Source organism: Staurois parvus, unplaced genomic scaffold, assembly GCF_062004578.1.
Source record: "Staurois parvus isolate SC_StPar_1 unplaced genomic scaffold, SC_StPar_1.0 ptg000032l, whole genome shotgun sequence".
Classification (NCBI taxonomy): Eukaryota; Metazoa; Chordata; class Amphibia; order Anura; family Ranidae; genus Staurois; species Staurois parvus.
In genome coordinates, this window is record NW_028317828.1 from 2100065 (window position 1) to 2168011 (window position 67947).

General features: G+C 45.7%; 2 protein-coding genes, 2 long non-coding RNA genes and 5 other non-coding genes across 9 annotated transcripts; 1 reads left to right on the forward strand and 8 right to left on the reverse strand.

Annotated features, from left to right (window-relative positions):
- Positions 1 to 18156: 18156 nt before the first annotated feature.
- Positions 18157 to 19933, reverse strand: LOC149470730 (uncharacterized). The gene has a single exon (XM_089660866.1). It carries the CDS (start codon positions 19495 to 19497, stop codon positions 18157 to 18159), a length of 1341 nt encoding a protein of 446 aa, XP_089516992.1. The 5' UTR covers positions 19498 to 19933.
- Positions 19934 to 21898: 1965 nt separating this feature from the next.
- On the reverse strand, positions 21899 to 30684 carry LOC149470731 (uncharacterized). The gene is made up of 7 exons (XR_016308041.1): positions 30607 to 30684; positions 24725 to 24799; positions 24468 to 24530; positions 23990 to 24055; positions 23554 to 23631; positions 22193 to 22235; positions 21899 to 21995 (listed from the first exon to the last, which is right to left on the reverse strand). It is a non-coding gene; the product is annotated as an uncharacterized LOC149470731 (long non-coding RNA).
- On the reverse strand, positions 22084 to 22157 carry LOC149470732 (small nucleolar RNA SNORD34). The gene has a single exon (XR_016308153.1). It is a non-coding gene; the product is annotated as a small nucleolar RNA SNORD34 (small nucleolar RNA).
- On the reverse strand, positions 22333 to 22397 carry LOC149470733 (small nucleolar RNA SNORD50). Its single transcript, XR_016308157.1, has one exon. It is a non-coding gene; the product is annotated as a small nucleolar RNA SNORD50 (small nucleolar RNA).
- LOC149470734 (small nucleolar RNA SNORD35) lies at positions 23700 to 23790 on the reverse strand. The gene has a single exon (XR_016308154.1). It is a non-coding gene; the product is annotated as a small nucleolar RNA SNORD35 (small nucleolar RNA).
- Positions 24145 to 24213, reverse strand: LOC149470735 (small nucleolar RNA SNORD50). Its single transcript, XR_016308156.1, has one exon. It is a non-coding gene; the product is annotated as a small nucleolar RNA SNORD50 (small nucleolar RNA).
- LOC149470736 (small nucleolar RNA SNORD35) lies at positions 24597 to 24689 on the reverse strand. The gene has a single exon (XR_016308155.1). It is a non-coding gene; the product is annotated as a small nucleolar RNA SNORD35 (small nucleolar RNA).
- A 9708-nt stretch (positions 30685 to 40392) lies between the features above and the next one.
- Positions 40393 to 44871, reverse strand: LOC149470737 (uncharacterized). Its single transcript, XR_016308145.1, has 3 exons — positions 44526 to 44871; positions 42075 to 42148; positions 40393 to 41489 (listed from the first exon to the last, which is right to left on the reverse strand). It is a non-coding gene; the product is annotated as an uncharacterized LOC149470737 (long non-coding RNA).
- A 10629-nt stretch (positions 44872 to 55500) lies between these two features.
- Positions 55501 to 60278, forward strand: LOC149470738 (uncharacterized). The gene is made up of 6 exons (XM_089660730.1): positions 55501 to 55555; positions 55635 to 55754; positions 55841 to 55906; positions 58659 to 58711; positions 58807 to 58872; positions 59304 to 60278. The coding sequence occupies exons 1-6, from the start codon at positions 55501 to 55503 to the stop codon at positions 60276 to 60278; spliced, it is 1335 nt and encodes a 444-aa protein (XP_089516856.1).
- Positions 60279 to 67947: the final 7669 nt, after the last annotated feature.

The following is a 67947-nucleotide window of genomic DNA, read 5'->3' on the forward strand; positions in this document are numbered from 1 at the left end:
GTCATCTCCTGTATTATAACTGCAGTCTCTGCTCATTTCCTGTACTGTCTGCAATCCATTGGTTCAGAATATTAATTTTCTGTTTTCCTCCTCTAAAACCTAGTTGCGTCTTATGGAGTGAAAAATACGGTAACTACCGAAACCAGTCCACAAGGGAAATCATTATACATAGGTACTCACCAATTACTACTTAAAGAAGTTTTCTCCCCCCTTAATAGGGTGGGAAGGTTCGTAGAAATGCCGTTACCGGTAAGTCTAACGGGTTGGTTTTCTCCTACCACCTTCCAGGATAGCACACCTGAGAAGATAATCAAGTAACCACAGGCCTACCTTAGGGTGGGACCACAGTCTGTAGCACCTTCTGGCCAAAGGCTAAGTCTTGCTGAGACAGCACTTCAATTTGGTAAAGTTTCAAGAAGGTATCTTGACTGGACCAGGTGGTTGCACTGAGGTTCCCAGGAGGCCCCTGCTTTTTCCACCCAGGATGTGGCCATAGCCCTGGTTGAGTGAGCTTTTACCTTTGTTGGTGGACAGATCCCTGAACTCTTATAAGCTAAGGCAATAGTTTGTCTGATCCACCTGGAGACTAAAGCCTTAGAGGCTTGGAGTCCCTTCTTTGGTCCAGCATAAGAAACTAAAAAGATGGTCAGACCATCTAAAATCTTTGGCCCTATGCAAATAAGTGAAGAGACATCTCTGCACATCAAGACAGTAGAATTTCTCTTCTTTTGCATTCCTGGGATTATCACAGAAGGAAGGCAGTTATTTCCTGTGTCCTATTAAATAAAGAAGCTACCTTGGGCAAATACATCGGCTCTGGCATAAGGGTGACCCCTATCTGGCAGGATTAGTAGAAAGGGATCTTTTACTGACAAATTTTGTAGGTCTCCAACTCTTCTAGCCATGGTGATAGCCAACAAAAAAGATAATTTTAACATCAAAGGGAATCTCCTCTATTTATTCAAAAGGGTGCTTTGATAAGGCTTCTAGCACTCTTGTCAGATCCCAAGGCGGAAACTTCTCTTTTGTGGCTGGGACCATTCTCTCCCTGGCCACCAAAAACTGTTTAACTAAAGGTTCTCTAGCTAATTAGCATCAACAAAAACTTAAAGTGGATCAATTTGTACTCAAAGGGTGCTAAATGCCACCCCTCTTTCAACACCATCCAGGAGATACTCCAGGATCATTGGAATAGAGATAGAGGAAACCTGTTTCCGTTTGCACTAAGAACAAAATATTTTCCAGACTTTTGAGTAAGTTTCCTAGTCACAGGCTTGCTGCTTAGGAGGAGGGTGTCTATAACTCTGTCTGAACAACCCTTACTCTTCAGGATCTGGCGCTCACTAGCCAGGCTGTCAAGTGGAAGAATTATGGCTTAGGGCAAAGCATCGGACCCTGAAGAAGAAGATCTGGTTGGATCAGAAGACTCCAAGGTGGTGCCGAGAGAATTTTTAGGGCTGCGAACCATGCCCTCCTTGGCCACCAAGGTGCAATCTGCAGGAGGTGGTCCGACGACTGGCTGAGCTTCTGGACAACCTGCGGGATTAATGCCAGGGGCAGGGGGGGAAGGAATATGCCAGCCTGAACTGCCAGCTCTGTGACAAGGAGTCTAGGCCCTCAAACTCTCCCGAGATATCGAGAAGAACCTTCTTACCTTCCTGCACTTGCCATCGGCGAAAAGGTCTATTTCTGGGTTGCCAGAAATAGCTCCCAATCCCCCTGCCTGATCAGCTGGAGACTGAGGATGTCTGCTTCCTGGTTGCTTGTCCCTCTTATATGAACCCTCCAGCACTGAAAGAACCTTCCCTTCGGACCAACCCAGGATCTCCTTGGCTAGGTCCAGGAGAAGTCTAGATCTGGTTCCACCCTAACGGTGCAGGTAGGCCACCGTGGTGGCATTGTCGGAGCTGACCTGAACCTCTCTGCCCGAGATACTGTTCTCAAAAGCTTTCTGGCCTTTGCCTACCGCTCTGAGCTCCCTGGAGTTGGACGAAGACCAGGAGATTGCCCTGTTCCAGGGACCTTGGCTTCCCCCAGGTGAGCAGCCCACCCCTATGAGCTCACCTCTGTGTCAACTTTTAGGGGGTCCCACTGGGCCCAGGGCCTGCCTTCCTAAAGATTGTTGGGGTTACACACAATTCTAGTGAGGATTTCAACTGTGGAGCGAGGACTAACTTTTTGTCCAGGGATTCTTTCTTCATGTCCCAGCTGGACAGAAGGGAGAACTGCAGGTCTCTCTACACTGTGTTCCAAATTATTATGCAAATTCTATTTAAGTGTCACAAAGATTAAATATTTTGTTTTTCAGTTTAACTCATGGATGGCATTGTGTCTCAGGGCTCTTTTGATCACTGAAAACAATCTCAGACACCTGTGATAATTAGATTGGCTGGTGTGCCCAATTTAAGGAAAAACTACTAAAGGAGGGTGTTCCACATTATTAAGCAGAGCACCATTTTAAAGCATTATGGGGAAGAAAAAGGATCTCTCTGCTGCCAAAAAGAGTGAAATAGTTCAATGCCTTGGACAAGGTATGAAAACATTAGATATTTCACGAAAACTTAATCGTGATCAGCGCACTATTAAGAGATTTGTGGCTGATTCAGAGCACAGATGGGTTCGTGCAGATAAAAGGCACATTGAGGAAGATTTCTGCCAGATCCATGCATCGGATCAAGAGAGCAGCTGCTAAAATACCATTACATAGCAGCAAACAGATATTTGAAGCTGCTGGTGCCTCTGGAGTCCCACGGACATCAAGGTGTAGAGTCCTCCAAAGTCTTGTAACTGTGCATAAAGCTTCTGTTCGGCCACCACTAACCAATGCTCACAAGCGGAAACGGCTCCATTGGGCAGAAAAATACATGAAGACTAATTTTCAAACAGTCCTGTTCACTGATGAGTGCCGTGCAACCCTGGATGGTCCAGATGGATGGTTGGTGGATGGCCACCCTGTTCCAACAAGGCTGCGATGTCAGCAAGGCGGTGGTGGAGTCATGTTTTGGGCTGGAATCATGGAAACAGAGCTAGTTGGCCCCTTTAGGGTCCCCAAAGGTGTAAAGATGACCTCTGCAAAGTATGAGGAGTTTATGACTGCCCACTTTCTGCCCTGGTACAGAAGGAAGAATTATGCTTTCCGTAATAAAATCATCTTCATGCATGACAATGCACCATCTGCATCAATGGCTGCTATGGGGATAAAAGAAGAGAAAGTCATGGTGTGGCCTCCATCCTCCCCTGACCTCAATCCTATTGAGAACCTTTGGAGCATCCTCAAGCAAAAGATCTATGAGGGTGGGAGGCAGTTTACATCCAAACAGCAGCTCTGGGAGGCTATTCTGACATCTGGCAAACAAATTCAAGCAGAAACTGTCCAAAAACTCACAAGTTCAATGGATGCAAGACTTGTGAAGCTGCTATCAAATAAGGGGTCCTATGTTAAAATGTAACATGACCTGTTAAAATGTTTAAAAAGTTAAAATGTTGTTAAAAGTTTGATTGAAATAGCTTTTGATTTCAGTAAATATGCTGCAAACACAACAAATGACAATTTTCAGTTCTTTACAACCTATAAAGTGTTTTGAAACTTACTGTGCGTAATTTGGAACAGTGCATTGTAAGTTTCCTATGTTTAAAAAAAATACTGTTATCATTAGGAGGTTTGTTCAATAAAATGTGAATTGTACTCTTAATAGTTGATAACATGAGAATTATGCTGACTGTTATTTACATCAATTATTTAGGTAAATGAGAAAAATATAATTTGCATAATAATTTGGAACAGGTTTTAGTGGAGTTGTGTCCACACTATAGCAGGAATGGCTGCCGACATCAGTCCCAGCACTCTCAACACCTCCCTTTGGGAGCTTGTGGCGACTATCAACCCCCTCATTGAACAGACCATCTTCTTGCACCTTGTCCCTCGGTAGGAGTTTCTGAACGCTTGCATCCACTACGTAGCCTAAAAATGTTTTGACCTGCTCCAGTGATGATTTCTCTGTGCTCATTATCCAGCCTAGAGTTTCCAGGGGGGAGATTACCCTCCCCATGTCTGCCTTCACCTGGATAGCAGAGACCAAAAGATTAGAAGATTGTCTAAATAGGGAATCAGGTATATCTCCTGAAGGTGCAAGAGTGCCACTGATTGGCTAGGATCTTTGTAAAACTCCTTGGACTGGCCAATAGTCCAAAAGGAAGAGCCCTGAACTGCCAGTGGACTGTTTCTTCCCCTATTACTATCACAAATCTCAAGTAAGCGCGATGTTCCAGGTGAACTGGGACATGTAAATAGGCATCCTTGAGGTCCAGCGCTGTCATAAAGGACTTTTTCAGGAGATTTTTGTGTAAATATTTGAATATTATATTAAGGTTTGCGGACAATGAATACGTAGGAGTAAAATCCCTGGTATTGCTGGCTTTTTGGTACCGGCACTATCACCACCTGTTCCACCAACTCCTGAACTCCTTCCAGGAGTGCTTCTTTCTTTAAAGCATCCCAAGGAAGGTGGGTGATCATTGGTGGGGGCCTTGACGAGAACTCCAGGCAATAGCCTTCTCTTATTAGTTGGTAGATGTAGGCACTGTTTGAGGTTTTTCTTCCACTGGGGAGTAAAATGTGACAGGCAGCCCCCCACCCTGATCCCGGCATTACTTGGTTTCTTTGGTGTTGTCACCTAGGGAGGAAAACAGCAAATTTTCCCCTGCCATAACCCCATTATTTGGTTCCTTGTTGGCTCTCTGATGATTCTGTCCTGAAGGGCCATGAAAAACATTTCTTATATTTCTCCCTCTTGGGTTTAACTGGAAATTTCTTCCCCTTCTCAGACCTTAACAACACATTGTCCAACCCCGGCCCAAACAGCAGGGGGGATTCAAAGGGGAGGCCATATAGTTTACCTTTTGAAGTGTTGTCACCTTCCTATGCTTTAACCCAGATAGCCCTTCTGGCTGAATTAGTAAGTATGACTGTTTTGGCTGGGGCCTTAACAGATTCAACCACAGCATCTGCCACATGGCTACAGCCTTCCCTATGACTGAGAGGAAATATAGTACCTAATCTGACTTGGCCCCCTGCGACAGGTGTTTGGTCAGTTTTTCCATCCAGAAGTCTGTATTCCTGGCAATGCAGGTTGCTGTCAGAGCTGGGGCCAGGGCAGATGTCTTAGCATCCCATGCCTTCCTTAAGAGGGATTCAGAACTTCGGCCCATCAAATACTTTATGCTCCCTGAATCCTCATAGGAGAAGTCAGACCTCTTGGTAACCTGACATTGCAGCATCCAACTTAGGGAGCTTAAAGAACTCATCTTCCTCCTCTTTAAAGGGGAACCTTCTCTTCCAAGTATTAGGTCTGACAATTCTACTTCCCGGATCCTTCCATTCCCGTAGGATTAAATCCTTTAAGAATTGGTGGAAAGTGATCACCCTAGCATGGGCCATAACTAAGCCTCTACACATTTTCCCTGGAATCTCATTAGCGATGTAGACTGCCTGAGGGTCCTTTTCCCTGGAATCTCATTAGTGATGTAGATTGCCTAAGTCCTTCAGCAGAAAGAGGTGCCTACCAGGCTTAACCTTACCTGCCTCACTACCCAGATCTAGATCCCCCTCCTCCCCTGAGCTGTGGTCTGATTTAGGCCAACTATCCAGCTCTCCCTTAAGCTTCTCATCCCTGGCTTGGGCTGGAGGAAGCATCTGTGAAGATGGGAGGAATACACTGGAATTAAAGCTTTCCTGTGAGGAAAGGCCTTCTCTAGAGGTTAGCTCTTCTGGACTTGGGCCCTGCAGCTGTGCCACCAAGGTTCAGAAAGACTGGATTGTGGCTATATTCACCATTTGAATAGATGCTTGGAAATCTCATCAAATCTGAAGCCTCGTTCCCTGCTAGTTTGTTAATACAAATGGTTTAGGATGGGACCTAGGTAACTTCTCCCCACAATAACCACATTTCATAGTGGAGCTAGAGCCCACAGGTAAAGGAGGTGGTCTAGGAGGGGCTTCCCGAGTTCCGCTCAAGGATTCTGAACGAGAGAAGAGGCACAGCGCCTGTTAGTCTCACTTTTCTTCCCCCCCTTCTGACTGCTAGGCTTAACACAAGGGTGTGAAAATTTGTTAAAACTACTTGTTCAAGGACTAATTTGGTCTCCCAATCTAATTAAAAAAAAAAATTATTTTTTTTTGCAAGAGGGGAAATATGAAGGGTTACTGTTCATTAGACAGAGGTGCTTTTAAAAATGAAAAGGAGCTTTATGGTGACTTGGACTTGATTTTTATCTTGCTAGAAATTCTTAGAAACCCCATATTTTTTTTTCCAGAGCAGGGGTTTTCAAACTATGGCCCTGCAGGTGTTGAGGAACTGCAAGTCCCATGAGGGCATGGGAGACTGCCAGCCACAAGCAAGACTCAAGTGAGAGGAATGATGGAACTTGTAGTATTTCAACAGCTGGAGGGCCACAGTGCAGAGACCTTTGCGCTAGAGGATAAGTTAATGGGTGTAATAATTTTTTTGTATGACAATATTTGCGCAGAGCTTTTTCAAACACAAATTTTGAAAAAAACTTTAATTTGAACATACATACAGCGCTAAAAGACAATGTATAATCACAAATTACCGTAATGATAAAATGAACAGATAAAAGCAAAGTTTCAATGGCGTTCAAAGACGCTAAATAGCATATAGAACCGTCTCATGTGTAAATCCTGGAAGGTGTATATAGTGACAATTGTGATAAAGTCAATAAAGCCATTATTCAAAGCACACCACGCGGCCATCTTGGGTTCCTGAATGTAAGTTCATATTCATTTGCTTTGATGTCACTTCTTTGAATAATAAATTACTACACCATTGGAGCCTTTTTCTCTTGGGCCTGTTTGTTCCTGCGAGTCCCCCTTTTTGAAGGCGATTCCTGACCTGATGTATGCATATGGGTATGATCCCCCTGGCGGCTGAGACCTGCATAGCTGGAGATTGGTGGTAACCTGTCCTGGATGTATGACACCTGGTGGTTGCTGCTGCCCTGACGACTTCATCTGTTTGCAGTGTTCCAGATCCTGAGAACCTAGGAGTAGGTCTTATATACTCCAATGCGCAAGTGATTGCGCTGGTTAGTGCAATATATATCCATTTTTCACAGCCACAGGAGTCACAGATGTTTACACCATATGGTTTTATTGACTTTATCACAATTGTCACTATACGCACCTTCCAGGATTTACACGACTGTTCTATTTAGCGTCTTTAAAACTTTGCTTTATACGCTCATTTTATCATTACGGTAATTAATATTCACCCAGCACTAGTTCATTTTCACTTTGCACTTTAATTTGATAAAAAAAAAAAAAAACCCACACTCCCACAATAAGTAACCCAAACGTCTGCTAAAGATGTTAGCAGCAATGTCAGTTTAAAAATGTGCCCACCCGTGTAATGGCAAATTTTACTATCCACGATACGCATTTGCCTTTGCACATGAGCACAGGGGGGATGCTTTAAAGTGCACTGTTGCTTTCATTTTTTCGATCACTTTTATTGCCGTGACAATGTAAACATCCCATGTGACAGCAATAGATACTCTTTATGGAGAAATCTGGGGTCAATAAGACCCAGGTCAAAAGCATTTGATCACACCAAGATTTGTGATCAAATGCTTTCGATTTCTAAAATCGGTTACATCCACGTCATCTCTTCCTGTTTCCTATATCAGAGGTGGACAGAGCAGTTCCAGTCTGCCTCTCAGGAGGTGTAGCTAGAACCTTCAGGGTCCCATTGCAAGAAACCATGAATGGCCCTTTCCATTGGTCCCAAGATCCTTCCCACTGATCACAAGGCCCTTAGTTATGGTCCCACAGCAGGCCCCTTTCCTGTCATCTTGAGGTCCTCCCATGAGTCTACCAGGGCCCAGTCACAAGTGTGACCTTTGAAACCCTGCTAGTTTCACCAGTCTGTACAGCCACCAGGGATCTTCTAGCAATAAAAAAGGTTTGCTAGAAGATTCCCGGTGATTGGATATGATTGATCCTATTGCTGGAAGATGAGATCCCGAATTGGAAGTTGGAAGTGCATGATTAACCCTTTCAGATTGGTTTTGGGAGCCTATGAGTAATCTCCATTGCTAACTGATCCCTAAAAAAGGAAATTAGATTTCCATCAGGGATTTGCTAGCAATGAATCAGTTAATCATACATTTCCAACTGGGATGTCTGCCAGCAATGAAAGGCTTAATCATGTCCAGTCACCATCTTCTAACAAAAGTATTAGCACATGCTTCCTCCTGGTCATCTCTCCACTCAGAAGCAGCTATACAGCACATACCAGTCCTGCAGCCTTCTCACAGCACACTCCTGTGGCAAGGAGAGATCACCTGAGGCCAGCCACACCCTCCAAGCCTCACCACAGGTTCCACCTTGGGGTCAGGGATGAGTAGGACACTGGGGGAGGAGGTACCAATCCATCCCTGGCATGCTCTGCAGGGAGTTCCGCCATTGCCCCCTCTATTATCAGAAGCGCTGGCTAGTCAATGGGGACAGCCCACAGGAGGGCAGCTCTAAACCCTGCCACTTGCCCACATCACAGCTAAATCTAAAAAATGTTTGCCCGGCACCTGAATTGCAGGTCAGGAATTCAACATCCTTGTTAACAGGGAGGGGGATTGGGGCACCTGGCCTAACCAGGCTGACCCAACATGGTCCATTTGGGCCCCTGCTCCCCCTGAAGAAAGAAGAAAAGGCACTCACCAAGTTCTGTCTTGGCCTGCAGTCACTGGTGCTGCCATCCTTTCCTCCTCCATGAGGTGGTTTGGCAGGGTCTCCAGTGCAAGAGCCAGCTGTGACATCCTGGAATGTCAGCTTGACTGCTTTCAGCCTCCCTGCTGTCCTCTCACTGGCATCTTAGCCCTCTTGCAGGCTGTGCAGTGTTCCTGGCCCAACCCACTTCCAGTTACACCGCTGGAAGATGCTGTGGAGCTAGAATGAGGCATTGCATGCACGCCACCTTTGCAATCCACCAAGTGCTGGAACCATGAGGACGAGACAGCAGACGGGTGGCATTTCACACACTACAGTAGTTCACACCCCGTGATAGGAGCGGTGCTACCAAGTGGGGGTGGAGGTGACCTGTGAGGAGCAAGCCTGATGTAAAGAGAAAATACTGGAGGGGAAGGGGGACTTATCTCAAATATTCCCCAATCAGTTTTACAGCTGAGGGTTGTGACAGGCATGGTGTCAGACCCCAGTCCATCACCAACTTGTGACCGAAGGACTAGCCAATCTAAAACCGTACTGCCACTTGCATAACAATGCCACTCTCAGCTGCACCCTGCACAAAGATTTTCCCGCTCACTGGACCCCAATCTAAGTGCCAACAGCCTGAGAGCGATTGTTACTGGGTCAGGTTAATTACACAATTAACCCTTCACACTGCCACCACCACCTTTTACAGAGAAGGAGGAAACTCACAAATCTTAGCAGTAACACTATGATGTTTGAATAAGCATATGTATACACTGTCACTGCAGACAGATGTATCCAGAGGTTTTAAACCACACAGTAGCACTCCTCAGACAGGGATTCTTAGTTTGCATTAAAGAGCTTTAGAAACAGTTCACTTTTCAGAAAATAGGATTACTAAAAAAAGAAAAGAAAAAAAAAAAGGTCAAAATGGTGCAATAAAAATATTTATAGAAAAGTAATATAAATTATATATATATATATATATATATAGAGCGCAACAACAGATAACAGAAAGGTTGAATACTTGCAGAAGTCCTGGTTTAAGCAGAGTCCAAGTGTCCCAAACAAAAGGGTGTCTTTTCTCCCAAAGTCGGTTCCTGATGTTAAAAGGGAGAACTCTTCATGCTCTCTCCAGGCATGACAGATTTTCTAGTGTCCCAGCAGGGGGTGTATACTGAAGCCAAGGTCCAATCATCAACCATCTCATTTGGGGAGGGGTTAGGTGGAGACCCAGGCTGTGACCCAAATCCCTCACAAGTTTATACCATGGTCAATAGCTGTGCATGCAGCAGCCTAGCCACTGGCAGGTTAATATGCAGAATGATATTCTGAATGTCCAGACACCAAATGACATATCCGGCTGTGACTGATAAGATATCACTTTCTACTCTCTGGTAGATGTTATCTAGGGGTATAAGGTATCAGGTGACTCGCATTAAACTGACCTATCTGAATATATGCTTTGTTTTATTGTACCTTGTTCCTGCTGGGATTTATGAAATTGTATGAAAAAGTGGTTTCAAATGGGATGTATGTTTTACTGCCACTCTGGAATGCTTTCATGTCCAGTGACTGGATTTATAACTTTACAACCAGGCCAAGGCAAGGGTCTGACAGATATCATGGAACCAGCTAATTGGGTATACAACCATGAAGTGTATCATGCTGTGCCTGATGCCCTTGTGACCCCAGCATACACAGACCACGAGCCATATTTAAAAAAAAAAAAAAAAAGGAGGGGGAAGACTGATTGAGAATGACATTTTCAAATATGATACAAGATGTTAGATCTTGTACAAAATGGTTGTCTGCCTTTAATCTGTGCACACAATCACAAGGGTCTCCTCCCCTACAGAAAAAACAAAACAAAACACACAAATGACCCTTTGGAAGTAGACAGGCCAAGGTATTTAGCAAGGAGCATGGCAAGATTTAAATGTAGTAATATTTTACTTTTGAAAAATTTTGGTCTTAAAATTCCTTCCCGACACCTGCTGCCTCTAATCCAGTCCCCCTTTTATAAGGCTTGATTGGACCCAGAGGTAGGTGGGTGTAAACTGAAACCCAGTGGTCCAAAGGAATGCATGGAGCTTCCATGCATGTCCACCTGAGTAACTGAGGCAGACCTGATCAGAGGACTGTCAGTGTGAACAGGCTTTTAAGTGTTCCCCGAATTCTACATTACTCATTGGGAAAAACCCTCTGGTGATCTTTTTATATGTGAGTTATTGCAGATTCCAACTTAGGCCCCTTTCAAACAAGTTACATCAGGTGCACCTGTCCCTTTCAGAGAGACCTTATCAGAAGGTCAATTCACCCCTATGAACCAGCAGGTATAAAACTGCCCTGTCTAGGTGGATCAAATTGGAGACTAGTTAGGTGTTAACTGCTTCAGCCCCAGCCACTGCATGAATACGGTTGCAGGGCGGCACGGCTGCGCAAAACCATGTTTTAAATCGTGGTTTTGCAAAACAGGTAGGGGGCGCGTGTGAGGCACGCACCCGCCCTACCTGTCCCGCGGGTGTCAGCAGCAGGTCTCAGCCGCCGGGTCACGGCCGGTCGTTTCCCCGCGATTAGCGGTGATCGCTGACAGAGAGCAGGGCTGCATTGTTTACACACAGCCCTGCTATCTGTCAAGTTGCCTGTCAGCTCCTGACAAGCTGAAGAGGGAGAGAAGAGTTTCTCCCGATCAGCCTATCTCCCAGCGCACACCCCCCCCCCCCCCCGCCCCCTAGTAAAACACTCCCCTCACAGTTAACCCTAAAAAATGTTAACCCCTTCCTCCCCAGTGCCATTAGTAGTGTCAGTGGGTTTTTTTTTCACTGATCACTGTATTGGTGTCACTGGGAATGTCAGTGACCCCAAGTAAGTTCCCCCCCCAGTGTCAAAATGTCCACCGCAGTCCTGCCATAAGTCGCTGATCGCCGCCATTATTAGTATAAAAAAAAAAATTAAAAATCCCAGTATCTTTCCTGCCATTTGTAAACGCTATAACTTTCATGTAAACCAATTAATTTACACGTATTGGGATTTTTTTTTAGCAGAGACATGTCGCAGAATGCATTTTGGATGAAATTTGTGACAAAATTAGATTTTTTAATTTTTTTTACTGGACAGGTTTTATAGCAAAAAGTCCAAAATATTGTTTTTTTTTCTCAAAATTGTCAGCCTTTTTTTTTATAGCACAAACAATTAAAAACGCCCAGGCGATCAAATACCACCGAAAGAAAGCTCAATTTGTGGGAAAAAAAGGATGTAAATTTAATTTGGGTGCAGTGTTGCATGACCGCGCAATTTCAGTTAAAGTAACGCAGCGCCGTAACACAAACCTCTTCTGTAACCACTTCCTGACCACGCTACAGCAGAAATACTGCTACAGGGCGGCATGGGTACACAAAATCATATATATATATATATATACACATACACACACACACACGATTCGCGCTCCCGTGGTTTTCACACCCCTCCCAGATAGCGACAGATTGCCCGTCAGTACACCAGTCATCACATTTAACCCCTTGATTGCCAGGAGCATGCTCATGTACAATAAACCTCCATTGCTAGTATAGTGTTTGAACGGGTCAATATCTTTGATCAGGTCAGCACTATACCAGCGTTCACATTAGTATAGCGAACCCAAAAACGCAGCGTTAGTGGGATCAGCCCTGGCACCTGCCAACACCTGCATTTAGCCCCTATGCTTACCCCCCCTACTCCCCCAGCAAGTGCAGTGTCAGTAGGTCACTGTCACTTGATACATTGCACACAAAACCGCAGTGTTCACAGAATCAGGCCTGATCTCTTAGCACTTGCCGGTAAATTTTGATGACTCTCATATGCAGCAGAGTGCCAGTACTAGTGCCGCTCTACCTTTTGGTGAGCTGGCGAGTACCAGCGGTCTAGTACATCCGGGTCTTTCACATACCTCCTTGATTTTTGGAGCTGTTTTTCACAGAATATCTGTATGCGTTGATTGTGGATTAAAGCAGTTTATATGCACAACAATTTATTGCCGCCAACCCAAATTCAAACCTTGCCAAACCATTTGCATGGAAACTCATTACGGTTCTCGAATTTATTTTTTTTTTTTGGGCCTAACCCTCAACATGGGCATTGCTAAAAGAAATTAATTGCGGTTGTATTGGTCCACAGACCCAATTCATCATATGCCGTGTTCTCTGCTGCCATGGCCAGGCATAGATGAGTATGTGTTTTATGCATTTCAGCAACAATACACTGTCATCCTCAGGGTAACCCTGAATTTGACCAGCTCCACAAAATTCAGCCCCTCGCAAATCCCCTTAACCTAAAATTTGCAGATGTCTATACTCCCCAGCAAAACATCTGCATTGAGAAGTCCCTTATAAATTTTTCTGGCCACCTTGCATTCAAACAATTTCTCCCCTGCAAGCGTGCCAGATATGGGGTCAAGATGTAGAAGAACTGTGAGAGGACAACAGGCTATACTTATAAGTTTCAGATTTACAAGGGAAAAGATAGTCATGTGGAGCCCACCCAGATTCCCAGACTACATGGGGAGCAGTGGCAAGATAGTTTGGGACTTGATATCATTTCTCCATATGGGGTACCACTTATACATGGACAATTTTTATTCAAGCGTTCCACGATTTAGACATTTATTCAATCTTGGAACTGGAACTTGTGGCAAAGTGTGACCTAATGTGTGCCCACCATTAGAAGTGGGTGGATGCAGGGCAGTATATTCTAATGGTGGGCATACCACACACTTTCTGGCAGAAATTTCTTATTTTTTCATTGTCCACTGGCTGCATACAAAAAACACAAACATAGCATATATAACCATCAAGGACCAGCGATGTACTGGTACATCACTGGATTTGAATGGTTATACCAGAATGATTCTTACAGCTGCAGGCATCATCCTAGTATCAATCTTTGCAGCTAGTGATCATCTTTCATGTAAAAGCAATCCTAGTGGCTAATTAGCTGCAATATTGCTTTTACAAGCAGTGGGAGATGTGTTTCCCCCCCCCCCCTCTGCCTTCTCAGGCAGTCCCGTGCCATCAGGGGAACCTGAGAATGCAGCCGGAGGTTCTGCCAGCTGACCATAGAGCTGATTGGAGACCAGAATACCGCCAATCATCTCTATAGTCTAAGAATTCAGAAGCTACAAGCATTTCGTCACTTCAGTTTCGTAGGACTGAAACAGCACCATTTGTAAATTGGGAAAGCATCTGATCACACCGATCTTGGTTTGATTAGATAATGTAAGGGCAGAGGAGATATCTAGAGTCTGATAGACACCAGATTTCTCAAAAAAAGAGAATATAACACTGCCCATTGGGGTTATTTGCATTCCCTGTTATAGCATTAAAAGTGATTACAATGTAAAAATCAAACAAAAATTGCCCCTCCCATGCACACACACCTGTGTGCACAAGCCTTGACCCTGTGCTGTTATGTAACTAGCAGTTGCACCATGCATGTGAGGTATTGCTGTGAACATCAGATCGAGGGCAGTAATTCTAACACTAGACCTCCTCTGTAAATCTAAAATCACTGCCCGAGTACTATGTGCCATAAACAAATAGTACCCACCATTTTATTCACTAGGGTGTCTGCTTTAAAAAAAAAGTTTGGGGGTTTAAATTTCCTAGCAAAAAAATACTGTTTTTTTTCATGTGAATAAAAAGGCTCGTCTTCAGGTGGTTAGAAGAGTGAATGATATGTGGCATAAACTTCTAATGCTGGGCATAAAATGTCCCCACCCCCCAAAATGACTTTTGGAAAGTAGTCACCCCAAACTATTTGCTAAGAGGAATGTTGAACCAATACAATTTTTTTACAACAGGTTTTTGGAAAATGACAAAATAAGTGTAAAAAAAAAAGTCACTTAAATGATTTACTGCTCACACATGCCATGGTTTTATGTGGAATTACTCCCCAAAATAATTTTGCTACTTCTCCTGAGTATGGGGGTACATGTGAGAGACTGTTAGTCTAGCCACATATAGGACCCCAAAATCCAATAAGCACCTTCAGGCTTTTAAAGGGCTTTATTTCCTCATACTCCCTGACTACCTATCAGTTTCAGAGGCCCTGAAATGCCAGGATAGCACCTAAACCCCCCCCCCCCCCCCCCCCAACTTGTGGGGTGGGGGAAAAAAAAAACGCAGTTATTTACCTGTTAACTGTATTTCCAGGAATCTTCTAGGACAGCTCACTTGAGAGATAGGGCTCCTCCCAGGAAACACCCGCTCCACCTTTTTTCCCCTTTTATAGGCGTCCTCTCTCCCATTGCCCCCAGTATAAGAATATGACCGAAGGCCTAGGAGAAAACAAAGAAGAAAACCGGTAATAAAGACATCCCCCATAGGTTCGCAACATACCTGCACATAATTGTGTGATCAAACAGTAATCGGGGGGGAGTTACGCTGTCCTAGAAGATTCCTGGAAATACAGTTAACAGGTAAATAACTGCGTTTTCCCGAGTCATCTTCTAGGACAGCTCACTTGAGAGGAGTAGAATAGAAATACGTACATTAGGGCGGGCACCCTGCTTGTAGGACCTTCCTGCCAAATGCCTGGTCCTTGCTGCCGATCAGATCCAGCCTGTAATGCTTAGTGAAGGTGGCGAAACTGGACCACGTTGCGGCTCTGCAGATCTGTCCGGGGGAGGCCCCCCCTTTTTCCGCCCAGGAGGCCGCAGTGGCCCTCGTGGAGTGGGCTTTTAGGCCGGGCGGTGGTGACAGGCCTGCCGACTTGTAACCTTCCGAAACTGCCTCCCTGATCCATCTGGCGATGGTGCCCTTGGAGGCACCGTCCCCCTTCCTTGGCCCCTGGAATAGGACGAAAAGCCGGGACGAGTGTCTCCATGTCTTCGTGCGTTCGATGTACGTGATCAAACACCGTCGAACGTCTAACCTGCTATAGTCTTCCGTGCTGCCCGGATCGGCCTCCAGGGAAGGTATTACTATTTCCTGAGATCTATGGAAGTGTGACGCGACCTTAGGTAGGAAGGCCGCGTCCGTGCGGAGGATGATCCTATCCAAGAAGATGGTGCAGTACGGCTCGATCACTGAAAGGGCATGCAACTCGCTGACCCTGCGGGCAGAAACCAGTGCCGTGAGGAGGATGGTTTTAAGCGTCAAAAACCTGAGCGAACACTCATCCAGCGGTTCGAAGGGCCCCCGCTGAAAGCTCTTCAGGACTGTGCCCAGGTCCCATGTTGGCAGTTTTGGCAAGGACGGGGCACGGCGCCTGGAGATAGCCTTCAGGAATCTGATTACCAAGGGGTCTGCCGCCAACCTCAGCTCGAGAAAGTTCGACAGAGCCGCTACCTGTACTTTGAGGGTATTGGCGGCCAGATTCTTATCCGCACCGGCTTGAAGGAATTCAAGAACGGCATGCAAAATGGGCGTGCCCGGTGCTGCGTTTCTGACCTTCCAGGCGGAAAACTTCTTCCAGACCTTGTCGTACAAGGCGTTCGTCGACCTCTTCCGGCCCTCCAAGAGGGTGGCGACCACTCTTGCCGACAGCCCCATTTCCGCTAGCCGGTCCCGCTCAGAAGCCACGCCGCTAAGGACAGCCTTTCTGGATGAGGATGCATCACCCTCCCCTGGGTGAGTAAATCGCGTGTGGGTGGCATCATCCAAGGGTCCGCTAAACTGAGCTCCTTCAACCGGGAGAACCAAGATCTCTTGGGCCAGAATGGTGCGATCAGAACAACTGTGGTTTGAGACAACTGGATCTTCTGTATCACCTGCGGCAGTAGTCTGAATGGAGGGAAGGCATAAAGGAGGTCTCCTTCCCACTGCTGGGCTAGCGCATCTATCCCCTCGCTTTTGGGGTCCCTCTGCAGGCAGAAGTACCTTTCCCGCTTTGTGTTCTGGCTGTTGGCAAATAGATCGATAGAGGGGGAGCCCCACCTGGCGCAAATCTGATCGAACGCTGACTGGCTGAGGCACCATTCTGTCTGGCTGACCTCTCTTCGGCTCAGCTGATCCGCCAATTGGTTCAGGTCCCCTTTCAGATGTACTGCCGTGATGAACTCCAGGTTTTCCTCCGCCCAGCTCAGGAGGGATCCGGCCAACTCCATCAGCCTTGGGGACCTTGTGCCTCCCTGCCTGTTCAAATATGCCACTGCAGTGGTATTGTCGGAGAGAACCTGGACACCTCTCCCCCTTATCTTTTCCTGAAAGGTCGTAAGTGCCTTGAAAACTGCCAACAGCTCCCTGTAATTTGACGACCTGCTGGAGTCCACTGCACCCCACGTGCCCTGGGCGAGGCCGTCTTCCATATGGGCACCCCAACCAGTCATGCTTGCATCCGTGGTGATCCGCACTGGGCTGGCCAACCTCCAACTTCTTCCCCGTTCCAAAGTGAGAGTGCTTCCCCACCACTTTAGTGACTCCTTCACTTCCTGCGTGATGCGGATCCTGGAATTCAGACCTGCTCGGCTGCCGTCCCAGTGGGAAAGGGTGTGATTTTGCAGAACCCTGGAGTGAAGTTGCGCCCATTGCACCCCTGGTATTGCCGCTGTCATCCGCCCGATTATTCTCATCGCGGTCCTGACCGTGCAGGTCGACATCCTCCTGAGGGCCTTTGTGTCCTGCCGCAGGTTGAGGGCTTTTTCTGATGTGAGGTATGACCGGGCCTGTGCGGAGTCCAGGACGTACCCCAAGTACGTAATCCTCTTGGAGGGGGTTAGCTGCGACTTCTCCTTGTTGATAAGCCACCCCAAACTTTCCAGAAAAGATATCGTACGTTCGATGTGCGTTCTCAGGCCACCTTCTGTGCCCGCAAATAAAAGCAGGTCGTCCAAATAGGGGATGATGTTTATCCCTTCCAGTCTCAAAACTCTTAAAGGCTCCGCTAGAATCTTGGTGAAGATCCTCGGGGCCGACGACAGGCCGAAGGGGAGTGTGTTGAACTGAAATAGCACCGGACCCATTTCGCCTTCCAGCGCAAACCTCAGGAATCTCCTGGAGTCTTCTCTTATCGGGACATGCAGGTATGCATCTTGCAGATCTATCGAGGCCATGAACACCCCAGGTGAAAGGAGATCCTTCACCGTGTATATGGACTCCATACGGAATTTGCTGGGCCTCACGAACTCGTTCACCTTCCGCAGATTCAATATCATCCTGTAAGCACCTGACGGTTTTTTCCTTAGGAAGAAATGGGAGAAGAATCCACTTCCCCTTTCCTCTTCTCTCAACTGGCAGATAACATTCTGACTGAGCATATCTTGTAGGAGGTCCACCAACGCATCCGCCATGGCCCTGTCCTTTGGCAGGGGTGTTGCAAAGAATCTCTGAGGGGGGGCCCTTGTGAACTCTATTCTGTACCCCCTGTGGATGGCCTCCAGAATGTAGGTGTTCTGGGTTATCCTTAGCCATTGTGCGTGGAAGCGCCCCAGCCTCGCTCCCACCTGGCCTCTCCAGTCACTTCTGCTGGGTTTTGGGTCTATTCTGGCTGGGGTTGAAAAGGAAACCTCCCCTGCCTCTCGGCTCGTTCCTGCCTCTTCTCGCGCCCCAGCCTGGGCGCTGGGTTTGGAACCTAGCTTCCCTTGACGTGTATCGCCTGGATGGGCGAAACCCCTTCCGTCCGACCTGCCTGCTGGGGACCGGGAAGCTCTTTTTCCTGTCTGCCGACCTTTCCAGGACTGAATTCAGCTCCGGGCCGAAAAGGAGTTTTCCTTCAAACGGCAGGCCACAGAGTTTAGACTTGGAGGCCAGATCCCCCTGCCAAGATTTCAGCCAGATAGCCCTCCGCGCCGAGTTTATGAGCGCTGTAGATCTAGCAGAGAGTCTGATGGTCTCTGCTGATGCGTCCGCGATGAAGGCCACCGCTTTCTCCAGCACCGGAAGGGACTTCAGAATCTCCTCCCCCGGGGTGCCTTGTTCCAGATGCGAACGGAGCTGCCCCAACCACACATCCAGGGTTCTGGACACGCAGGTTGTTGCCACTGCAGGCTTAAAATTTACTGCGGATGCTTCCCATGCCCTCTTCAGGAAAGCATCTGCTTTCCGATCCATTGGGTCCTTTAGGGACCCACCGTCTTCAAAGGACAGATCCGTGTCCTTCGAGATCCTCGAGAGAGGGGCGTCTGGCTTTGGGCCAGTCTCCCAAACCGAGGCATCTTCCTCCTTAAAGGGGAAACGTCTCTTGAGGTTCTTGGGAAGGAAAGCTTTCCTCTCTGGCTCTTCCCATTCCCTCCTGATCGTGGACCACAGGGCAGGGTGTACTGGGAATGTACGGCTGCTTTTTGCCTGTAGCCCTGCGTACAGTTGGTCGTGGAGAGAGAGGTCCTGTTGTTCCTCCTCCAGATCCAGGGTCTCATAGATCACCTTTAACAGGTCCTCCGTGTCTTCCACCTGAAAAAGGAACCTGTCTGCCTTTGGGCCCTGAGCCTCAATCTCACCCTCCTCCGAGTCTGAGGTGTCCGACTGTTCGGCCTCTTCCCAGTCCCTTACCGGCGCTACCTTGTCCAGCTTCCTCTTTTTCCCCCCTTGGGTGCCAGAAGTGCCCGGTTGGGGCTCATCCTGGGCCGGCCCCGGCCTCTGTTCCCTGAAGCTTTGAAATGTCTTGGACATTTCCTGTGTCATATTTTGTAGGAAATCTTTAAAAAAAGATCCAGACTCCTTCTTGATGAGCTTGTCTATGCACCCCTGGCAGAGCTGCTTCCTCCAGGAGCTCGCCAGCTTCTTCCTACAAGTGGCACACTTCTTTTTCTGCTCACAAGGAGCTTCTTTCTCCCCTCTATCCTCCTCCTGTGGGCCCATCTGGGGACAAGGAGATACATGCGTTCATGCGTCTGTAAAAACAACGCCTCCCCCCCTGTGCCACTGTGAAAGCTCCAGCCGTGGGCCTGGGGGGGGGAGAGGGGGGCTGTGTGTGCGTGGGGGGCACCCAATCATCCCGGGAGGGGAGGAGGGAGGGGGGGGGCAAAAACAAAAGAGAGTTGCCAAAGGCCCTTACCTTACTGCAGGCCTCCCCCGCTCCTGACAGATCTGCCTCCATGCTGCCGCAGACTCTGCCTCGGTGCGGCGGTTTTTCAGGGGCTGGTGGGCTCCGCCCCCCCCCTGCGATCCCCCCTCGCCGACCTCCCTCTCACGGCCGCCGGTGGAGAAGCGGCCGTGGCACGGGTTCCTTCCACGGTCCGCCGCCCATTTCCAAGATGGCGGCGGCCGTTCCCTGCTCCTGCGCCGGAAGTGACGACACCCGGAAGTGACGCGATCGCAGCGTCCAGACCTCCGCAGCCGAGCCTCCTGGCCATGCTGCCGGGATCCCAGGAGCAGGTAAGACTTACCTGAAACCCCGCAGGGAAAGGCACCAATGCCTCGGTCGGCGGAGCGGGCTCTACCCCCCCTGGAGAGCCCCGCTGGGACCATCTGGGGCCGACGCCCCCACCCTACAACGGGCATTCCCCGAGTGGAAAACTGGCTGAAAGGTCCCCCCCCTCACAAGGCCCCTGCCTCGCTTGGAGGAAGGGGGGGCCTCAGCCAGGGACCCTCTGTACTCCGCCAGAGAGCCCAGATAAAAACAAAAAATGGGCGTAGCTCCTTCCTGGCCGGAGGAAACACTAAAACTGGGGGCAATGGGAGAGAGGACGCCTATAAAAGGGGAAAAAAGGTGGAGCGGGTGTTTCCTGGGAGGAGCCCTATCTCTCAAGTGAGCTGTCCTAGAAGATGACTCGGGAAAAAATCTTCCATGGACTCAATAAGCCTCTCAGCAGATAGCTTAGGGTGTCTAATTTCTGAAAAGGGATCATTTGAGGGTGTTTGTACTATCCTGGTATTTTAGCACCTCAAGAAATGTGATGGGCAGTCAGAAAGTAAAAGCTGTGTAAATTCCATTATCTATACCATAGTTTGTAGATGCTATAACTTTCACAAAAGCAAATATATACTTATTGGGATTTTTAACCAAAAACATGTAGCAGAATACATTTTGGCCTAAATGGCAAAATTTTAGTTTGATGTTTTTCAAAATTATTTCTCTTCAAAACTCTAGTTATAGCGCCAAAAATAATAAGTGCACAGGTGATCAAATACCAAAAAGAATGCTCTATTTGTGTGAAAAAAAAAAAAGTGTAAAATTTCATTTAGGTGCAGCATTGCATGACCGCACAATTATCAGTTGAATTAGTGCAGCACCGAGTAGCAAAAAGAGGCCTGGTCATTAAGGGGGGATAAATCCTCAGGAGCTCAAGTGGTTAAAAGAGCAAAGTTAGATTACACCTGGCTGCCTCTAGACCAGAGCAGGCTATGCCTGGTGGACAGACCTGTCATCTGTCCATCAGCAGACAGATCCCCTGCTGATCTAAACATTCTGGCCCATGTGAAAGTTCACCATGTTCTTTACATTGTAATTCTTGTATACTGGGGCATGCATCAAGCAGATTGGTTTGAATCTGAGTGCCTGCATTCCTAAGCATGAGCTAATTAAAATCAGAAAGCTGGCCCAGAAAGTATTCTGTACAGAATGAGGTTATCATGGCAGTGTTTTAATATTGCAGCAGTTACAGGTTGAAGTTTAACCACATTAAATTAAAGAGGTTAGTGTAAATTTTCTTAAAGTGGGTCTTAAGGAATGTAAGCATCAAAGTTGGAAGCCCTTACAAGGAAATTGCAGCTTTCTCCAGTAACATTGTTTGGAGCAGTTAGGGAAGTAGACACAACAGATAGGAGTTTCATTCATATTCAGACCAGGTTATGTGCTTAATTTGCACAACATGCAGCAAAAATGGTGAAAAAAAACTCAACCACTCACCATTAGAAAAAAAGAAAAAAAAGGCACTTTTGCAGAAAGTATGCATGCTTAGAAAGCATTGTAAGTGATCAGTGATGTAATACCAGTGTTCTGCAGGCAAGCCTTGAAGTTTTCACCCAGTACCTCCATATGGGTCAGTTTGAAAGCTGCAGGGCTTGTCAACTACAAGCTGTCTGCTTTCGTGGTTTACTGTACTGAGAAGAGCACCACATGGCTGCACAATTTGTGTTGCTGTTGCATGGTGGGGGTACAAGAGGCAGCAGATGCTGTAACATTACATTTCCACCCTAAATACAGGTACCATGTTTTAAAGGTTAACTTAATACATTTTCAAATGAAATTCTCACTGTATGGCCAGATAAATCTTCAACAGTAGAAAGATTTTATTGTAAAAAAAAAGTTTTGCCAAGCTTATTTTAATATTCTTTAATACATTAGCATACATCTGAGGATACAAAAATCACAGAATAGTAAATGTTCTGTTGGAAGTGCACAAGTCTTAAGTAATCTGCAAAAAAAAAAAAAAACCAAAAACAAAAAAAAAAACCTCAAGTTAAATAGGTTTGGGTGGACAAACATACACAACAAAGTAATGCATCGTCTCAGAAAATGAAGCTTTTCTCACAGATATCAAACAATGTAGGTAAAATACAAAGCATCATTGACGGATATTAAAGTGAAGACCACTTGAATGAGAAGACTCACCAATAAGGTTTAGCCTTCACTTTGAAATCAGTTCTGGCAGATTCTGCAAAAAATTACAATGTAGGCTGTTGAAAAGCAATACCAATTACTCCAATATTATGTGGTAACCATTTCATTAAACTGTCACATTTCTACAACTGAACTCAGCAGTCAGATCCATAGTTTGTCATCATAATGCAGGTTCGGGATAGACTCATCATTGTTCAGATAGTCATAATTGAATAATTCACAAAAAACTGCATGTTCAAGAAGACCTGCTGCATCATCCTAGTGTCAACTTAATGACAGCCATCTCATTAGAAAAAGTACTTCGAAAATAAGCCAGGAAAGGGCACATGTCAGCCAATTCACCTCTTGCACACTTGAGTTGTTAGAGAGGCACATAATACTCTGAGCAATTGAGCACAGTTGTAATTTTCTTGGTTATGCCAGGCAATTTGTGGCCTGTGGGGGAAGGGGGTTTAAAGTAGAACTTTACTCAAAAGGGGAAGTTTTGCTTTTGTCTTCTACTCTACCATTTTGGAGTGGGTACCTGGTTGACAGGGCCCCATTCCGATTGTCTAGACCAGTGATCTCCAAACTGCAGCCCAAGGGCTGCAAGTGGCCCTTTGCTAGCCTTTATCTGGCCCTTGGGGCACTATTCCTCCCACTGACACCACCAATGGGGCACTTTACTAGCCTTTATCCAGCCCTTCGGGCATGAATACTCCCACTGATTTAGGGCACTATTCCTCCCACTAACATCAATGACTGGGCCCTTTGCTAGCCTCTATCCAGCCCTTGGGGCATTAATCCTCCCACTGATACCAGTGGGGCACTATGCAACTGAACACCACACCTGAGACATTTACTTTCAACTCATGCCAGGCCTGGCCTCAGTCAGGCCCCCCAAAAAAGGTCTGAAGGACAGTAGAGTGGCCTTTTTTTGGAGACCCCTGGACTAGATAATACAAGCAGAAGTTCGGCCCCCTCATCCACACAACTTTCTGGGACAAGTTAGAGGTCCCAAAAGGCTTCAGGACCATCTACAGCAGTGCAGCTTGTGAAAGCACAGTGAGAAGCTGGCTGTGAAGCCACAACAGGTTTTCTACACAAAAGATGTCAGCACCAGGCACCTGAAGAAGACTAGCGAACTAGGCTGGGTGAGGACAGCACTGGAAAGGTAAAGTGTCCTTTAATAGAAGTCAGCAGCTACAGTATTTATAGCTGCTGAATTTTCAGAAGAATTGATTAACAGTCACTTATAAGGTAGGCTAAAAAACCCTGGTCAGAGAAAGCAAAAAAAGGCTATACCCTATAGTTTTAGATGGGTCGCAGCACATACATGCATCCCAATACAAGTATTACAGTAGCAAACATACCCAACAGTGCTTATGATGTACAAAGGATGTCCAAGTGTTTTCTTAAATCAGGTATGCAACAGATTTGAGCCATATCACCTGTGTAGGCAAAACATTTATTTTACATAAAAATTATACAAAAAGCCCTAATGTTTGCCCTGGGATTCTGCAGAGCATCAGCAAAGCCATCTGGCAACATCGTCAAAGCCTTTTTTACAAAGGCTTGGAAGACCATCGTGAGAACAGACATCATTTGCGCTGCATCTAAAACCACCAACAGCCCCCATAGCAAATATCTAAACTACTGATCTATTGCTTTCCCCACTTCTAACCAAGAGAAGCTGAGTTACATGTAAATACTAGAAAGGCACTCTTTAATCTGCAAAGGGCTCTGGGCAATAACTATAGGGAGAAACTTATTACAGGATTTTATGGTGCATGCAAGGATAATACAAACCTTTTTGGTAGTTTGGTTAAGGATTCACCAGCTCAAAATGATATCCTGAGGCTGAAATCGTACATCCTGGAAGAAAAGGGAGTGTTAAGTTATGACCAGGAAAAAGTGTCTCGTAAGGCAATTTAAGTTTGGCTTTAACATGAGATCTTGTGTTGAACTCAGCAGTCAGATCCATAAAATTGTGTCATCATCAATTCAGGTTCGGGATAGACTCATCATAGTTCAGCTAAATGACAGTATCTTTGTAAACAAAAAACCCAAGATCATTGTCAAGTGCCAGCATCTGGCTGCTCACTTGAGGCAGCTTACAGCAAAAAAAAAAAAAAAAAAAAAAAAAAAAAGCTACATCTCAGCAACAGTCAATTTTTTGACAAGAATATCTTGTGCTCGTAGCACAATCTACCAAAATACATACCCATAGTATAGCCAAGTGCATGAAAGCGCAACTGAATTATAACTAAGCACAAGCCATTCCTACCTGAAAGCAGCTAGGTTTTTGCATCACGCCATAGAACTCTGAAAAGTGCCATCTTTTAACAACCTAGAAAATAAATAATTCATTATCTGTGTGATACCAGCTTTCATCATGTTATTTATGGAAGCATGCAGTTTAGCATCAGTTAAGCCTACTGGCAATGTCGTCAGAGCCTCTTCACCACTGAGGCTTGGAAGACCATCGTGAGAACATCCATCATTTGCACTGAAGACATTTAATGTACTAGGACTTACTCTTACCTTTGATTTTCAAGATGCTCCTCGTAAATGTGAAGCCACAATCAGTCAAGTAAAATCCATGACTGCATTGGATTCCTAAAATCATTGAAGAAATAATTTAAGAACCTTCTAAACCAAAATTATTAACCTCCCTAGTGGACTGATTATGTCCATATTTCTGTGCTCAAAGCAGTACATTTTTTTTGCATGGAAATGTATTTTTTATTGTAGGCCTGTAATTTTTAGGAATAACTCACTGAAATCTGTCAGAGCAACAGTCTAAGTAAACATCCCGGGTATGTTAAAATTTGAAACATGAAATCATAAATTATAATTTAATCATAAAAAAATAAAAAATTTAATATAATCAAAAAAAAAAACTGCAATTTGAAATATAGCACCAAGTTCGCACATCACTGAGCAAAGTCGCAGAATCGTTTTCAGTGTCTGATGACAAATTTCCCCACAAATCACTCAATTCTGCAAGTGGTTCTAATTTACTATTTCTGTTCTCTAGCTGGTCTAAAAAAAGATTTTGACCTAAAGGGACGCTTTTTGGATGCCATGGACATTTCTCAGTTTCCAGGCAGAAAGAACAGTAAAAATTTAGGCAGGGCAGAGGACAAAGCACTAGGGACAAAATGTGAAATTGTTTGATACAGTAATGTTTTACTATGTTATTTTAGTGAATGTCACTTTGTCATTTTCAAGTTTCCTGCCAGTTCCATCCCCATACGTCCCGAAGCTCGCAGGGGATGGAACCCAGATGGCAGATACTGGCATCCGCTGGAGGACATTTCAGGGGACACTGCAGGAGGGACATCGTGGGAGCGCAGGACAAGGTAAGTGATTGAGGGATCCCGGAGCACCGCCGCATGGTAAGCCCAAGTGTAGCTTGGGGTTACCACTTGTGGTACTGAAACTTTACCCCGAGCTACATTTGGAAATACCACCAGGGAGGTTAAGTGCACACACATTTGTAAACCAAATTAGCAGCATGACTAGATTTAAAAAAAAGCCTGGAAAAGAAAAAGAAACCTACAAGGACTGCAAGCTGCAATATGCAAGATTAGTTTTTGGTTTTAGTTAAGCTTTAACATGCAGCTCTGGATAAGACAGCACATACATTAGTCTCATTAAAAAGATTCCCCCAGTCAAGGTGGATGGGGAATTACTCCTGAGAAGAAAAAAAAAAAAAAAAAAAAAAAAAGGGTGGTTGTACAGAAGTAAACATAGATTGAAATGTGCCTGGTTCCTGCTCGACTGGCCAAATTTCAAAGTATGGCCAGCCAAAGACTCAACGCCACAAACTATGTAAAATAATTAGTCAGTGCATCCTAGAATCTCTCCTGTTTTGAACTACATACAGCTTCCTCTCACTTTGGGGCTTCAGAATTATAGTTCACCAAGACCTCACGCTATTCTAGTATAATAGCCAACCAGTTTATGGCTTGCCATACACTATAAGATGGCCACACAGTCTCCATACATCTTTACATTTTGAAAAATTAAATGACAAACCCGAGCAATCTATTCACTTTGTATCCAATCTGGCAGGCCCTTACGCTACATTGTTAAGTTCAGTAGGGACTGACCAAATTTCAGTTTATGTAGTCATGTTGGTTGTACACAAGTGCCTCTATCAATTGACTAGTGTACAACCAGCCTGTCTGGTTTTTCTGGATCAGTCAGTGCCACTGGGTATAGCTGGCAACTCTGAACACTAATCAGATGGCAAGAAAGGCTGTCAGAATGCAAAGGCTCAACAGGATTTATTCTTCCCATCCACTTTGTTCAACCTTCTTGTTAAACAAAAAAGTGAAAAAAAAAAAAAAAAAAAAAAAAAAAAAAGTGTATGGGCAACCTACCAAGGTTCTAAAGGATCTAAAAAGATCTGTAGGAATTATGGACACCTTAAGGCTTCCAGCCACCCTCCATAACCAAAGTATAAACAGCAGAGACATCCTGCTCTCAAAATGTTTTTACCTCTTGCAGCATTGCCTGTTCCAGCTCCCATTCAAATATGTTGACAAGAAACCCAGCACTAGTTTTACCAGTCAGGCATAGAACACGTGTGACAAATAAGAAGGTATGGGGGTGGAAGGCTCAGCTGCACACACTTGTGAAGCTGGTGACACAGCCTTTCAACCATAGTCCCTTGGCAAAATGCCTAAAAATTGTATACAAGCCAGCAGATGAAGCCTGCAACTTAGGCCCTTTTCATATGAGCAGACCAATCAGGTCTATCAGTCAGTCCCAATCACAGTTCATTCTCCTCTATGGAGCGATGGGAGTAAACAGACTCATGTCACTTTACACCTACTGACATCCAGTCTGCTAAAAACTGTTCCATCTAGCAGATCATATGGCAGTTGGATGTAAACTGACAGTCTTCATTTACACCCAACTACCTATAGTGGGGAGCAGGCTGTGTATGCTCTGCACAAGCAGAGCAGACATGGACCAGTCATCCACCTGCTAAGTGAGGATCAGCAGACAGATCCCCAGCTGAGCAAACTCCTAGAAAAACCCAGCCTAAGCTTACACTAAGCCACAGGTTCATTGTGCACCATTACAACCTTCCAGCATCCTAACAATCAAGGATGTCATTGTTGACAAAGGCGCCTGCACAGCATCCTTTTTTGCCCTTGCCCTCCCCATCAGCACCAGGGTAACATTAACTGAGCAAGGTAGAAAAATGCTGAAGCCAGCATGCAAATTAATTTACTTTGGAAGACTAAAGCACCTTAGCATTGGGATTTATATGTGGATGTTGCTGCATTATTTAAAACTATTATAGTTTTTACATTTAAGAATGCGGTGCCTGAAGATTGTATAATTTTAAAGGGGAGAATCCTGAAGTTGTCCCAAGTCCTTTAAAAGGAATTCTTGAAGTGTCTTAACCATTCCTCTGCAGGGGAAAAGAGCTACAATTTACACTAACCAAAGAATTACAAGTACTGTACTCTCAACCAAGCAGGTATTGCCCCTTAATTCCACTCAACTCAATCCAATCCTATGATAGCCATGCATAGGGTCCTTGTTTACCTCAGTCTGGACAGAATAGAATACTCCAATTCTTAACTTAAAGAAGAACTCTATCCACAAAAACAAAATGCTCTTTAGCAAGAAACACCCCACAATAATAATAATGTAATCAAAGTTAGTGTGCTGTAAATTTCCTCCAGCATTGTTCTTGTTGCTGGAGACTGCCATTGCTGAAGCCCAGAGTCCTGTAATTAATTCTTCAGCCTGTCAACAGAATGCATGCTACAGATTCTGCAGTGCCTAAAAGAGCAACTGAGCATGTGCAGTGTCAGATGAGCATGTATTACTTGATTTTAAACAGTTTAGGCACTTTTAACATGTTACATAGCTATACCTGCAAGAGAGCAGCTGCAACTTGAGCATTTTTTTCTGCTTCTAGAAACAAAGTGTTATCCTATGTGTCCATGCACATTTTAGTTTTTGAAGCCTCAATTTCTAGGAAAAGAGAATTTTGCATTTCTGGGAGCAATTTGCCCACAGAAAAGCTGAATGCTCCAAACCGCTGCAGAAAGCTGGCACAAAAACCGAGTTCATCCAGCATTTTTCTGGCTTTTATTTAGCCTAGTGTGCATGGAGCCTAAGCTTTTTTTAAGCTTTAAAAAAAAAAAAAAGCCACTGGTAAGTGCGTTTTAACAGTACATGTAGGGAAAAAAAGCGGTTAGCTTTTTTTGCTGGAAAACACAAACTAAACATTTTGCTGCTCCTAAATGCTGAAACTTAAAAACCACTACAAGCCTAAAATAGTGAGCATAAATAGTAAGAAAAAAAAAAAAAAAAGCTGATCCCAGCCTCTAGCTTAAAACCACTAGGGTGCTTGGAGTCTTATTGTACAATCTCCTTGATAAAAGAAAAGTATAAACCCAAACAAGCTTTTCTATATTTGCACAGACAGTCCTAATACTACAGTTGGTAGACCTATAGTAGAAGGCACAGATTGTGTAGTGTATGGTCATTTTAACAGTCAAGAAAAAGTCAGGTGAAGCCACCCACTAATTCACAGGTTGGTAGGCATATTACGCTTTAAGCTGGCCATACATTATACAATTTTCTTGTTCAATTTCCTTTAGATTTACCTTCCACTATGTAGTGCCAGGGCATGCCTGATTGCACACAAATTGAAAGTGTTTAGGTTTGACTTCATATATGGTTTTGGCAAATCTAAAGTAAAAAATTTAAGAAAATGTGCACTGTATGGCCAGCCTAACACTTCACAGAAGTGTTGCCCATTTTATATTTTAATAATGGGTACAATGAAAGGGATAGGACATTAGGATAGAATATGATATTTTATACAGTTATATTGGTCCAGCTTTGATCAATTTAATGTATTGAATGCTACATTGGTTCAAGCTGGACCAATGCAACTGGTCAATCCCAAAGGAGGCTGGAAATGACTGCAGTTGCAGAAATTCAGTGATCTCCACCTCTTTCCTAGTTCTATGCTTTAGCAGTCAGCCTGATGTACTGTGAACACAGGAGGTTGGCTGCACAGTATACACAGAGAATGCCAGAGAATACACAGGAGAAAGGAAAGATTGCTTCATGTGAGTGCTGAATCACATGGCCCCCAAACATCAGTGCAGGCCTAGTCCGTGATCGTAGAAGTGGTACAAAAGGAAAGTTGACCGCACTGTTGGTGTAGCAGCTGTAAAATCCTTTATTGGAATCTACAAATATGACAAAACCATGACAGCTCCAAGACTGGACTGAGAACAGTAAACTTGTTTCACAAACATATGCTTAGTCATTACAGACTAATGACCAAGCACATGTTTGTGTGAAACGCATTTACTTTCTCCAGTCCAGTCTTGGAGCAGTCATGGTTTTATATTGTTTGTAAAGATTGCAATAAAGGATTTTACATCTGCTACACTGTCAACATGGCATTCAACCATCTTCCTTTGGTACCACATATCTGAATGAATTTAACATTCCTGACTGGACAAGGTAAAGTGATCTCCACTTTATCCAATCAGAATAACTTTTACTCAGAAGACATTACATTCTTCAAATGGCACCCATGCCAGTCAGTCTCCCTCCTACATTTAGTAAAGAGAAGCAGTAAGTTCTCTGAACTAGTTAGCAGTGCCTTGTACTATCAGCCAGGTAGGGTATATAATATCTTTAACAGCTTTCCCCACCACCCTATAGAAGAATGACTGCTACAGGGGAGCAAGGATGCACAAAAAAAAAAAAAAAAAAAAAAAAAAAAAAAAAAAAATCACACATGATTTGCATCTCCAGGTAGGGAGCACCAGCAGTCCAGTCACCAGGTTTCAGCCAGAGATGCCCCAACAGCAGCCAACATTCGCTGTGTAAAGCAAACCAGTGGAGAGACCTGTGTAAATAAGTCTCTCCTGCCAGCAAGGACATGTTGCTTTGTATTTCTCCCTAGTAATAACACCACAATGTTAAACAGCAGTTAACCCCATTTGAACACCCCAGATAGTAACCCCTTCATGCCCAGTGTCAGGGATTATTAGCACTGGTCACTGTATTAATGTCATTGGGATATCAGTGGCAGTTAGTCCCCAACCAGTGTCAGAATGCCCACCACAGCCCCACTATAAGTCACTGATCACCACCAATACTGGTACAAAAAAAAACTGCCTGGGAAGGGGGTAAATCCTATGAAGGGCAAGTGGTCAAAAGACGAACTAAATGTGCTCTTACTGCAATCCCCACAAAGCCTACATGCTGGAAATGTGAGCAAACCAAACAGCACGTGTCCGGGAGACTGCCATGTGTAAAACAAACCATCCCGATAATAAGGATTTCACATATACAACGGCCTATTACACAAGATCATTCGGCTAGAGGAAGCCGCAATACTCTATAACCCTGCATCTCCTCACCTAACTCCGCAGCTGCACTCAGGAGAAAGAGAACGTGTCGTGGCCGCAGGTCCCATTTTATAGCAGCGGCGGGAGGAAGTGATGTCATGAACCTGGCAGATGGTCGTGTTGTCTTGGGTATCTGAGGGAGTTGAAATTCTATTGCAGGTCGCCATTACTGGAAGGAGTGACGTCACTGGAAAACGATAACTAGGGGCTAATGGCAGTGTGTAATGCAGGGAGTGGAGCCATGTTTGTGTAGATAGTAACACAGGTCAAGGAAACCTGCTGGGGAAGGAAGTCTTATCGTAAGCACGGAGTTCCTCATTGCTGACCTGACCATTTTATTTGTCTGGCTTGCCAAGCTTACCCACCTCTCTCTCTATTACTTTGAATCTGATTTCTCTATAGATATGTGCCCATGCAGTGGTGTTTTGATTATATGTGGACACCCTCAATTCTATAAGCCTTTTTCAAGTGCTACTACAGCTTCTTTTTGTTATATAAAATAACGAACGTCATACCTGCTCTGTGCAGTAGTTTTGCACACATCTGCCCTGATCCTCTTCTTTTCAGGTCAGCTTCTGGCTCCTCCCCGTCAAGCAGTGCACCAGAGAAGGCTGCTTCCGTTGGGGGCACCGCTACGTGCTTGTTTCGGAGCCATTGCTCTATGCATCCATAAGACTAATAGAGCTGCAACTTGGCCCCACCCCTGCTCTCTCCTCAGTGGTTCACTGGCTATGATTGACAGCAGCAGAAGCCAATGGGCTCCCACTGCTGTCTCAGCCAATGAGGAGGGAGAGTCCACATACAGCCAAGGCTACCATGAACATTGCTGGATCGGAGGAGGCTCAGGTAGGGGTGGCACTGCACACAGAAGGTTTTTTTACCTTCATGCATAGAAGGCATGAACCACTTGACCTCTGGAAAGTTTTACTCCTTTTATGACCAGACCATTTTTTGCTATTCAGTGCTGCTCTACTTTAACTGGCAAGTGCGCAGCCATGCAATACTGTACCCAAATTAAATATATATATTTTTTTTTTGCACAAATAGAACTTTGTGTTGTTGGTATTTGATTACCACTGTTTTTTGTATTATATAATAAAAATTGGAAAACATTTTTTTTTTGCCTGTGCAACCTATGTAGGTTCCAAGTATCGGTTCATGCTACCAGTAGTGACACTGACCTTAGCCAAATGTAAAACGAGTGAAAAACAGTCAGAAAAGATGAATAGGGAAAAAATGTCAGTGGCCTCCACCTGTAAAACCATTCCTGTTTTTGGGGTTGTCTCATTGTTGCCCATCTAGTGCACCTGTTGTTAATTTCATTAAGCAGCTGAAACTGATTAACACCTCCTCTGCTACTTAACTGACCAGATAAATACCCCAGGAGTTGAATTGACATGATGCTATACTCTGATTAAAAAGTGTTCCTTTAATTTTTTTTTTTAATCACCACCTCACGTCACAGTGTGTTATAAAAAAAATTGTAAAAAAAAAAAATGTACTAAAAATTTAAAAAAATATATTTTTTTCGTACTGTCACCAGTCAGTGTCCCTGATCACTGCCAACACCAGTTATATGATGATGTTGTACTGCACTGGTGACAGTATGTAAAAAAAATTGAATTTTTTTTTTTAATTTTGTAACTTTTCAAAAAATTATGACAAAAAATTACACCTTCAAAAAACTCACCATGCCTCTTGCTAAATATATACTATAGTTTGTGAACTCTATAACTTTTCTTAAGGACTAAATAATATACATTGATTTGGGTTATTTATAAATGTAGCAGTTGGCCTAAATTTATTAAGAAAGATTAACTATTTGCAAAATTTTCTAACAAAAATGAAGAAAAACTTTTTTTCTGAATTTTTGGACATTTTTGTTTATTTAGCAGAAAATAAAAGTAGTGGTGATCAAATACCACCAAAAGAAAGCTCTAGCTGTCTGAACAAAATGATAAAAATGTAGTTTGGATATAGTGTTGCATGACCGCGCAATTGTCATTCAAAGTGTGAGAGCACTGAAAGCTGAAAATTGGCCTGGGCAGAAAGGGGGTAAAAGTGCCCAGTATTAAAGTGTTTAAAGCAAAACATAACTCTTACTATATACAATTTCTCTCATCCAGGTGTTTTGGACTAGAGAACAGTCTGGAATTTACTGAGAGGCTTCGGGGAGGGCCCGGAACATGGCGCCGGGAGGACACTAGAGCTGAGAGCTCCTGATGTCTGTGGATTCCTAAGAGTGAGAGTGTTCTGAAGCCCCTTTCCTTACCTATCCTTCAGGCTGGAGTCTGTGTGGTGGTGTGAAGTGTGGCCCTGGGGGTGCAGAAGCGTCTTTCTCCCCTGATCCCTTGGCTGAATGAGGACGGTGGTCAGTTAGCAAAATGCTGGAGACTCTGAGCGCCCACGTGACAATGGAGGGGAGTCTTGGGAGCTGTTGCCTCACTCTAGAGGAGAGGCTGACAGGAACATTGTGGAAGGACAGTGCACCCAGAACTCTGGGGACAGCCACTGATGATTGGACTGGAGGTGGCACTGTTACAGAGACAGCGACAGGGTGTCTGGGAAGATGCTGGGGCCAACAGAGGAAGAGCCGGTTAAAAGATACAGAGCACTAGAACCTCGCAACCATGAAGGGTGACCTCTCCAATCCAAAAATCCCATTTGGATTAAGGTAATCACACCCCTAGTAGGACTCCAGCAGGACCTCAAATTGAGGATAGACAACGGCTGTGAAGCCCTCCATACAAGACTGGGACTGAGACGGTGAGTGGCTGCATGTTGAGGCATATTAAATTATTGACCTACTAAAAAAGGACTGGATGTAAAATGTTTTCTTTACTAATTTTGGAGGTTTTGGGTGGTCACCAGGACTAATTGAGATAAGGAAGAGAAAAAAAGACGAGAGGGTCACCCAGTGGGACTGAAAAAGAAATGAACTAGAAGCTAATTACCTTCATGTATATTATGTACAATATTGGACCCTAAGAAGTGAAAAATATCTATAAGGAGATTTAAGCTTAAATTTAAGAATTATAATCTTGACAATTTTACTTTTGATCTGGAGTCAGAAGGGAAAGTATCAACAAAATGAGGAGTAGATCTGCAAAGGGTGGAGAAATAAAAACATCTCAGTCAAGAACAATAAAGAAATATATGCCCCCACAGGAGAAAAATGGAAGAAAGACTAGAGAAACAAGCGCCAGTAATTATTAAGTTAGAAGCACAAGTGGAGGAAATGTGTAGAGCACAAAGGAAGTTGGCATATAAATTGGAAGATCAAGAGAATAGAGATAGAAGGAAAAACGTGAGGATGCGGGGCTTGCCTGAAGTACAGTCAGGAGAAGATCTATGGGATGAAATGAGGAAAATATTTAATCCAATAATGGGTAGACCAGTGACAGAACAGCTGAAGCTAGAGTACACAAGATTAAATGTCCCCAAGGCAGGACAGTGGAGGCCCCTAGAGATTTGACCGTGAGATTTCACCATTACGAAGATAAGGCAAACATTTGGAAGAAGCTACGTGGAATTCCAGAAGTAAATGTGGAGAAGCAAGTTTTCAAATTCATGCGGACATAGCGCCAGAGACATTGGAAAGAAGAAGAACTTTGAAACCATTACTGGAGTTGATGCATAAAAAGAATGTTCGGTACACCTAGGGCTTTCCAGCATGCCTGACTGGGAGCAAAAGATGGACAATTGGTGAGACTGAGATTTCCAGAAGCTCTAAAGACTTTTTGTGAAAGACTTGATTTACAGTTGATAGATATTCCTGGATGGACTGAATAGAATAAGGAGAGTGAAGAGTTAGGAAAAGATAGGTGGCAATTAATTAAAAGGGATTTGTGAAAAGAGATTCACAGGAAAGCGGCTACATTATGAACAGAATGCGATACTCGGAAAAATTTCCAAAAATTATGCTTTATTACACATTAATGATTGACACACGGGCAATAGCCCTGGTTTACCATCACCCCAGTATGAGACAATACACACAGACCTAAAACCATTAAAATCACACCAAGACCGGTCTAGATTTATGTGCTGCAAAGGCTATGACCACCATAGTCTAAAGCATTTGCAGCACCTGCACATTGGTTACACTCCCTGTAGGAGGTGTATTCAAAAAATTATACCATAGGTATATAATATCACATGCTATGTATATAAGCACATATTGTTATCATATAGGTTACACTCCCTGAAGGAGATTTTTCCAAAAATTGTACCATGGGTATATATAATATCACATGCAAGCCAAAAAGACAGATACAGTTACCATCTGGAGAGAAGCATAACCCTAAGCCTATATAAGGCAATGTGGGTAAAACATTGAATGAAAAGGGGGAAATAACCCCAATAATATGATAATGGATTCATGCAGTACAACCCTATAGAGGCACATGTGGTTGGGGCCCATTCATCTGTAATATACATGAATAGTTGCGGGGATTCTTATAGGTGAAAGAGTCCCTGTTATTGTCTTGATGGAGAAATAGATGCAAATAGCAGAGGCCTGCTTTATATGGTTTCTTCACCACAACATGTGGACTGCAAACCACTTTAATATTTGAAACAAGATGAGGCCCAGTAGGTCTTCCGCCCGTTGCAATATATGTAGTATGCCTTGTTTCTATATAAAACACCATAATGTCCCCATCCTGTAATAAGACAAACGATATAAGAATAGTCACTTTAAGAGCTCTCACTCTATTGTATATATAATTATATTATATTATAATATAAGTCGCAAGGAGCCTTCTTCATTGGTCCTGTAACAGTCCACTCACCACCTGTGCAATGGGTAGTAGAAAAGATATCCTTCATAAGTACTGCCGTGTTGATCCAGGGAACTACCGCTTACATCAGCCGACATTTCGCGGGTTCCGACCTCTCCATGGCGCCTGTACAGCTTTGCATGACTCATGGCATGTGAAAATGGCTGCCTCCTTGTAGGTCGGCGTGCATATCACCAGTGCGCATGACCGGAAGTGACGTATCTGACTTATGACGTCAACGCGTTTCGCCGATGGGCGTATTTCACTCAGCTTCGTCAGGACCAATGAGACTCCTGCATTTCAGCTTCCTATTTATAGTGGGTTTGAACCCACCCATTCATGCAAATTATTAACTTGCAGCTATTCTCAATGGGAAGAAAAGGCTAATTACTTAGCACAACAGCTGGTCATTACTCATATTTAAAAGAACAGGCAACTGGATATATCAAAGAAAGGAAAGACATCAATTCTATTAGTATTCAAGGAGATAAAAAATTACCGCAAACTCACCAGAAGATGGCGATATTAATAAGGAAATCCCCAGATATGGCTATTTAACTAAAAATATCTAAAGATCACAATAATAATTACCACAAAACCACCAGAAGATGGCGATGTTAATTAGAAAATCCCTATGTAGGGTTATTTCACCAAAGATGCCTGGAAATCACAATGAACATTTATTAACATACAGCTATTCTCAATAGAAAGGAAGCTAATTAGCTCAACAACTAATCTTTTATCACATTTAAATTTAAATTCAATTTTAAACCAACAGACAGTTGAACACCTCCACAGAAAGAAAAGTTTATCATGTTATTTTAACATGTTATTTTAACATTAATGGAGATAAAGAATTACCACAGGTTCACCATAAAATGGCGATATTAAATAAAAAATACGTGTAAAGCTATTTATCCAGAAATACCTGGAGATCACACTCTACATTTAACCCCTTTGGGTACAGTGTATCAAGTTTATATATCCAATATTTTTCCTTTCTTAATAATTCTTTGTCAAAATCACCTCTCCTTTGGGGAAAATGTAATGCATAAAAACCTTTCACTTTTGTACCATCCAATTTACCTCCATGATGCTTAGCATAGTGTTGAGCTAAATTACTCTCAGGGTCATTGGATCTGATATCTCTAAAGTGTTCACCTATTCGTACTTTAAGTTGTCTTTTAGTTTTACCAATATACATCTTTTTACAGGGACAAGTCAGTATATATAATACTCTTACTGTGGAACAATTTATAAGGCTTTGAATTTTATAGTGAGTACTATTTTTTGAGTCACAAAAAGAATCTGTACGATCCACAAATTTACAGATCTGACATTTTCCACACTTATACATCCATGTTGTTTGTTTTAACGGTTGATAGTCAGAATGAATAAGGAGGTCACCAAGATTTGGTGCTCTTCTTGCTACCATTTGGGGGTGCTCACCTACAATTTTACTCAATTTGGGGCATTGGGTTAGAATCTTCCAATGCTTTTCTAATATTTGTTTCACAGCCTGCCATTGAGCTCCAAATTGAGTTATCATTCTAACAGGTTGCTCACTTAATTTAACCTTTTTATCCTCTTTAGGGGACAATAAACTCTTACTGTCAGTTTGATATGCCCGTCTCCGAGCTTTTCTAATCTGAGAGTGAGAATATCCCCGTTCTCTAAACCTTTTATAGAGGTCCTGCGCTTCCATCCTAAAATCATTAATATTTGAACAATTTCTCCGACATCTCAGGAACTGTCCTACCGGGATTCCTGAAATTAGTGAACGTGGATGATAACTTCTGGCCTCTAATAAGGTATTAGCTGCAGTTGGTTTTCTAAATGTTTTTGTAAGGAGTCTCTTGTCCTCAAGTCTAATTTCCAGGTCAAGAAAAGAGATACATCTTTCATCAAACACATATGTAAGTCCAATGTTGAAGGAGTTTTGATTTAACTCCTCCATAAAAAGTTTTAATTCCTCCGATGTTCCTCTGCATATAAGGAAGACATCATCAATATACCTCAACCAAATCTGGGCATGTGCAAGAAACCCTGCTGACCTGAAGACAACCTGCTCCTCCCAAAAACCTAAATGCAGACAGGCATAAGCCGGGGCCCATGGTGCCCCCATACTTGTACCTCTAATCTGTTGATAAAAGGTATTTAAATTGAAAAAAGTTATGTCATAGTGCAAAATCCAGTAACTCACTAATAAATTCGTTCTGTCTCCCTAAAATGGGGTATGTTTTATCAAGAAAGTAGAAAGTCGATCTCAAACCACATTCATGTGGAATTGATGTATAAAGTGATTCTACATCTATTCCAACTAGAATGGAGTTTTCGTTTATTATTAAATTCTCAATTTTAGCCAAAACATCTTTGGTATCTCTTACATAAGAGGATAGATTAGGGACCATATCTTTGAGGAACAAATCAATATATTTCCCTGTTTTGTCTAAGGGACCATTAATGGCAGAAACAATGGCCTTGATTCACTAAGATGTGAGTGTACTAGCAGAGACTGACCATTCAGGCAGACTCAGGTCAATCAATCAGTCGTCTGACCAGCGTCTAGCAAGCTCATTAACAAGCGTCTACTGACTACTTTGCTATTAGTAAATGTGGTATCCCGTCTGGCACATTTTTTCTGATAGCAAAAGAGAATCCTTAGAATGTAATAAATAGTACACCTGTATTAGAATTTTCTATTTTTTTTTATTTCTTTTTTTTTGCTGTTTCTCCAAAATGATCAGGAAACTAATGCATTTACTAATGAATGTCATACATTCTGTATTCAAATGTTAAACATTTTCACACTTATATCTCAAATAATTTATATACTTCTAATTTCCCAATATAATTATATATCTTCATTCTCTTCAATCACGTAACTATTCTATGTTAAAGACAAGTGCAGCGCTATAAATGCATGTGATCAATAATGAACGCATGCAAAAACCAAAAAGTGCAAAGAATTGCAACAATGATGTAAAATTGTAAATGGTGCTAAAATAAGTTCATAGAATCATTCCTGAATAATGGAATGTCCTTCGTGTGAGAGTACCAACTCAGAGAGTGCCTATGAATGGCACGTGTGGTCTCTCCGTGACGGACAGTAGTGCATGAACTCGTGAAAGGTAAACCACCCTTGGGACTGGTCTACACTCACCAGAACAAAAGTATTAATGTGCATGGGTTATACACATCACACATCTGGGGGTGCAGCGGTATGCTGGCAGCTATGGGTTAGTCATCCAGCTCAATCCATCCATCAGGGTGGGTGCCCAAATGGTCCTGGGGAGGAATTAGCTCAGCCACAGGAGCCAGAAAGGTGCTCAGTAGTGTAGTACACTGTCACAAGGGTGGATGACCTTTCACGAGTTCATGCACTACTGTTCGTGGTTATATTTATCTTGTGTAATACCATTTTACTAGTCTATATCATTTGACCAGTGCTCGCTCTATCATTTTTAAACAATGTAACTATTCTACATTATAGCTCAAACTGTGTCTCCCACAGTGGTTTAGTGGTTAGAGCTCAGAACTTACAGCACTTGGGTCATGGGTTCTAATCCCAGTCAGGGCTACATCCTAAAAAATGGAGATCAATTTTCTGGGTTGTGTCAGTGCCAGGAATATTGATCAATCAATTATGATTTTGCCTAATGACTAGAAAGTGGATGAATGTTACCTATGTACTGTTCTTCTGCCAATTAGGAAATGTGCAAGTTTCATGCCGTGTATATTTCATTGTAACATTTTTCTCTTTTAAATCTGTCTCCTTATACAACTTGACCCCCTCCCCCACCCCATCATCACCTGTCCCATATGCAAATCTATGGATCACCGCCCCACTCTTTAACTATCTATTTACTGATCAAGTGAATGTGTCTCATTTTCTATCAGCTACAGCTCAGATCTCACATTATTATACAATTGCTGATTGTATTTCACCACTAGTCTGATTGAATTCACAATTCCTGGTCAGTCCCGTTCCCTGATCACTAATAACCTTTAGGGCCAGTTCACACTACATGTGTTTCAGTTGCTTTTTTGGCATCACAAACACACAGAAAGAAGGTTATGTCATTTTCAGTGCATTGCAGGTGCTGTAAACAAAGTTGACCACGCTGCATTGTTTCTGCACAGAACTGTACTGGAACACATTGAAACGTCCTTGAATGTACTAAAACGCACATGTCCCTAATTAAATTGAATAAAAAGAAAGTAGAAAAAACTAACTGGAAGGGATACAAAAATGCAATGCAACGTGTCCAAAACGCATCCAAAATGTACTGGAACACACTAAACATGCATGCCAAAAGGGCATGCAAAAACACATCAGGAACACATCTAGACTGTTTCTATAGTGTAAACTGGCCCTTAGGACTTGTTCACACCATTGGTGGTGCAGAAACACATGCAAGAACACACATTTTCCAGCACAGCAAAGAAATGCAATGCCCTCTGTAGATGTGCGCAGGTACCATGATGAAAACGTTATTGCACCTACACACGTCTATTAAAAACAGCCCCATTCACAGCCACAAAAACGCATGGCACCACACTACTGTGCGGTTAGGTGCGACACACTTGGAAAATAACATGCCTGCAGTATTTTGGCATGTTTCCACATGTTAAGCAGCCCATTGAATTCAATGGGCTTTGGGAAAAAATAAATATAACAAACACAAAATGCCACATTCACACAGGTCCTCTGGCCTGTACAGCATGAATGAGTGGGTTGTTTATGTGGCTAGAGCCACCTGTTACACTATGGGGACACAGCAGCTGTATGAACACAGGTTTTAATCTGACAAGTGTGAAGGCGTGGGGAAGTGGCCCTGAATGCTCACTGTGTGTTCAGGGCTGTACACCTGCAACCATATGCTTGTCAAATTAGGATCTGCAGTATTCACATAGTGTAACATAGGTTGCATGCTAATGGCAACAGCCACAAAAACCAAACACTGATTCACACTCTACAGGCCACAGCACCCATGTGAATGAGCCCTCAATTACACAACGTTTGATTTATTAACTCAGTACAGGTTTATCATTTGGATTGAACAGGAATTTGTTTGTGATTGTGTCCATGAAGAAAATGTTGTGTATTGTTACCATATATATAATTTGGATATTTTCTCTGGTGGTGGGGGCCTGTCAGGTATGCTGTATGGGGCCCCGTGATATCTAACAGTGGCCCTGGGTGTATGCTTGTGTCTGTGCCACCTGTATAGTTAGGAAGAACAATAAGTTCTTCTATGGAGTATCTTGAACCTCTGCTATGTACCTCAATGCATCTAGGGATCGGCCACGTTTTCCTATGAAAAATAACAAAATTCGTTGTAATGTTTCCCCTGAAGCAAGCGTGAACTGACCCCTTCATATTATAAAGCAGACCGAATTGGCATTTTCCACAATTATGCATAGGCCAGATCTGTGTGTCCTTATAGGACCTCCCAGTGGCTATTCTATGGACAAGGTACACTTTTCTGTATGCCTGATCTTTATTGAGCTGCAATAGTCAATACGCTGCAATGGGCAGAAATATTTGGAAACAAACCACATGAGCTCAAGTATCCAAACGTGAATGTTCCTTCATAGCAAGCCTCCATGATGTACTGTATGGGCCTGGCCCACTCCAAATGAATGCATTGTTCTGGTAGGTCCTCCTATGACAGACTTTAGCTACTTGTGGAGGATATTGCACTGACTTTTCCTCAGATTGCGTATTATCTGGCCATCTTAAGTCTCGGGAATACAATCAAGAGGATCTGACACTTTTTTAAGGTAACAAAAAATAGTCTTTAATTGACTCAACATAAAAATAAGCCAACATGGCTAAAACATATCTTGAAAATATGGGGACTCTGATATCCGGCGACAGTCTGTTCATGAACGAGAAGCAATTCTGCACCCCTAAAACCAACACAGAGGAAAGGGATGGTCAAATTGCTGTGCTGCTTCCAAACCACCTCAGGCATGCCAGGATCTTTATGCAGGTCCTCGATGCCAATTCTTGCCTGCGGCCACAAAATATCCACTGGCCACAAGTGAAGGTGAGTGGAGGACGTGATGGTGGATTTCTACCAGCTTCAACCGCAAGCAGTACCACTCCTGAAAAATGAGAGCAAATAATCATTGACACGTCATCATGACAGTCAATTCTCAGTACAGGCTACCTAGAGTGTCTTTCCTTTTTAACCATTTCAAGAGTTCAAGGAAACATTCTTGGAGCATCTACTGTGTTTGGAAAGGCCCAAGGTCCCCCCCTCCCCCAGGCACACTAATGCTTACTTGAAGTGGAGCCCCATCCTGATTCATGATGTGCTTGAAAAGCTTGCCTCTCTGGTATACGTGGCTCATGAAGGAGTGTTCTTGGGATCACACCAAAACAAGGTGCTTGTTCAGGGAGCAATGGACAGGAGAGAGGGGCCAAGGAATGGAGCAGCTAAATGAATGATCTTGGCTGCTCTGTGGCAAGCGGCTGTTCAGAGCAGGTAAAGCAGTCCTTAGACGGGTTGAAAATTGGCTGATCTTCAAAATAAAAAAACACAAAAAGAAAAATCGATTGTTCGATGGGCCGACGTTACCAACGTTCTAAAAATTATCCGATTGTCAACCCGTCTATGGCTGGCATTAGTCTTACATGTGAATTATTGTAGTTTGGAACAATTGTTAAGATCACTTTTCCAAACCCACCTGTGACGTCAGACAGCGAATTGCAACAGGCTTCCCAGGGTCGCCATCTGCCTTCCCCTCCAGCAGTTAATCAGCTGAAAGAAAAATAAACACATTTAGATCCATAGCAGAGATTTATTCCTTCAGAAATCTACAGGTGGCACAGACAATAGGCCCAACTGGCCAGCTGTTCTACTTCCTCTTCACTTTCTTGCCCAAAGCCACAGCATTTCTTCATGTAATGTTTGATTGGCCAGGACAACTTGTCATGTTGACTACACACTGGCTAAAATGGCAACCAATGCTTGGCACCCACCCTCTACCCAGTATCCTGCTACAGGGCATCATGGGTGCTCGTACCTTGGCCGTGTTGCCATTTTTCCTTGGCTGTCAATCCCTGGGTCCTTGCTACTGATGACTCGGCTGTGCCCGATGATTCCCGAGCATCTCTGATGGGGAGGATAACTGCATGTAAACAAGACAGTTCTCCTCCCTGTCAGCTTGTGCACACTGCTTTGGATGGATGTGCATAGCACAGCCATCCTAAGCAGTGTCATTACAGTGAAGCACACAGACAGCACAGAGTAAAACAGCACACAGGTAACCCTTGCCTCGCCCCACATGTTAACCCCTTCCTGCCCAGTGCCATTAGTACAGTGCCAGTGCTTTTTGGTCAGCAGTGATCACTGTTTTGGTGTCACTGGGGATGTCAGGGACAGCAAGTTAATTCCCCCCAGTGGCAAGAATGTCTGCCGCAGTCCCGCTATAAATTACTGCTCCCCACCATTACCAATACAAATAACCCCATTAAAACAGGATCTATTCTGCCATTTGTAGACACTCGAACATTCACAGCAGCAACAAAATTTACATGTATTGTGATTTTAGGCAGCAAAGACATGGAGCAGAATACATTTTGCACTACAGAAATGGACATGTTTAATCTCAAAAAGGGAGAAAGATTGCTTGAGTCACAAAAGTGAATGGCTTGGGTGATCTAGCGCAAGTAATTACAAAACACACAGGTCACAAAATTACTCCAAATGAAAGCTAAAATTCTGGGATACAAAGGATTTACATTTCATTTGGGGCCAGCGTTGCATGACCACACAATTGTCAGTTCAAGTAACGCATTGCTTTAATGCTATAAATGGCCTGGTCAGGAAGAGGTGAAATCCTCAGGAGGGCATGTGGTTAACATCTGTGTCCGTGGGAGGGAGAGTATGCAAACATGCCATTTACGGCTGTTGCAAGGCAACAAGCAAATCAGTTGATAAAGCAGGGTGTTTGTGAGATGACTTACCATTAGTGACCTCTTGTAGTAAAGGATGTTCTTGCATAGGTCACCCCTGTGATTTAGGGAGGGCATAAAGCCAGAGCACAGACACGAGTGGTGTGACTGTGCAAAATGGCTGATTTGCTGCACCCAAAAGTGTGACCCATGTGGCCTGTGATGCTGCCCTGGGACATGAATATTCCTGCCAATAGAGTGGGCCCCCCTGGTGGAGCAAATCACTTACTTCTTGTAGGGTTCAGGGTAGCAAAGGACGTCCTGGGGTTTGAAAGTGATGCCCCCTTCTAATTTACAAATTTAAAATTCATGGCCAGAGAACAATATGGGCTGGTTCACGAGCATTGAATGGGTGTTGGCTTTCGAGTAGTATAAATCTCATTGGCAGATTTGGCCCCTCATACCATTTTTGAGCCAGTGATAGAAAAGATACTTCAAGCTGAGCTCCACCCAAAAGAGGAATTTCAACTTTAATGCATGTCTCCCGCTCCTGGTTAAGGATTGTCACTTTTGTGTATAGAGTCTTTGAATGGGACAGGTACCTGCTCCCGCTTGCGCTGCAATTGTAAATTGCCCTACTACCCCCTCCGTTGTTTTCTTGGAGGTGTCTGGTCCCTGAAGACTACGGGACTATTCCCAAAGTGCAGCGCTACTCAAGCATGTGTAGTGGGCACCTGCTTAGGAAGCCAAAAGCTGTCACAGACAGGGGCACACATTGAAGATGGTGGTGCCAGAGCGAGAAGATGGCTGATAAAACCAGTCATGGTGAGTACCCTGCTGGATGGAGGGAGCGTTGAGTGTCTGTATTTGACAAGTCAGCAGCTACCTTTTTGATATCTGCTGAGTTTGATTGTTGAACAAATCAAATAGAAAACCTTTAACTTGGAGGACGAACTTACATTAGGTCTAATCTTTGCTCTCCAATTTCCATATGCTCTGTCAAAATTTTACTTTCTTGTTCAATAAATAAGACCTGTACTTGGCCATCCTTGTGTGGATCATTCTTGGTAATATTGTAGTCTGTTACTAAGACTAATATTTTCCCACCTCAGATATACTAGCCAATTCAATGGCTTGAAAATATATAACTTAATTTAAGATAATGATTATACAAGACCAAAACAAGGACCCAATTGACTGCAACTGCAACAAATTTATTCTACCTATGGTAGAATACGTACATGTGAAGTAGCGGGTGATCAGGTCAGCTCGCGTGGCCATCCCATCATCTGTATTGGAGCTTCGGGACACGCGCAGCTGACGGACTTCCGGCTCCCTCTCCTCAGAAGTCTCCCAGGAATCATTCCTCGCCTGGCAGATGTTGTGTAGGAGGCAACAGGCGAGGATGATCCTGGCAGACTTCTGAGGAGAGTATAATAACTCCCCCCCAGGCCTGGCCAAACACAAGAAATGGGATTTGAGCAGACCTATGGTCTGCTCGATGATGGCTCTGGTTTTGGCCTGAGCCTTGTGGTAGTTTTTCTGGGCCAGGCTCTGGGGGTACCTGACTGGAGCCATCAGCCACGTCAGCTGCGGATAGCCGGCATCCCCTGCAAAAAAAAGAACAAATGTGGTCAAGTCATTGCATTAGTTTGGTCATACATTATATAGACGTTCAAACCGTACATCATTTCTAAGGTTGGTTCCTACCTAGACACAATTGATAGCCTGTCTCCATTGTACAGTGACCACGTTTTGTACAACGTGAATGTCAAAGTACTTTAGAGCATGAAGTCAGTGTTGGAATACATGGACCTTACTTATGTCTTTCTCACATTATCTTCTGATTGGTGCATATATGTATCCCCTTGTTTTTGGTTTAGGGCCTAGAGTCCACATCTATATGGCGCAAGTTGAATCTTTGGATGGGCTGAGAGGGTGTTCCCAGCACAGTTCTCAGTGGGGCTAAAGAAAGAGCTATATGTATGTGTGCAAAGGTTAGCTTTACGATCATGTTATTGCTATGATTGGCAAGCATAGTGGCCTCCTAACTGCAGGGTCTGGGCCTATATCAGCTATGGTAACATGCATGCAATATTATAGTTCACGTGTAGCCACAAACACACACAATAACTTGCCAAGAAGCCAGCCATCTGGCATTTGGCCACTTTCGAATTTTCGGAATACACCCGACTGCTGGAGGATGAAAGCATCATGGCACGACCCTGGAAAACCTGAGTTCACACTCATAATCCGCTGTCTGGTGTCACAAACCAGTTGTACGTTGAGGGAATGGTACTGCTTGCGGTTGCTATAATCTCTTTCTTCTGTCTTGGGTGCTCGTATTGCAACATGGGTACAATCTATCGCACCCAGTACCCGTGGCATTTGTGCCCGACAGTAGAAATCCACCTTCACGCCATTCCACTCCTCTTCATTTCGTGGCCAGTGAATAAATTGTGGCGCCAGGTCAAGAATGGCATATATGACCTGCATAAAAACCCTGGACACGGTTGGCTGACTCAATCCAACCACAAGTCCAGAGGTGGTTTGGAAGCTGCCCCGACCCAAAATGTAGAGGGTCGCCAGCAATTTGACCATCCCGGGTACAGCATGACTGCGCCTTGTGGTCGGCACAATCTTTTCCTCTATGAGGTCATAGAGGTGCAGAATTGATTCTCGTCCTAAACGGAACCAACGCCGGATATCAGAGTCCCGCATATTCTCCAAATTTGCTCTTTGAAAAAAAAGCCTTGGTTGGTGCAAGGGCACCAAAGCCTGTGGCATAGTTTACTGCTGTGCAGCAGCAGCACAAAAAAGTTGGTTGAAAACCTCTACTGCCACATTGATACACTCATCGCACGCCTCATCCAACTCAGCAAGCCTCTCCTGCCAACTCATACCCGCCATCTCTAACCCACAGACTAGGCAGATTTCGCGCCTATTTATACGCATATGGAAATGACGCGCATGAATACGCGTCACTGGCGCACGACTATAAATGAGAGCATGTGGAAAGTCAGTCTTCTCATGTAGCAGATGTCTGGAGGAAGCTATCAGAAAGTAAGCTTACAAAAATTTTAAAAGTATAATTTCACTGATATTTGTTACTAGAAACAGCTCAAAATATGCTAGACAATTATTATGTGAAAACAAATGTATCCTTCTCTACTTAATTTACACATTTTTGGGATTGCATATGTGCTTTTCATTTAGCTCATTTTCAGCTGGTTGTAGCACCTGTAATGTGCCAGTGCCCAAAGCATTCACTTATCTTATAATGTGTTGTTTGCCTGGCCAAAAATTGCATTTTTGGCAAGACTTTTGCTCTTAATGTCTGACCTTATTCTCCCCACAATTTTCAACATCACACCAGTGCGAGTTGGTAAGTGTGGTCCCCACTAGGGCATGTGCTGTGTATGGAGAGCGGAAACGTGACTTTGGCCCTCCTGTCTTTTGTCTCCCTTTGCAGTTTTCTGAAGTATCACCCCCCACCCCCAGGCAGGGGCTATTCATATTGGTAAGTGTGGTCCCAACTAGGGCATGTGCTGTGTATGGAGAGCGGAAGCGTGACTTTGGCCCTCCTGTCTTTTGTCTCCCTTTGCAGTTTTCTGAAGTATCACCCCCACCCCCAGGCAGGGGCTATTCATATTGGTAAGTGTGGTCCCAACTAGGGCATGTGCTGTGTATGGAGAGCGGAAGCGTGACTTTGGCCCTCCTGTCTTTTGTCTCCCTTTGCAGTTTTCTGAAGTATCTCCCCCAGGCAGGGGCTATTCATATTGGTAAGTGTGGTCCCAACTAGGGCATGTGCTGTGTATGGAGAGCGGAAGCGTGACTTTGGCCCTCCTGTCTTTTGTCTCCCTTTGCAGTTTTCTGAAGTATCACCCCCACCCCCAGGCAGGGGCTATTCATATTGGTAAGTGTGGTCCCAACTAGGGCATGTGCTGTGTATGGAGAGCGGAAGCGTGACTTTGGCCCTCCTGTCTTTTGTCTTCCTTTGCAGTTTTCTGAAGTATCACCCCCACCCCCACCCCCAGGCAGGGGCTATTCATATTGGTAAGTGTGGTCCCAACTAAGGCATGTGCTGTGTATGGAGAGCGGAAGCGTGACTTTGGCCCTCCTGTCTTTTGTCTCCCTTTGCAGTTTTCTGAAGTATCACCCCCTACCCCACCCCCAGGCAGGGGCTATTCATATTGGTAAGTGTCATCCCCACTAGGGCATGTGCTGTGTATGGAGAGCGGAAGCGTGACCTTGGCCCTCCTGTCTTTTGTCTCCCTTTGCAGTTTTCTGACGCATCACCCCCTACCCCACCCCCAGGCAGGGGCTATTCATATTGGTAAGTGTCATCCCCACTAGGGCATGTGCTGTGTATGGAGAGCGGAAGCGTGACCTTGGCCCTCCTGTCTTTTGTCTCCCTTTGCAGTTTTTTGATGCATCACCCCCTACCCCACCCCCAGGCAGGGGCTATTCATATTGGTAAGTGTGGTCCCCACTAGAGCATGTGCTGTGTATGGAGAGCGGAAGCGTGACCTTGGCCCTCCTGTCTTTTGTCTCCCTTTGCAGTTTTCTGACGCATCACCCCCTACCCCACCCCCAGGCAGGGGCTATTCATATTGGTAAGTGTGGTCCCCACTAGGGCATGTGCTGTGTATGGAGAGCGGAAGCGTGACTTTGGCCCTCCTGTCTTTTGTCTCCCTTTGCAGTTTTCTGACGCATCACCCCCTACCCCACCCCCAGGCAGGGGCTATTCATATTGGTAAGTGTCGTCCCCACTAGGGCATGTGCTGTGTATGGAGAGCGGAAGCGTGACTTTGGCCCTCCTGTCTTTTGTCTCCCTTTGCAGTTTTCTGACGCATCATCCCCCACCCCACCCCCAGGCAGGGGCTATTCATATTGGTAAGTGTCGTCCCCACTAGGGCATGTGCTGTGTATGGAGAGCAGAAGCGTGACCTTGGCCCTCCTGTCTTTTGTCTCCCTTTGCAGTTTTCTGACGCATCACCCCCTACCCCACCCCCAGGCGGGGGCTATTCATATTGGTAAGTGTGGTCCCCACTAGGGCATGTGCTGTGTATGGAGAGTGGAAGCGTGACTTTGGCCCTCTTGTCTTTTGTCTCCCTTTGCAGTTTTCTGAAGTATCACCCCCACCCCCACCCCCAGGGAGGGGCTATTCATATTGGTAAGTGTGGTCCCAACTAGGGCATGTGCTGTGTATGGAGAGCGGAAGCGTGACTTTGGCCCTCCTGTCTTTTGTCTTCCTTTGCAGTTTTCTGAAGTATCACCCCCACCCCCAGGCAGGGGCTATTCATATTGGTAAGTGTGGTCCCCACTAGGGCATGTGCTGTGTATGGAGAGCGGAAGCATGACCTTGGCCCTCCTGTCTTTTGTCTCCCTTTGCAGTTTTTTGACGCATCACCCCCTACCCCACCCCCAGGCAGGGGCTATTCATATTGGTAAGTGTGGTCCCCACTAGAGCATGTGCTGTGTATGGAGAGCGGAAGCATGACCTTGGCCCTCCTGTCTTTTGTCTCCCTTTGCAGTTTTCTGATGCATCACCCCCTACCCCACCTCCAGGCAGGGGCTATTCATATTGGTAAGTGTCGTCCCCACTAGGGCATGTGCTGTGTATGGAGAGCGGAAGCGTGACCTTGGCCCTCCTGTCTTTTGTCTCCCTTTGCAGTTTTCTGACGCATCACCCCCTACCCCACCCCCAGGCAGGGGCTATTCATATTGGTAAGTGTGGTCCCCACTAGGGCATGTGCTGTGTATGGAGAGCGGAAGCGTGACTTTGGCCCTCCTGTCTTTTGTCTCCCTTTGCAGTTTTCTGACGCATCATCCCCCACCCCACCCCCAGGCAGGGGCTATTCATATTGGTAAGTGTGGTCCCCACTAGGGCATGTGCTGTGTATGGAGAGCGGAAGCGTGACCTTGGCCCTCCTGTCTTTTGTCTCCCTTTGCAGTTTTCTGACGCATCACCCCCTACCCCACCCCCAGGCAGGGGCTATTCATATTGGTAAGTGTGGTCCCCACTAGGGCATGTGCTGTGTATGGAGAGCGGAAGCGTGACTTTGGCCCTCCTGTCTTTTGTCTCCCTTTGCAGTTTTCTGATGCATCACCCCCTACCCCACCCCCAGGCAGGGGCTATTCATATTTGTAAGTGTCGTCCCCACTAGGGCATGTGCTGTGTATGGAGAGCGGAAGCGTGACTTTGGCCCTCCTGTCTTTTGTCTCCCTTTGCAGTTTTCTGACGCATCATCCCCCACCCCACCCCCAGGCAGGGGCTATTCATATTGGTAAGTGTCGTCCCCACTAGGGCATGTGCTGTGTATGGAGAGCGGAAGCGTGACTTTGGCCCTCCTGTCTTTTGTCTCCCTTTGCAGTTTTCTGACGCATCACCCCCTACCCCACCCCCAGGCAGGGGCTATTCATATTGGTAAGTGTCGTCCCCACTAGGGCATGTGCTGTGTATGGAGAGCAGAAGCGTGACCTTGGCCCTCCTGTCTTTTGTCTCCCTTTGCAGTTTTCTGACGCATCAGCCCCTACCCCACCCTCAGGCAGGGGCTATTCATATTGGTAAGTGTGGTCCCCACTAGGGCATGTGCTGTGTATGGAGAGCGGAAGCATGACTTTGGCCCTCCTGTCTTTTGTCTCCCTTTGCAGTTTTCTGAAGTATCACCCCCACCCCCAGGCAGGGGCTATTCATATTGGTAAGTGTGGTCCCCACTAGGGCATGTGCTGTGTATGGAGAGCGGAAGCGTGACCTTGGCCCTCCTGTCTTTTGTCTCCCTTTGCAGTTTTTTGACGCATCACCCCCTACCCCACCCCCAGGCAGGGGCTATTCATATTGGTAAGTGTGGTCCCCACTAGAGCATGTGCTGTGTATGGAGAGCGGAAGCGTGACCTTGGCCCTCCTGTCTTTTGTCTCCCTTTGCAGTTTTCTGACGCATCACCCCCTACCCCACCCCCAGGCAGGGGCTATTCATATTGGTAAGTGTCGTCCCCACTAGGGCATGTGCTGTGTATGGAGAGCGGAAGCGTGACCTTGGCCCTCCTGTCTTTTGTCTCCCTTTGCAGTTTTCTGACGCATCACCCCCTACCCTACCCCCAGGCAGGGGCTATTCATATTGGTAAGTGTGGTCCCCACTAGGGCATGTGCTGTGTATGGAGAGCGGAAGCGTGACTTTGGCCCTCCTGTCTTTTGTCTCCCTTTGCAGTTTTCTGACGCATCACCCCCTACCCCACCCCCAGGCAGGGGCTATTCATATTGGTAAGTGTGGTCCCCACTAGGGCATGTGCTGTGTATGGAGAGCGGAAGCGTGACTTTGGCCCTCCTGTCTTTTGTCTCCCTTTGCAGTTTTCTGACGCATCATCCCCCACCCCACCCCCAGGCAGGGGCTATTCATATTGGTAAGTGTCGTCCCCACTAGGGCATGTGCTGTGTATGGAGAGCGGAAGCGTGACTTTGGCCCTCCTGTCTTTTGTCTCCCTTTGCAGTTTTCTGACGCATCACCCCCTACCCCACCCCCAGGCAGGGGCTATTCATATTGGTAAGTGTCCTCCCCACTAGGGCATGTGCTGTGTATGGAGAGCAGAAGCGTGACCTTGGCCCTCCTGTCTTTTGTCTCCCTTTGCAGTTTTCTGACGCATCACCCCCTACCCCACCCTCAGGCAGGGGCTATTCATATTGGTAAGTGTGGTCCCCACTAGGGCATGTGCTGTGTATGGAGAGCGGAAGCGTGACTTTGGCCCTCCTGTCTTTTGTCTCCCTTTGCAGTTTTCTGAAGTATCACCCCAACCCCCACCCCCAGGCAGGGGCTATTCATATTGGTAAGTGTGGTCCCAACTAGGGCATGTGCTGTGTATGGAGAGCGGAAGCGTGACTTTGGCCCTCCTGTCTTTTGTCTCCCTTTGCAGTTTTCTGACGTATCACCCCCACCCCCAGGCAGGGCTATTCATATTGGTAAGTGTGGTCCCAACTAGGGCATGTGCTGTGTATGGAGAGCAGAAGCGTGAATTTGGCCCTCCTGTCTTTTGTCTCCCTTTGCAGTTTTCTGAAGTATCACCCCCACCCCCAGGCAGGGGCTATTCATATTGGTAAGTGTGGTCCCCACTAGGGCATGTGCTGTGTATGGAGAGCGGAAGCGTGACTTTGGCCCTCCTGTCTTTTGTCTCCCTTTGTAGTTTTCTGATGCATCACCCCCTACCCCACCCCCAGGCAGGGGCTATTCATATTGGTAAGTGTGGTCCCCACTAGGGCATGTGCTGTGTATGGAGAGCGGAAGCGTGACTTTGGCCCTCCTGTCTTTTGTCTCCCTTTGCAGTTTTCTGACGCATCACCCCCTACCCCACCCCCAGGCAGGGGCTATTCATATTTGTAAGTGTCGTCCCCACTAGGGCATGTGCTGTGTATGGAGAGCGGAAGCGTGACTTTGGCCCTCCTGTCTTTTGTCTCCCTTTGCAGTTTTCTGACGCATCATCCCCCACCCCACCCCCAGGCAGGGGCTATTCATATTGGTAAGTGTGGTCCCCACTAGGGCATGTGCTGTGTATGGAGAGCGGAAGCGTGACCTTGGCCCTCCTGTCTTTTGTCTCCCTTTGCAGTTTTCTGACGCATCACCCCCTACCCCACCCCCAGGCAGGGGCTATTCATATTGGTAAGTGTGGTCCCCACTAGGGCATGTGCTGTGTATGGAGAGCGGAAGCGTGACTTTGGCCCTCCTGTCTTTTGTCTCCCTTTGCAGTTTTCTGACGCATCACCCCCTACCCCACCCCCAGGCAGGGGCTATTCATATTTGTAAGTGTCGTCCCCACTAGGGCATGTGCTGTGTATGGAGAGCGGAAGCGTGACTTTGGCCCTCCTGTCTTTTGTCTCCCTTTGCAGTTTTCTGACGCATCATCCCCCACCCCACCCCCAGGCAGGGGCTATTCATATTGGTAAGTGTCGTCCCCACTAGGGCATGTGCTGTGTATGGAGAGCGGAAGCGTGACTTTGGCCCTCCTGTCTTTTGTCTCCCTTTGCAGTTTTCTGACGCATCACCCCCTACCCCACCCCCAGGCAGGGGCTATTCATATTGGTAAGTGTCGTCCCCACTAGGGCATGTGCTGTGTATGGAGAGCAGAAGCGTGACCTTGGCCCTCCTGTCTTTTGTCTCCCTTTGCAGTGTTCTGACGCATCACCCCCTACCCCACCCTCAGGCAGGGGCTATTCATATTGGTAAGTGTGGTCCCCACTAGGGCATGTGCTGTGTATGGAGAGCGGAAGCATGACTTTGGCCCTCCTGTCTTTTGTCTCCCTTTGCAGTTTTCTGATGTATCACCCCCACCCCCAGGCAGGGGCTATTCATATTGGTAAGTGTGGTCCCCACTAGGGCATGTGCTGTGTATGGAGAGCGGAAGCGTGACCTTGGCCCTCCTGTCTTTTGTCTCCCTTTGCAGTTTTTTGACGCATCACCCCCTACCCCACCCCTAGGCAGGGGCTATTCATATTGGTAAGTGTGGTCCCCACTAGAGCATGTGCTGTGTATGGAGAGCGGAAGCGTGACCTTGGCCCTCCTGTCTTTTGTCTCCCTTTGCAGTTTTCTGACGCATCACCCCCTACCCCACCCCCAGGCAGGGGCTATTCATATTGGTAAGTGTCGTCCCCACTAGGGCATGTGCTGTGTATGGAGAGCAGAAGCGTGACCTTGGCCCTCCTGTCTTTTGTCTCCCTTTGCAGTTTTCTGACGCATCACCCCCTACCCTACCCCCAGGCAGGGGCTATTCATATTGGTAAGTGTGGTCCCCACTAGGGCATGTGCTGTGTATGGAGAGCGGAAGCGTGACTTTGGCCCTCCTGTTTTTTGTCTCCCTTTGCAGTTTTCTGACGCATCACCCCCTACCCCACCCCCAGGCAGGGGCTATTCATATTGGTAAGTGTGGTCCCCACTAGGGCATGTGCTGTGTATGGAGAGCGGAAGCGTGACTTTGGCCCTCCTGTCTTTTGTCTCCCTTTGCAGTTTTCTGACGCATCATCCCCCACCCCACCCCCAGGCAGGGGCTATTCATATTGGTAAGTGTCGTCCCCACTAGGGCATGTGCTGTGTATGGAGAGCGGAAGCGTGACTTTGGCCCTCCTGTCTTTTGTCTCCCTTTGCAGTTTTCTGACGCATCACCCCCTACCCCACCCCCAGGCAGGGGCTATTCATATTGGTAAGTGTCGTCCCCACTAGGGCATGTGCTGTGTATGGAGAGCAGAAGCGTGACCTTGGCCCTCCTGTCTTTTGTCTCCCTTTGCAGTTTTCTGACGCATCACCCCCTACCCCACCCTCAGGCAGGGGCTATTCATATTGGTAAGTGTGGTCCCCACTAGGGCATGTGCTGTGTATGGAGAGCGGAAGCGTGACTTTGGCCCTCCTGTCTTTTGTCTCCCTTTGCAGTTTTCTGAAGTATCACCCCAACCCCCACCCCCAGGCAGGGGCTATTCATATTGGTAAGTGTGGTCCCAACTAGGGCATGTGCTGTGTATGGAGAGCGGAAGCGTGACTTTGGCCCTCCTGTCTTTTGTCTCCCTTTGCAGTTTTCTGACGTATCACCCCCACCCCCACCCCCAGGCAGGGCTATTCATATTGGTAAGTGTGGTCCCAACTAGGGCATGTGCTGTGTATGGAGAGCAGAAGCGTGACTTTGGCCCTCCTGTCTTTTGTCTCCCTTTGCAGTTTTCTGAAGTATCACCCCCACCCCCAGGCAGGGGCTATTCATATTGGTAAGTGTGGTCCCCACTAGGGCATGTGCTGTGTATGGAGAGCGGAAGCGTGACTTTGGCCCTCCTGTCTTTTGTCTCCCTTTGTAGTTTTCTGATGCATCACCCCCTACCCCACCCCCAGGCAGGGGCTATTCATATTAGTAAGTGTCGTCCCCACTAGGGCATGTGCTGTGTATGGAGAGCGGAAGCGTGACCTTGGCCCTCCTGTCTTTTGTCTCCCTTTGCAGTTTTCTGACGCATCACCCCCTACCCCACCCCCAGGCAGGGGCTATTCATAATGGTAAGTGTGGTCCCCACTAGGGCATGTGCTGTGTATGGAGAGCGGAAGCGTGACCTTGGCCCTCCTGTCTTTTGTCTCCCTTTGCAGTTTTTTGACGCATCACCCCCTACCCCACCCCCAGGCAGGGGCTATTCATATTGGTAAGTGTGGTCCCCACTAGGGCATGTGCTGTGTATGGAGAGCGGAAGCGTGACCTTGGCCCTCCTGTCTTTTGTCTCCCTTTGCAGTTTTCTGACGCATCACCCCCTACCCCACCCCCAGGCAGGGGCTATTCATATTGGTAAGTGTCGTCCCCACTAGGGCATGTGCTGTGTATGGAGAGCGGAAGCGTGACCTTGGCCCTCCTGTCTTTTGTCTCCCTTTGCAGTTTTTTGACGCATCACCCCCTACCCCACCCCCAGGCAGGGGCTATTCATATTGGTAAGTGTGGTCCTTCCTCCAGGGCATGTGCTGTCTTTGGAGGCCAGACACCTAACCCTTTCCCTTATGTCACTTTTTGTGTTTCAGATATCTTCTGGTTGGATAGATTCCTGCTGCTGCTGCAGCAAACAGCACCCAGCCAGACCCCCTGCCCACCTGTCCTCCCATGGTGGGAGGAAGAGGCCGTGGACCCAGGGGGGGCCGTGGTGTCAGTCAGGGCACTGAGCCTTCCCCTGGGCCATTTGGCAGGGGGGGCATGGAGGGCCGGGGGTCTGGCTCTGGTGTGAGGGGGCGCCAAGCTGGTGGCAGAAGGAGCCAGGCTTCTCTCCGAGAAGAGGTGGAAGCTGCGGCTGCTGCCTCCCCTTCTAGTCCTGGTGAAGGGACATCAAGGGGAGGCAGACGGGGCTGGGGCCGGGGCCAGGCCCGGCCTCAGGCCCCTACTGATGCCAGGTTTCCACCCTTCTCCTGCAGAGAGAACTGGGCCCTGATAAATGCCTTCATGGAAAGGCGAGAAGGCATTCTGGGGTCCAGCTCCTCCCGCAGCGGTCAGGCGGCCAAGGACCATCTGTGGGAGGAGATTGCGGTGGTTGTGAATGCAGTGGGGATGGTACGCCGGACCCTCCCGAACATCAAGAAGCGTATGCGTGATCTGAGACGTCGTTTGAAGTCAAAGTTGGCTGAGTGGGCTAAGCAGGGGTATGTTACCCACGAAGGTGTGGATCCCGCCTATTATGAGCGCCTGTCTCGGGACGAACGATGACTTCTCCCTGTCATCAGCATGTCCACGATTTTTGGGGTGACGGCTTGTGTAGACACTGATGACTTGCAGAGTGGTAAGTACACTACACATGTCCATATTGTCTATAAAGTTGTGTTATCTTATTGAAAAGCAAAGTGTGTGAAATAGTGTAGCTTTACATTTGTTGTTCATTTTGTCTTGTGTTGTAGCCCGTCCCGAGCCAGGTGCTGCCCCTGCTAGCCCCTCAGACGACTCGGATCACGCATACGCTGATCCAGAGGTGTTCACTCCTGGTAAGTACTCATTGGGAATGCACCCCGTAATGTTGAACAAGCTGCTAAAACATCAAACATCTTACATGTCAATGTCCTATTCACAGCACAACATCAGCAGGAGGAGGAGGAGAGGCTCCACCCACTGCAGTCAGACCAGGAGGAAGGTCTGGGTATGTATTAATGTGCTTGCCTAGAACAATCATAATCACTCAGGATGAGCCAATGAGCATCCTCTGAGGAATGCAGAACAAACCAAATGCTAAACTCTGTGTGAACACAAATATATCTCCACAACACGCTGTATTTCTTTGGGCCTCCTCACTGTACTGCACTCAAAACCGTAGAGAAATCAATGTGAAAAAATGTTACCACACAGAAATGTGTCTCATCCCTGCCACATGTTGTGGGCCCAGTTTCCCCAGACCAATACAAGCAGGTAACACCACAAAACCAAATGTGGGAACAAACAGAGTAATAAAGTTCCAAACATCACTAATTAGCTGACATCTCCTGAGCGTTCCAAATCAGACTCTCCCTCGTAACTTCAGAAATTTGCCCAGGCACAAACACATTCCACACATGTAAACACATACACGTAATCTGACCAATGTCAAAATGCTCAACTCTGACAGTCCCAGAATATCCAATGTGTTTGGTGTGCATATATCATGCCTGCTCAATATACAGGTAATGATGTGCTCCACTACAGGGACCCATCACTTCCCAAATGTGCCACTCAACTTCAGGTTTTTGCCCACACAAAGGGAAGGTCAAACACACTTTGGCCAACACTATGGTTGGCAGAACTGGCAATATCTCTCAAATTCTATTGTAATCAGTAAGTAGCATTTTAAAGCCGCAGGTCTCAAGGCAAATACATGGACAAAGTAAAGACCAAAAGAGCTCATGCTTGTATACATTTCCATTCAATGAGTTTACTGGGCACCTTAAGGATGCTGATTTCCAGAGTAGTGTTTACACACCTGTCACCTGCACTGTAGTTGTCATTGGCCTACAGTCCAGGGAGGTAATCAAATGACGCCCACCTGCATGCCCCTGGGGGCTCACACCTGCCAACTTCTGTGGCCTTTACCATTTGATCATGGCAGATCAATGCTCAATGCAATTGCCAGTTATTGCCTGCACCTTCCTCACGCTGTCAATGTGAAGAATGTACTGCAAACAACTGACAATTTGTAGAGGATTTCTCGCCAATGATCATCAGGGCACTGATGATCATTGCCATGATGATCAATGCCCAGCCTTGCCACCAGTCAGTGCCGCATATCAGTGGCCATCATTGGTGCAGATCAGTGCCACCTCATCATTGCAGTCTCATCAACAGCTCAGTGAAGGTGCAAACTTACCTGTTTGAAGAATTTGCTAAGAGAAAACAAGAGAAACATAGTTTTCCACATTCTTAGGTGGTTATGTATTTTTACGAACACCAAAAAAACACACAGTAGCCATTAAATATCCCCCAAAACAACCACTATTTGTCTGAAAACAATGTCAGATGAGTACAGTGTTGCCTGACCACAATTGTCATTCAAAGTGTAACAGCATTGAAAGGTGAAAGTTGTCCAGCCCAGGAAGGAATTTTAACTGGCCAGTAGGCAAGTGGTTTAAAAATATCTGTGCTGACACGTCTGCCAGTAATATCTAGTGGGCCCCTCTCCTGACTTGTTTCATCATGTCATCTGGGACATAAGCCCAGTAAAACTTTAGAGGTCAACATCTAGAAATGTAGCTATTCACCCAATTGTAAAGCTTAAAGTGATGGCGTCCATTTTACCATAGCTCAAAATGCAGAGGCAAAATCAAAGACATAACAACACTGAGTATTTTTGGAGCCATTTTCCCCAAGCCAAAAAACACAGCCAGATCATAATTAAAAGCACACACAATTGCTAATTTTCCAAGTCACGAATAAGGAATCTCCAGGGGCAAATATTTTTACTGTGTCTTCCCTCCCCCCCCCCCCAAAACAAAGTAAATGAAATAATGTTTTTGGCCTCTCATGTAAACATGAGGCCAATAATTAGACTGCTTGAGCTTGGCACATCACATTACTAGCAGGAAGATCTATTCCTTTGCCAGACCTATCCACCCAGATCCTCTGCTTTGAAGTCGCCTTAAACCCAAAAGGCATCATAAAGACTAATCTATTGTTCATTGACAAATACACTATATTGGCAACACCGCTGGGATGCCTTCCTTTCTGCACACATGAACTTGAATGGCATTTCAATCTTAGTCCGTATGGTTTAATATTGAGTAGTCCCACCATTTGTAGCTCAAAGAGCTTCAAATTGTCTGGAAAGGCTGTTTAATCTTATTGGATATTTTTAGACTGGCACGAGATAATAATTTTCTTTTTCACGTGGAGTTGTCATGAGACCTATGTTTTAAAAGTGATTCAAGGATTTTTGTATGCATTGGTCTTGATCTCTTCAGATCCACGGTTATATCAACAATTCTTTGGGATGCATTTACATGCGTTTGTGCTTTGTAAATATTTTGTGGCACCTTTATATTTGATTAGAGCATTTTGGGTTGGTATTTAAGCCTTTTTGGAATGTTGCCTTAAGAAATGTTATATCTTTGGATTAAATGTTTGAAGGCCAAGGTCTAAAAGCCTGCAGTAGCTTATCAGCATATTGTAGCCATCCTAACACATCTGCCTCCTTGTTTGGCAGGAAAGGTGCCCACTAATTCTCGTGGCCTCTGCTCCTGAGCCTTACCATGCCTCTTTCTACTCCCAAACAGTCTCGTGGCTTGTAGCTGCCAGTGTCTTATTTCTCTGGATAAACTGTTGTGAAAAACATAATGAGCAAACCCTCAAACCTTGAACAAAAATGTCAGATCATACATACAGCCAAACTTCTGTCTGTTGCTAATCATCTTGAAATCTATTTTCAGCTCTTCATGCCCCAGCTGACAGAGTGGGTGAACAATCTGCATCCGATGTTGGGGTATGGAAACTGCTGTAATTGGGTGGGGATATTCAAATGCATGTTGCATGTGTATTTGTGGAATCTCATGCCCTTTTTTTGTTTTTGTGGTGCAGGGACGTTCAGGCACTCCAATAGTTCAGCAAAGTCCGTCACCGACATCTGAGCTGCCTCAACGTCAGGTGAGAGATGCTAAAGATGTTATGCATAATGAGTTACCCATTTAGAGCATAACTGTTCCTGGCTGGGCAGGATTTGGCAACGTGATGTGTAACTTACTTTTTTGGGATCATTGCTTAGTCATGAGCTGGAGAGAGTGATATGCATGTGACAATTTGGAATCTTAGCGGTTCACTTTGTCTAGATCCCAATCCAATCACATTACAGACCCAGAAGGTATCAGTCTGGGTAAAGCAGCCACATCATTTATTTTAGCCAGATGTTCATCCAGTGTAATATGTCAGGGAAAGGCATTTGCCAATACCTGGTCCTAGGGGTGGGACAAGAACATGAGCTAGTGTTTGTTGTCGGATGAGCCCCCTGTCCTACTGTATGCTTGTGCTGTGTGTTAAACACTCTTTGAATACATTTTTTTGTTTGTTTCTCCTTGCAGCCAACATTGGATTCAGCTGGATTGGCACCTCATCCACCTGAACACAGCCCCCTTCTTGTGCTTGGGGAAAGGCTGGTGTCCAATCTGGAGAGATTATTGGAGCAAAGGAGGAATTATAGTCCCCCTCCTGATTTTGAACATCTACTGCAGCTCCAACACTCAACCCTGCTTCGAATTGCTCAGACTGAGGCTCAGACTGCAATCATGCAGCAAAACACCACGCTACTGCAGGAAAACAATCGCCTGCTGCAGGAAAACAATCGGCAGCTGCATGACATCCGAGCCTTCTGTCAAGCAGGGCCTGATCAAAATGCACCATCAACCAGCGGCTCACAACCCTTGTGTAGTCGTTTGGAGTCAATGCCAATGGTGCTACACAGTTCCCCTGCTGGAAGGGGTGGAGAAGCAGCAGGGGAACTACATATTGAGGTGCCCACTCTGGAGGAGCCCTCTCAAATCCCACCCCAGCCCCTAAATCCCCAAGTGCAGGATCAACCCGTTATCCCTCACACTTCATCTTCCTCACACTCCACTTTGCCCCTTGGCCACACCCCCACTTTCATAGCCCCTCACATTGTTCCTACACACACCACACAATACCACTATCTCCCTTACCAAACACATCCTACACACTTCAATGCCCCTACCAACACACCCCTCTTAACCACACATTCAACCCCTTCTTCTGTAGTTCTTCCCTCTCACTCTTTCACAGCCCCACAACCAATTTACACCACTATCCAGCACCACTTTAGGTTATCCCCTTCCTCTGCCTCCACCCAATACCCTTTCCCAGGCCCTGGACACCTCCCCCCCCCTGCCCTCATACCCCCCCCCGCCCTCATACCCCCTCCCTGCCCCCTCATACCCTCCCCCCTCATACCCCTCCCCCCGCAGCAGCAGCAGGAACCATTCGAGGTGCCCGAGGAGCCCGAGGCGCCCGACCATGACCTTCCCTCCCCCCCCCGCCTATAATTAAATATGTTATTTTGTTCAAAGTGGCTGAACGTGTCTTGCATATTGTCAAATGTGTTTGGGCTAATAATGTGGAGTTGGTCATGTAGGAAATCCAACACAGGTGTTTTAGGTTTAGTGTTGCGGCCAGTAATTCTAAATAGTTAATGTTGATTGCATCATCAGACCCCAGCCCTTCTCAACAAACTGGTGACCAAAGGACTAGCCAATCTAAAACAGCGCTGTCAAGTGCGTAACAATGCTGCACCCTGCACAAACCTTTCCCAGCTAATGGACCACACTCTGTGTTCCGTCAGCCTGGGAGCAATTGTTACTGGGTCAGGTTAATGACGCAATTAACCCTTCACATTGCCAACACCTCCTTTTTGCACAGAGAAAGAGGCAACTTGGCAATATCAGCAATACCACTATGATGGTTGCATAAGCATCGGTATACCACTGTCAACGCAGGCAGCGATATACTGAAATTTAAAACACACACAATAGCGCTCCTCAGAGACAGGGGTGCTTATTTTGCATTAAAGAGCTTTAAAAAACAGTTCAACACTTCCAGAAAGTAAGCTTTATAACTAAAAGGTCAGAAGGGTGGAAGAAAAATATTTTCAGAAAAAGATGTAGCAGATGAATGGATAGAACAAAGAGAACAGAAGTTTAGAGGGATAAAGTACTTGGCTTTGGGTTAAGCAGATCATGTTTCACTGCCAAAAGGGGCTTATTTCCCAAAGTTCGTTCCTATGTTAAAAGGGAGATTCTACCATTTTCTCTCAAGTCAGCTTGGCTTAACGTCAAGCATCACAGCCTTTATCTAGGAACTCAGCAGGGTGTCTCCCTGAAGCAGAGAGCCAATTGCCTCATTTGTGTGGGTGTCAGGTGGAGACCCAAGCTATGAAAAAAATCACTCATTGATTATATTACGGTTCATAACTTAGCCTGGATACATAGAACATTCTATCCACGAGTAGATTAATACGCACAATCTTCTGCTAAACGTCTACATATGAGATACCTGCTTGGATGCTTAAGGAGATATCATTTTCTGCTCTCCTGTATATGACAGCTAGGGTGTGTAATATACCAGGCGACTTGTCTTAAAGTGTCTTAAATATGTGCTCCATGTTTGTGTAATTATTTCCTATTTAGAGACATAAAATTATATGTAAAACTGGATTTGGAAAATGTAAGTCTGTTTTACGATTCCTTGGAATGTCTTTTGAAGCTCAGCAACTGTTCGGTTTATGGCTTTATAACCCCTTCTCAAGCAACAGTCTCCCAGACAGAGGGGCGCCAGCTATTAAGGTTTATAGCCATGATGCCCTCCCAATGAGTTTGCTGCCTGTGATCTCTGTCATCATCCAGACCACATGTCACTCAACAGAGAGAGAGAGGGGGGGGGATATCAGAGGAATCGGATTTGGGAGAGAGAGAGACAATATGGAGGGGTTTGGAGCAAAATGGATAAGCATGTGCCTCTCTGTGGGCACAATTGCTACAGTTAACACTCCAAAAAACAGTACATACTAAATAACATTCAAAGTTGACACTTCCCAAGGAATTGGTGGTTATACTCTTTGGCCTTTCTGCTGTTTTGACCTGGTGGTGTGTCAAAGAGTTCTAGATGTTCCACATCAAACAAGTTCTCTGCCACATGTAGCAGTTGGGCATTGTCTGCTCTCAATTTGGCTGACCCAATTGAGCCAAGGATTCTCAGTGGACTCTGTGGGCAAGGCTAACTTTCACAAAAATGGGGCAAAAAATTATTGCAGCTTGCTTGCAAATTGTTGTCTAGCTTTGCTCTTTATGGGATGCTGATTTTAAAGAAGACTCCTGCATCAAACACTTGCCTCCCCCAGAGACTGACACTGCTGTCCAAATGCGTTCCCTGGGCTACTACATTGACACACACTATAGAAGAAGTGTGTCAATAGCCAGGCCACCACATGCAAAACCAGGCCATGACTTACAAACATTAAGCCTGCCAAGGAAAGCTAGAGACACCTAAAAGTTGTGAGAATAAGAAAAAGGACTTTTGTTGTTTGGACTATCATTCTGCTTGACTTACTAGACCCAGACTAAGTTTGCTTTACACACCGTGTTACATCTTGCCTCGAGATTGGTTTGGGAGCATAGGATCTTACGCTGCCTGATTCTAGATGTGTGTGCCTATGGAATTTATGTGCCCAGTTGACACTTGTTCCTCACTTCATTCCCTTTCCACCTCCTGTTGACAAAACACTGATATGTGAATTAGCAACAAATTAAATCCAAGTGGTGTGTGTTGAGCAGAAAGTCAATTTGTCCCTCTTCTTTGCTGCGGGACATTGCATGTAAGTGGTCTCATCTATAACTGATAGTCCTTCCCAGAGCAGCTTTCAAGTCATGTGGCTTCTGTGTAATGCCAATCCCAATTAGAAATGAGGTGAGGAGTAACATCTTGACAGAGTTGCCCACAGGATCCGCCCACACATTATCTACTTGGTTGCACCTCCCCTTTTGCCAGTCTTCACAACTACACTCCACCAAGCTACCTTGAAGTCCCTGGATGGAATGACGAGCTACTCCAAATGTAAACAATGTAACGTGCATGGAGTGTTCTGTGTAAACTCTTGTGGCATTTCACAAATGGCAGCAAACTAAGATTGGGAGTAGCTGCAGACAGCAAGCAGTCAACTTCAATCTTTATATATCCGAGTTTAGGATTGAAGGAGCTGGTTTACCTCTTTGAAACATGCAATCCTAAAGCTGGACTTGCCAGACTTTGTTTACACATTAACAAAAATTCAAGGTAAGCAAGATTGTCCAGTGCAGCTGGAGCTAGCCGTGTACTGCAATGCTTTAGGGACATGCAGATCAGCTCCAACTGCAATGAAAAAGATTGCCTACCAGCAAAGGCTAAAGAAGGCCACAACACAGTCCACTGTCAAATATAAATAACATTTATTTACAAAAATATTTAAAATTGCCGGAAATAGGCCACGATGCCTGGCTGGTTCTCGGCTGGCCCCACCTCCAATGCCTGCTCCAGCGTCCCAATGCGCTCACACACCCAGCCCATGAGGCCTCTTATGGCTGGGTGGTTGAACACTGTAGAAAAAGTCTGAAAAAATGTATTTGCTGCACTTAAAAAAGGAGACACTTGCTTCCAAACAAACAACAGCATGCAATACTTGTCTAACTTTGTCCATTATCCTGAAAGCACTCTATGCTGTTGTCAACTTATAATTGGAACACAGAGCTTACATCTCTTGCCTGGGAGGATTTCATGGGCCAGGGAGTGAGTTTGGAATCCTTAGGCCTAGATTAGAGTGTTTGCTCACTGACTACAAATATATCTGTGGGCAAAAGCAAAAAGGGCAATCTCATCAGTAAAGGCAACAGATGACTTTGCCACACCTATCTCCTCCACAGAGTTCCCAAAGACATCTATCCTAGATTTCTATTAGCTGCAGAGAGGGGAGGGGTGGGGCCCTACACACATGCTCCTCAGCCAGAGCACAGAGCTGAGCAAATTCTGTGAGCCTATTGGAGCCTAGTGGCCCAACTCCCTCCACACAGGTCCAGAGATTCCTATAGAGCTGGTAGTGTGATTAACCAGGTGTGTCCTTGAAGGGAGGCAGTCCATCTCCCAGGAAGCTGGATGTGTCAGCTGCATCTATTTGTAGTGATTCTTTAAGATAGTGGAGAGGCCAGAGTGGAACAAACACTAGTTACTTGGGAAGCAGGTTTTGGATCACTGGAGTGTCAGGTTAGTGCTTGACTATTGTGTCATATTCTTTGTTTATTGCCCTTTCTTAATTAGAAAAACACTTTAATGTATGCCTATGTAGAACAACTCAGCTGTCAGGTCTAAGTGTGAATATTAAGCCCCTATCTGCCTGATGTGTTGTTTAGTGTGAATGTTTTATTTCTTTGTGGGGGGCATCCTATACACAGGATGAGGCCAAACAATTTAGACAAGGGGGAGCTGAAGCCTTCTACATACGTTACATGTGCATATGTGTAAACAGTTCAGAAACTGACCTTCTGGGATGTCGGCCTCTGCATCCAGAGGGGGCTGTAGCTCCCCCATAGCAGGTGGGGCATTGGGAAGTACAACTACATGAAGAGTAAAAAAAAAAAGACACAAGAAAAAGTTGCGAGTTCTGACATTTGACAAACACATGGATGTTAAACAGTCACATAGTACAGGCCCCAGGTAGTAAGCCCTAGCCCTACCCAACATAGCAAAGTCCTCTTTCGGTTTGGGTTACTAAACTAGATGGCCAGAAGAGCTTAAGGCCAAATTCATTTGGCCACTTGTTGGCACCCACACTCCAGCAAGCTGGTCATATCCTACAATGCTAACATACTCTTTGGCTGTCCATTGACGATGTTTCAGATCACCTTAGGACGTAACCCAAAGGACTTCCTTGCCAGTGGTGTGGTGCCAGCATTCTAATGTTGGAGAGGCTTGCTCTTGACAAGAGGAATTGGCTCACACACATCAGCTTAGCTACACTTACACTACAGTAATAGTGGAAACACTCATTGGTCAGCCCTTGCAGCCATTCCCACTTTCCTTTCTGGGGTCTACAATAGAGTGACTTACATCATCCCAAAGCAAAGGTCACAGGTCGGCAGCAGACCTGAAGCTTCACAGGAAGACGTCACAAGGTCTAAGTCTTTGACAGTCTAGCTGTAAAAGGGCTTAGTCCATACAATATTCTCCTCCCCTATGCCAAAACACAAATGCCCCCTCGAGTGTTAACACATGCACACTGCAAGGTGGCATTTGTAGCTTGGAGCAGATTGGGAATCACAAAAAAAATATAAGTCTGGTGCCAGGCTTACCACCCTTTACCCAACACATCTCATGTGACACCCCCACACATAGACACTGTGTAAAAGCAAATATTGTAAAGTTGATCACATTCACACAAATGGGACATACCTGGGTCCTGAGGCTCAGGGGAACTGGAGGGGAGTTGGCCCTCCTCCAATGACTCCACCTCTTCCTCCTCCTTCTCCATCCATTGCCTCCTGGGGGCTCTGGAGTGCAGCCACCCCCTTTCTGAGTGCCAGATGACTTGAAAAAAACACAAGCAAAAGAGCTCCACATGTCAGTATAATTCGAGGCTTTGTAAACTTAAGAGTTTACTACAAACACACACACTGTTAAAACCAAGCCTTACATTCTCTCAGACTTGAAGTACAAGGAGCAGACTAACTCCAGCTAAGTTTCGATAGTGTATGACCCTAGGGAGCCATGGATGTCCAAGAAAGTCGAACGTGAAATTCTGGCTCATGAACGTCCAAATAGAAGAGGGTGCACTCATGAAAATGAACAAAGTCCAATCTTTATGTCGGATATTGTAAGGGGTTGTGGTGTTAACAGCCACTGTGCCCTTAGCTGCAACCTTTTCAAAGGTTAACACAAGGAAAAGGTCTTAACCATTGGATATTCAAAGACACACAACTCAGAACACTTCCCAAACACTAACAGCCGAGAAGCTCCTCAGAGATAGGCTCTCCCACCCCTCTGCTAGTGTATTTTGGGGGCACATATCCTGTGTTGGATGGTCATTGTAAATTTAGTCAAAAGGCCAAAGTTTCTTGCCTTCATGCATTCGCAGCATGAAAGCCCCACTGCTTGGCATCCTCCTCAGGCTCTAAAAATACTGACCTGCTGCCAATTATCATCCCATGCTGTGCTAGAGAGCAGAACTTGGTCTCCGAAAGGTATGGATGTGTACAGGCCTACACATATTGAGCTAATAACTGCCTGGCCACTACACTAGAATCCACATTGGAAGCTGTATTCTCAAAACTGCTTGACCATGTGTGATAAGAAAGCAAGCAATATTACTTAAAGTCTTACTAAACCCACAACAGTCAAAGCAGTGTAAATATGCAGTAAATCATCCTTGTTATACTCGCTGTGTAACCTAAGGGGTTAATACTCTGTCTTGTGTAAGAAGGCTGTTTGTCTGAAATGACCAACTGATACAGACTGAATCCGTAATCACATGCACATGCCCAGTTTGCTGTGCATTGCTATACTTTTTGGGTGTTGGTTTGGGGAGGGTGCATGTGATCAGCACAGGGCCAATCAGCACTGTTCACATAGAGGGCCAGAAGATTCACACCATCCTAGAGCAGACAGAAAAATACTCAAAGTTTAACAGAGCTCTGCTGAAGTCACAAGACTGCTCTAACTGCTGATGATAAAAGGCATTTAGCTTTTTTTATGGCCTTAAATACTTGCACTGCCATGTTCTGTTTTATTGCGGGAGACCAGACAGGGTGAATTCTGGGTACAGGGAGAGCGGATATAGTCAATGCAGGGTCTGCATAGACCAGATAGAGTGAATGCGGGCTTCGGGGTTTAGTTACACTCTAAGCCTGACATACATAGATTAAGAGGGAAGTCCAGCCCAAGATTTTTGGACTGTACCTCTCCTGTGGATCACAGAAGTGTAGTTCATTTGGCACTCCTGCGACACATTTTCAGGGGACAGCTGCATTCTATTCACTGAAGTCACACAGCATGGCCAGACTGGATCAAGATCCCGACTTTCAAGTCATGATATACTGCAGACTCAGGAGCAGCAACTGGATCAGCCTAGCCATGAATAACAAAGAGTTTTAGCCTGCCAGTGCCTCCCCCTCCACAGGACAGTAAGTGCTGGGGGGTTGAGCTGACAGCAAACATGTGATTGCAGATGTCACAGCGTGCCTGAACTCCCAGAAACCCCCACCCCCTCCTGGTGCCTGTGTCCCCTCACCCACCCCCTTCTCATCCTGTAGCAGCCTTTGAAGTTGGGCTGCACAGGATGAGAAGTGTCACTTCTCCCCCCCTGCTGCTTCTCACTTCCTCCCATCCTGCAAAGCCCCATGGGAGGAAGGTGACCTCCTGTGGCGGGAATCACACCTCTCCTGGCCATACAGCCAGGAGAGGGATAGCCTCCCACCAGGGGGTTCCGGAGCAGGGCTGCCGTCCTGTCGCTGCGCGCCCCCCCGGCGGCTCTAGCATGGGTGCGAGGCTTCCCGCACCTGCACTCACTGGAGACAAAGAGAGGAAGGCCCGTGTCAAGAGGGCGTGCCTCATTGCCCGGGCAACACAGCGCTGGGCTGGACATTGCCAGGACAACAGGGAGCCGACGCAGGATTCTCCCGGGTGTTTTGTCTGCTGCGAAGCTGCTGGGAGGTCTGCGCTGAGGCGAGACCCCCGCAGCCACTCTGCATAATACTCTGGGGATACCAGGATTAATAGCCGCTGAACACTCTGCTAATACTCGGGGCTCAGGAGGAGTACCCGCTGCTACACTGCCTAATACTGGGAGGCCAGGATTGCACGTGTTGCAGTGTGCTGTAGAAGTGGACCCTCTCCTGTGTGCTGATAAGTGTCGCCCCCTGTTGTAGGCCGCTGTGAGCCAGGAAAACCCCTGCCGGAACTGTGAGTGTTTCTGCCCCTGTTTTCCCCCCTGTATGGAAGGGCTGTGAACTCTCCCTCCTTTCCCTTCCCTGCCTGAATTACAATTTAACAGAGACTCTAAGTTTGCCCTTCTTGGGGCCAAATTATAATATTTTGGGGAGCCATCCCTGCTCTTCCCCTGCCGCGAGAACTTGGACGCTACCTTCATACCCAAATTGAGTGACTGTCCTAATTCAAGAAAGCATTGTCTGTTTATCA

What these genes read in the sequence shown, in the direction of transcription:
- LOC149470738 (XM_089660730.1), top strand. Translation starts at nt 55,501, where the DNA reads ATGTCCACGATTTTTGGGGTGACGGCTTGTGTAGACACTGATGACTTG. An exon ending in AGACCAGGAGGAAGGTCTGG is followed by an intron (nt 55,907 to 58,658) that starts GTATGTATTAAT and finishes ATCTATTTTCAG; the next exon opens with CTCTTCATGCCCCAGCTGAC. An exon ending in CTGAGCTGCCTCAACGTCAG is followed by an intron (nt 58,873 to 59,303) that starts GTGAGAGATGCT and finishes TTCTCCTTGCAG; the next exon opens with CCAACATTGGATTCAGCTGG.
- LOC149470730 (XM_089660866.1), bottom strand. Translation starts at nt 19,497, where the DNA reads ATGGGCCCACAGGAGGAGGATAGAGGGGAGAAAGAAGCTCCTTGTGAG.